Source organism: Aythya fuligula, chromosome 3 (genome assembly GCF_009819795.1).
Source record: "Aythya fuligula isolate bAytFul2 chromosome 3, bAytFul2.pri, whole genome shotgun sequence".
Classification (NCBI taxonomy): domain Eukaryota; kingdom Metazoa; phylum Chordata; class Aves; order Anseriformes; family Anatidae; genus Aythya; species Aythya fuligula.
The window spans coordinates 59,836,178-59,908,266 of NC_045561.1; the positions used below are offsets into that span (position 1 = coordinate 59,836,178).

General features: G+C 41.6%; 1 protein-coding gene, 1 long non-coding RNA gene and 1 other non-coding gene across 3 annotated transcripts; 1 reads left to right on the forward strand and 2 right to left on the reverse strand.

The window, feature by feature from the left end:
• Positions 1-12,540: 12,540 nt before the first annotated feature.
• Positions 12,541-36,835, reverse strand: TBX18 (T-box transcription factor 18). Its single transcript, XM_032185307.1, has 8 exons — positions 36,459-36,835; positions 35,968-36,154; positions 34,298-34,399; positions 31,103-31,274; positions 24,178-24,345; positions 22,907-22,971; positions 18,905-18,999; positions 12,541-16,418 (listed from the first exon to the last, which is right to left on the reverse strand). The coding sequence occupies exons 1-8, from the start codon at positions 36,718-36,720 to the stop codon at positions 15,694-15,696; spliced, it is 1,776 nt and encodes a 591-aa protein (XP_032041198.1). The 5' UTR covers positions 36,721-36,835; the 3' UTR covers positions 12,541-15,693.
• Positions 36,836-53,516: 16,681 nt separating this feature from the next.
• Positions 53,517-62,635, forward strand: LOC116487834. Its single transcript, XR_004253111.1, has 4 exons — positions 53,517-53,678; positions 54,711-54,822; positions 55,120-55,276; positions 61,420-62,635. It is a non-coding gene; the product is annotated as an uncharacterized LOC116487834 (long non-coding RNA).
• An 8,657-nt stretch (positions 62,636-71,292) lies between these two features.
• Positions 71,293-71,375, reverse strand: TRNAL-CAG. The gene has a single exon. It is a non-coding gene; the product is annotated as a tRNA-Leu (tRNA).
• Between the last annotated feature and the right edge of the window lie 714 nt (positions 71,376-72,089).

Below are 72,089 nucleotides of genomic sequence, written 5' to 3' on the forward strand. Positions count from 1 at the left end.
CAATGAGCAAGTGCTGCCATGTGTTGCACGTGACACTTGCCCATGTGCAAGTAGGTCTGTAGGAAGTCAGAGTCATTAGCAAGGTGATTTCTAAGTAAGATTCATTCCACCTAATTACATACGTCTGCATGCTACATCTGAGCTAGACACCTAGGTTTCCTTTGTAATTCTGGGAGAGTTAAGGGTGCTTGTAAAATGTAATCCATCTGACCTGGTTTACATGCCTTCTCTGAGGGAAAAAGGGGAATGAAAACCTAGAAGTTCCAATTTTCTGCTACAGGCTACAAAGGAGTAACTGGACAACCAGCTTGTATATTGTGGATTTCTGTGAAGAATATATAAAAAGCCTATGTATGCGCACAGACTCCAGTCTTCAACAAACAGTGGCTGCTCAGTTCACATTTCCCTTCTTGGTAGAGCTTCCATTGTACCAAGTGACATGACCCAAGCATGGAATATGCATGCATGCATGCACGATGTATTCTTATTTCACTCAATGTCTACGTTGTTCCATCCTCATTCCTGCCTACCCCATCTGGATTCTGCACTCAAAGCTGTTTTAGAAGGTCTGAGAAAGATAACAACACTGCTGCAGCTGAGCCTTTATTCTGGTTGTTCAGGGGATCGCTTTTTTTGTGTCACTTTGATCTCCAGTCCAGGCACCCTAATAACTAAAAAGGGCAGGAGCAAGAGCAAAGGTGGTTTCTGCTCATGAGTTTTACATGAGAAAAGGTCCCTTTCCACCTCTAACTACTTTTCCTTTCATGTTTGCCTCTTGTATTGATTCTTAATTAAATGTGGGATCCTGGATAAATGTTTTGTAATCTTGAATCTGAACTTCTTGCAAGTATTGTGACAGGCAATCACATCCTTCTGAAAAAATGCAACTGGTTCCAATTAATTTTTACAAATATCTATATGTCAAGGCTTCAAAATATTTTTCTTTAACAAAGTTAATCACCAATATAGTAATAATAATAATAATAATAATAATAAATCTGTGTTCACTGAAGCCTAATTGTTTGCAAAGATTGTAAATCACCACAAGTTAGAAATCTGTCTTTTAGCAGTTTTTAAAAAGTCCTTTGTTTCTTTTTTATTGTATTTTTCTTATATATATATTTTTTTCCACTTTTATTTCTGATAGAAGGTATATGGAAGTAATGAACAGCATGTTAAAAAAAAAAAAAAAAAAAAAGAAAAAGAACAGCAAGGCTGACAGCTTTGGGGCAAGTTTTAGCTCAATGGGATTTCAAGTGGCAAAGATTTAGAAACCCTCCCAAATCATGACTGACAGGGGAGAGACAAAGCATATATGCTGAAATGCATGCACTTTCCCAAGACCTAGATGCTTCACATTGCAAAAGATTGCAAAGTGCAGAACTACACAAAAATTTTCTGTTTCACCTCACTGGGATAAGACAGCGCCACTGCCAGCTAGTTTGATTTTAATAATATACCACATCAAATATACTTTTTTAATATGGAACTCCTTTAACATAACTGCGTCTTAACACCTGGTGCATAGAAACAGCAAACCCGAGAACAACAAGATCTTAGGAACATGTGGACAAAATCTGCTCATGTGCTGGCATTTTAATTATGTTTGCCCTGACCCTTTTCCCATGTTCTATAAAACAGACCAACAGTATAGAGGGGAAAAAAAACCTCAGTAGCACCACCTCAGCTAAACCAGATGAGTGCTGTGCTCAGGATATTATTACGAAATAAAAACAAAATAAAGCAAAACAAAAATATATACTGGAAATGAATAAGGAAGCTGAAGCTGATACTTAAAATAATAGTGAAAAGAGCTGTCACATAGTTCCTCTTAATAGCTTCAAGGACACCTTCCTCTGGCTTTTAAGCAGGGTCACAGGCAGTGTTATGTGCTTTTATGGAGTGGGACCGTTTCTTATCCCATCCTCCCTGCGAAAGGCAAGCGGGGTGAAATGGATTACAGGGATTACAGATGCTTGTGATCGAACACACCACCAAACTGGGGGAAGCGGTCCTCCGAGGTGATGAATTCCAGCCCCCAAATTCAAACCTGAAAACAAGTTGGGTAGAATTATTCCCTGCAGAGCCTGAATGAAAGAGCAAACGTTTGGTGTAGCCCAAGCTCTGCAGATGGCCAGGGCTCTTCTCTGGGCATGAGCACTATGCGAGGAACCCAGCAAGCAACATGCCGAGGAGGATCTGGCACTACTTTTTGAACACGTGCAAAGTGATACCGCACTGCAAATTCTATGGACAACCAGCTGGAGTTGCCAAAGTGAAGGCACCTAGTGCATTTCCTTGGTGTTTTGCGTACTTTAATAGTCAAAGCTTAAACTTATGGTACCACTCTTGTCTTTGGCTGGCAATAGTCACTTTCAAGAACTAATTAAACAAGCTGGTAGCAAGCCCAACTGGGACATGATTTTCACTCTGAGTCCTGTCCTTCAACATCTGAATGAGATTATGCAGATTGCAGCTAGGAGTATGAAAACCAGTAACTGAAGAAACAGCACAGGGAAAGCTTGCTTTCTTTGATGGTAACACCTGAACTAGTCACAATGAACAGGACACGGGTTCATTGCTCTGGGCCTCTGAACAGCAAGAAAAAAGGGCCACTAGTTGCATGCCTGTGTCCCCGGACCCAATTGTCCATAGCACCTTGTCCAGAGCAGTAAAGAGGAAATGCCTGAGCAGTGCTGGGAGGTGTTTTGGGGTCCCTGTAGACTCCTCAGGAATGACATGAGCCTCTTCCATAGGGACAGGCTATTGCAAACCGTTGTAATGACAACTTGCTTCCAGACAGATATTGTTGCGATGTCCCTGCTCTCTCTGCTCCCTACCCTGTGCCAGCAGGAGCAAGGCAGCATCTCTTGGCCACATCCTCAGCATTTACCTGCTCTCTCCACTGCACCTCACTCGGAATGTGAATCCACAGCTGGTCCAGCATTAGTGTAAAATCACAAGTCTGGGTGGAGGGAGGAGACCAAAGTGGCAGGGACTATGACAGATGTTACAAAATGCTGACTTATTTATAACAGAAAGTCAGGCAAATCTTTTGAAAGGTTTTTGTTGTTTTTTTTTTTCTCCCTTTTCTTTCTCCCTTCTCTCTTTTCTCCCTCCTCCCCTCCCCCCCTTTTTTTTTCTCTCTTTTTTTTTTTTTTTTTTTTTTTTTTAATGTGCAGACTTCAAAGCAATGACTTGTGGCATCTGTAACAGCTACCAAACCGTGCCAGCTGAAGCCAGTGGAGCACAGTCTACAGTGATAGAATGCAAGTCATGCAATTATTCGAGTTTGCAGTCCTGGTTTTTGAAACAACATATGGTCTGCAGCAAGGAAGCCAGGATATTTTAAAAGAGCTCCTACAGGGTTTCAAACTTTGATTTTACAGAGGTGTGGGAAAAGAAGCAGACTCCATTCAGGCTCTGATATTTAAATACATGTGTTGTCGTTTTGCTTCATGAAGAGAGCTGTGTTGCGTTTTTACATACGTAGAGTGTATTTTGGTGTTTTAAGGAGCAGACGATAACATATAGGTATTTCATACAGTTGTTTTTGTTGATATTTAGGGAAGCAGGGTGCAGCATTGGACTCTTAGTGAAAGGCAAGTGGCCTGAACAGATTTATAAAAAAAAGTCTGACTTTATCAATTGCCGTTAATTGTTGCAATTAAACTGTCCATTGACATATTTTCAGTTACTGACTATTTTACATTGAAATACTGCTTTTAATGCAAAGTGAGGACCTATGGACATAAACCTCTGTGACAGAATGGTGTGAAACACTATGGTTGAAACATCTGCCTATCAGGTCAAAACAGGTGACAAAGATCAACACTAAGTCCTTACCTGTTCACTCTGCACCGAGGGCTGCCAGACCTAGCTGACAGTCAAGCCAAGCACAGCTGTTATACCACGAGCTCCAATTTGCCTGTATAGGTGACTTACATGTGCAGATATCCCTTCAATCTGCTCTTTCCCTCTTGACCACAAAGACTTCCTTCTTAATCTAAAGATTTGGATTTAAGAGACATAGATCTTCAAATCAGGTTTGTGTGTCAGTGCCTGTCCCCAGGACACAGTCCATCTCAGGTTTGGCAGCTATGTTTGCTTTAATGAAAAATCTGCTAGCTACTTTGTCCCCTTATCTTATGGCTGGCTACCTACATCCCTTCAAAAGCCCCTATCACCACTGGACATTGAAAAGCTAATCCTGAACATAAAGCAAGTCTTCCAGAAAGCATAAAAAAATCAACACTAGGTACAACTGCAGTCATGGTATAGGATGTTTCTATTTATTAGATGAATTTTAACTCAGGTTCCAATATCACTTTTTATTGTCTGCCTTTTAAGTCTATTTTCTTCAGTATATACTGCCCAGGGCTAAGCTCCCAGGAAGTGTGGGACACCTTCCCTAGCTTTCAACACCAGAAAGTATCCCTGTCACATCTGGTTTGAACCTGCACCTGACACAAATCAGAGCTCTGACTAGTAACTCCTGCAACAAGTCCAGATTATTTGGCTGAGCTGCAGCTGCAGCAAAGCCCTTTGACCTCAAATACAACAACAGATATTAAACCAATTCTGAAAAGTTGACTGGGTTAGCTCCAGAGTGTGAGATCCTTAGTATATAATCTTCATGAAGAGGAAAGAAACATCAGTCAGCTCAGAAAACTGCTTTTATTCCCATCAGCAACCAGGTGTTGATGCTTTATGGGACTACCCAAACTCTTTACCCCAAGGTTGTGTAGGTTTTCTCCAAACCTCCCTACTTGATACTCTCTGAAATCTCTGCCTATCTACATTTTACCACTCCCTGAATTCTCACCAATTTGGCAGAAGTCATCTTCTGTGAAGCTTCAGCAATCTTCTACTCCATTTCCATTCTTTGAATAACACAGAAAGAGTCATGCACGGTCTCAATCAATGGTAAATAAGACAGAATATGTCATTAGTGACATAGAGGTGAGTTCAGTCTGGTTTTGCTTAGGTCCCTAGGAATCTCTAGGGCAGAAACTTTTTTTTTTTTTTTTTTTTTTTTTTTACAGAATTGACAGGTATTTGCAAGGTCACTTTCCTGTTCACTCTCCTCTCTAGTGAATCTCTACTTTTTAAATTGTGCCCCAATCTAACAACTTCATGCCTCTTTCTGAAACGTGAGTTTTAACTCACACTGCTCCGTAAGAAGCCCACTCATCTAAGGTTACGTTTGGTGTATTTGATAAATCTCATTCTCTGCAGACTGCTACAGAAAAGGAACGGACAAGTCTGCACTCAGAAATGGTTTAAGTTACGGTAAGTTTTAAACCATTTTGACAACTGTTTAAATTCTTAAATCTGTTCTTAAGGCTGCTCTACTACTGTTTATAGAACAGAAGCTGAAGCTTTCCATTTCGTAGCCTCTGAAAGGACCTGTAAAGTATTCGTTTATATTTGATTTGGTTTCTTGCAGCTGACAGTGATAAGAACAGAACCTGCTTCAGCAGTCATTATGTGCTTAGGAAATATTTTGATCTCCTGGGAGGATGATGCCACTTGGAGGAGGTAGTTCAATTAATCAATTTCTCTAAAAGAATGTATGCAATGTGTATTGTATGAGTATTTTTGCTTAATAGAAATAAGCTGTTTGCTCATACGTCCAGACAATTTACATGTAACAGACCTTGTGCTTATACAAACTCTGAAGTAGCAAAACAAAAAAAAAAGCAAAAAACAACAACAAAACACCACCACCAACAACAACAAACAAAAGTAACAACAACAAAACAACTACAGCAACAACAACAAGAACAAAACAACTAAAACAGTCCCTCCAGATGCAAATTTGGTGTGCAGAAGCACACATGTATTAGTGGAAATCAACCCCTCATGACTCCTTTCAACTTTCTTTGAAGTCAATAGCAAAATTCCCATTGAGTTCAATAAGAACAAGAGGAGGCCCTTGATCTAGTAAAAAGTCCTTAGGAGGTTTTATAAATTTTTTACACAAAACTTTATCCCAGTTGTATATGGAATACATTTTGACCCTGTATCCACCCACAAAACTTTGTAGCTGGTTGAGAATAATGTGACACCTCCACTCTGCCCAGCCAATTACTGTCACTCAGAGCCCTGGTTATGCATTTATAGGAGGGATTTCAGGATACCTGAACAAGTTTTGCACATTGCTTTCCAGAGAAGAGCACTAGAGAGACGATGACAGCTCAAGTAACTTGCATCCAGCCATTCAGGAGCAGATCAGGTCAAGGCCATTTCTGGCCACTGATCCAGCCTCCCTCATGACAACGGATACATGCCAAATGTCCCTGCTAATTCTGCTTGGTCTTGCGGTAGCCTTGGACACGGCTGGTCACAAGGGATTAATACCAAAACTGGAGAACCTGGCACAAGAAGATGGAATTGCATTAGAGCAATTCTGTTTCAATCCTTTCTGATCGAGTCCTGAGAGTGGTGATGGGCATCTACTCTCTCTGCATGAGGGCACTTGACTGTGAATTCCCTAAGGCATCACTCATGTTGCTTCAGCTGTTCTACATTTACATCAAGTCTCTGGAAATTTGTGGGTCAATTTGGGAAAACTATTACACTTACTACTTTGTCTCCTTTCCAACTGACTCAGACACCATGGTCACTGGGGTTAACCAGTAGTGAAAAGAGTTGTGTTTTAGGCAGAAGCCAGTTGGCTGAAAATCCACTCTGATAATACAGAAAAGGTGGTGATTGGCAAATAGAAACAGTGCTGAACACGGCAGCAGCAGCAACCTCAAGATAGTGATTTACACCTCTGTTATCTCTCAGTTTTATGACACCCAGATCATGTTTTGGGTCAACTAGGAGAGACTCCAGAGCTCCCAGGCATCTCCTTAAAACTGCTGCTCACAGCCTGGACAGCCTACCCTCGAGGAAGGAACCCTCTTCTGCAGAGATGCAAGGGGCATGAAGGTGCAATGCACAGGCAAGCCAACTCAGTCTGGACTACGCAGCTCTGCATCTCAGCCCCAGAAAAATTGCTGCTCAGACTCTGACCCACAGTTCATATTCTAGGTTTGAAAACAAGAGTTTTATTTTCCTGATTGGAATTTCATCACAGAGTGTAAAGCAGGACAGAAATACAGGCAAGCAATATCTGGTTTAGAGTTGATCCACCCACAAAAAGATTGGATGGTTGTTTCATGGTTTTAAATATTTTTATGAAGGTAAATTTCCTTGGATCTTTGAAAATGTTTCCATTAAATTGTACCCAAATATTGAACAACCTACTATTAGACAACAGACACTATCATGTTAGACATTGAAATCCTTTGACTGTCTGAAACAAAGGCTAACTTTTTCTGGAAAAGTACACATTTAGTAGGCTGGATTCATTAAATGCTAGTAATTTTAGCTCAGGTTAAAACATCCGAGCCCTTAACGGGTTCAAGGGCACAGTATTAATCAACAAAGAAAGTTTCTAATCGAATTTGGCCTTGGGAAATTCTCTTATATATTCTTCCTGGATGATGATATTGTTTTTAGGGAGCTTATCTACTATCTTGCTGGGAACAACTATCCACTTTAATAAAGTGCCTAAAATATTGTAATAAACACACAGCTTATATCAATAGCATCATATTTCCCCACATAGTATTTGTGTGTGGTTTAATTAGATGGAAGGATTACAGGAAAAGTTTGTGTCATAATGATTCTTTAAAGCGAAACCATAGATCAAAGTTCATAGCTGCCAAATATACAACTTTCAAAACAAGCTCAAGTGCTGCTATTAATCATGGCTGCTGGGGGATTTGATGACAAAGATTAAACTGCTGTAAAGGATACTGCTGTGCATCAGATTCTTGCAACTGTCATCAAATACTCTGCCAACTATTATCAGGTCAGAAGAGTTGTCCAGCACTTACCATGGGTGGCTCTGTCACTGCTGTTGGTGAGGCAGTCTATGCTATGGTGACAACCAGTAACACCCTCCCAGCTAGACTTTTGTGGCTTGCTGGTTTTTTTAGTGTGGCAGAAGTCTTAAGGTCTGCCTGTAGAGCAAACAAGAGAGGGAAATTAGAGGACCTCAGCCTCACAGCAGTGTAACCTCACAGGAATGTCACTTGTGTGGTGCAGCTTACTTGTATTTCCAACATGGAGTACTTCCCCCTTGCTGCCTGTAGGTTAAGAGTGCCCACCTGTGGAGCTGAGGTGTTGTAAATTCACTTCCTAGTTTATTTTTCAGCAACCACTCGGCATGGATAAGCCCTCAGAGAGTGCCTCAAGGACTAGCCTTCATCCCATTTGCAATTACACCAAACCTCTCTCCTTCCACACAGGATCATGTAATGTTCCCGTGGGAAGCTACAGCATTCACTTACACGGAAACATAATATGAAGGAAGTATGTAAAGCATACTTTGTAGGACGGGAGCCAACAACCTGTGACCCACCAGACAGTGCTCTATGGTGGGTCACAGATAGCCCTCAGGTGGCAGGTAGAGGGTTGTTAACCTACAGACCTGCAATATGCTGCTGTTGGTGCTCATCTGTTGCAGTGTACTTGAGAAGTGGCATTTTGGATGTTCAGCTTCACAGAGTCTGAAACTGGTATTGGAGTTTCACTCTGAGCTCATGGTGTAGCAGATGTGAACAACAGTCTGATGCAACAAGCGACTGGAGATTCAAATCCAAAACCACAGATTTGACTACAGTCTTCAAAGTTTAGGGGAGTTACAGATCTGAATCCAAACTTCACAGCTGTGGCCAGCTATAAAACAAACTTATCTATATAATGGGTTGAATCCAAACTATATCTGAATATCGTTCATCTCTGGGAAAGTTTTGAGATACATCTGGCTGGAAATTTTTAAGCATCATCTCATCTTTGCTAATAACATCTTTCATAACAAATAAATACAGAAAGAAAGAACAGAATGTTAAAGACTTAAAATGGCAGACGTTCAACACTAGATATTTTAAGTAGTTCAGTCTTTAACTTACCAAACTAAGGCCCTCACACCACCCAACACTTTGTAAGTTAAAGGTACCTCCATGGATCATTTCATTCCTTGATGTAACAATTCTCTCTGAGGAACACAAGGACATGACACCAGACAGACCATTTTTAGGCATCTATGGAACTATATTGTTATGTCTAGAGCTTGATTGCTCCTACACCAGCCTTCACCTGCCTTCTCTTGATTTAAACTTTGTTTTCCAAGGCTCCTCTCTTTCCACAAAATAAAACATAAATTAAAAATTAAATAAATAAAAATCTTATGGGGCTGAACTATTCCATATTAGAGTGTTCAGTACCTAGGCATTTAGTACCTTTCCCCTCCCAAAATGTAGAGGAAATTAATGTATCCTCTTCAGTTATAGTGAAACAAAATAAATACCTGCTTAGCTAGTTCTTATATTCATTGTTATATGCTATTTAATTACCACCACGAGGATAACTGGATTACAGGGGCTTGGCATGTAACTAGGTCTCCTTGAGAACTGATCTCTTGACATAGCTTTGAGGTCTGTTCAACACCTGTGAAGCAACACTTCTATGTGGGATTATCAGAACCACATAAACAACATTTGCTCACACATCTTTGTGTGGCACTGGCACACAAAGATGTGCAGAACAGGTAATTTGTAGTGCTCTTTTAGCAAGGCATGTATTGCATGCACACACATACAAAACTACCAAGCTGATGTCTTCTTGGTGTTGTATCAAAGGATCTTTGCAGATGCCTCTGGAAGCATTAGCATCCAAATTGCACTTCAAAGAAGACAAAGATATCCAGGAACATTTCCCTGAACTAGGACCATTTTCCTGGTTTTCTGGTTTCTGCCACCTTACATTTAAAAATGGCATCTGGTTTTCTTCTTGCCAAGAACCATATACAGAGCATAGCAACCAGGAAAGGGTAGGGAGGTGTTTTCCTTTGGGTTAGTGAAAAATATTGCCTGAGGAATGGAAACACTGCTTTGATTGTGATACAGCCTCTATTTTTATTACTTTTCTCTGTAAAATACAATAAAAACATTGTGGGAAATATATAGTCAATTATCTGCAGTGGAAGTGAATAAACCATCCACTGGCAATGCTTTGGGGGAGGTAGAATTGACTTCCAGGCTTGCCTTATCTTTCTGTGCGGGGCAGACTGTGGCTCGAAAACAGCAGGGGCACAGATTTAAAAACAAAATATGAGCATATGAAATGGATAAAAACTATCCACCTGAAAAACACCTTGAAGAGCCAGAAGAATGTGCCTGACAATGGTATGACTACAGCTGCTGTGTGGGTGACACACTTACCAACGGAAGGCAGGATGGCTTGGGGTCTGAAAATATGGCATCCTTAAAGCATAGTGGGCAAAATCTCTCTCCAGTCAAAGGCAACATTACCACTGGCCACAGTGGAGTGCAGGTTTCCTCCAATATGCTCTGAATTTGCTCTTGGCCCCCTATTATAGCATCAAAATAAAACCCAGTGGTGTGCAAATGAACATCAGCGCAAGGCATAGTCAAAATGTCTGCAGTACTGACGTAGGTAAGTCTGAGCTGGGGCTACTCTTAGCATTCACTGTGATAGCCCAGCTTTCAGGTAGCACAGGTATTTTCATATCCTGCTTTATCCTTTTTGACTAGCCTTGGCTGTCAGTCCTGTGAGAGGTACATTGAGATATATTTGGATAAGCTGCAAGTTGTGGGTGCCATTACAGTGCACATAGGACTTATAATTAAAAGAATACATTTGGAAAATGTGTGTAGGATTGTGGGGTCCATTTCTGCTATTTCCATTTCTCCTGTCATTCCCTGCTGCAGGACTGGAGCATGGAAAGGCAGGAAGTGGCAGGAATGTCAGGGAATACTTCACTGTGTGTAATGAGTCCTTTCTGTGGAAGTGTGCTTTGGGATAAAATCTCCTTCCCCTGCAAACCTCATCTGGTGCATTTGCAAGCAGAGAGGCAAGCAACTGCAATGGTGACAATACTTGAAGAAGGGACAGGCTTTCAACCAGCAGGCTGTGTTTGGCAAGGAACAGATTTAGAAATTTTCTGTACAAAGCTGTAGTTTTAACCATTTCAGATGAAGAGGATGCAGGTCTGATATCAACAATGAATAGAAACTATCACTTATTTAGGTCCCTATCTTTCTCCAATTATGTCCAGAAGATTCATCTTCTCATTTGCTGGAACTGCTCTGTCTGGGTTGTAGGATACCAAAGTATCTGAGTTAGTTTTATGGAAAATTTGATACTGTTATGCAAAAGTAATTGGAGACTGCATAGGATTTATTCTCTTTTTTTTTGTTAACAAGCACTTTTTAAGTCCATGAACAAAACAACATTGATAAAAACATTTAAGGCAAGTTCAATCCTCTAGAAATGTTATTTCCTAGGCATGTCCTCACCTATTGAAACTGTGTGCCATCTTGGCCCATCAGTATTTTGAAATAACTGGTAAATGAGGAATACTGTGGAAAATGAGACAGAACATGAATTTGACTGTAGTTTTGCATATATTAAACTGACTGTAACACCTTTGTGCTAAATACAAGAACTATTGTATCTGAGGATCACATTAAGTTGAAGAGCTCAGCTGACAAGTTAATGTATTTTTTTTCAGCTGAAGTGAAAAGGCAGCCCATAAAGACTATTATTCCTTTATGATAATTGCAGTCATTGACATTAAAACTTGAATTTCAGAGTAAACATAAATAATAAGGCTATGAGAGTTTGACAGCATATTCAGAAGAGTGCAATAGTAATTTCATATTACATAAATCTCTTCTAGAGGTAGCTACTTTACAGCCTTTATACACATTTCTATACAGTCTAATTAGATCTATTACCCTTACATGAAAAATACACCCATAGAACCTGTGAACTATCCCCTATGCTGAACTGCTCACAGTACAGATTTGCTCACTTTACTGCCAACAATTTGATTTTGTCCTGTTGCCCTCTGCTCAAGCAGAAATGAGATTTCTCAGTGTCTGATTGTACCACTCCAAAAAAGGCTCCACTTATTACAAACAGAAGTTTTCATTCTCTCCAGAGGCGTGATATTTATGATCAAGCATTTTCATGCCTACTTCTCTTGCCCTAATTCTGGTCATTTGTAACAATGCTGGTGTTAAGTGACTACGAAACCCTAGTATTCTAAAGCAATCATATTTTCAGGCTCTGTGCCCTATGTCACATGGAATCATTTATTGCAGTACAATGGGAAATAAGGCCACTATGGTTAAGAGTATTTCTGTGGGGAGAAATGCTGCTCATTGCTGAATAGAGGCACAGCATACCCAGCTGATTATAGGTCATAAACTCTGTCTTAGTACAAGCACGGAGCGAAGATTTGAAGGGCATCGAGCTCTCATGCAAGCACCTGGTCACGTGGAAGAGTTAACTTCCCAGACCTGGCTGATAAGGAGCAGCTGAACTTGTCTTGGCAGCTGGGATGAGCTGGGTTATGAAAAATTAGCACAGCAAGCTGCTTACTCCCTTCTTCCCAAACCTCACAGCTCTGCTATCAGCCTCAGCATCTCTTCTTGCCCACCATCTGTCACAACCTCTGCATACAAATGACAGAGAGGTTCAATGGCATGCAGTTAAACTGAAACATACAAGAATTGTAGACTTGTTGGGTATTTGTAGCTTATTGAATTGTCTTTCAGTTTCAGAGCTTACCTTAGAGTTACCTTGTTTTCGCTAAAGTTGTAGAGGAAAAAAAAGGCCCAAGCCCCTTAATTTTGCAAATATAGTAAAAAGTGTTTAGATACACACTTTAATATATTTTCTGTGGCATTTTTGTAAAATACAGATATATAATTATAGATATAATGCATATGTAGCATTTACTATGTTGATAAAAAGCTAGTCATTTCACAATGACACATCAGTAAGTATTTACAATACGATTCAAATTTTAAGGAACAAACGTTTCAAACAATATTGTGTGGTTATATGATAGCAATCATTTGAGGAAAACTAAGAGACCAGTTCTAAAAAAATCCCAGGTGACAAAGTACATACTCTTGCCAGGAGCACCTCCATATACATGCATGCACAATCTATTTTTCCCCTTGCAGGAACATGCATGACTTAGCTCTTCCACATTTCTACCCAGTCACAGCCCTTCAGATGACATGGATAATTATCTTGCTTATCCTTTTTCATGTACAGATTAATTGTACCATTCCTCCCATTTAACACTTTGTCCAACTGCAACACTTCAAAGTTTTGGCTGGAACATGAATTACAATACACAACTGCCTTGTTAATTTAAACCAATAGAGCTATGACAATGTACATAATTGAAAAATTTCCCATCATCTACACATCTTAGAACCATTTCACAAAGTATTACTGGGAGTTTTTTGAACAGTTTTTTTTTAGCTTTGCAAGTCTTTGCTGTCAGGTCTGCCTCAAAGAACACTGCAATGCCAAAACGAGCAGCAGACCCAAAGTACATGAATGCTCTTTGTTATCCTCACACATGAACACTACCTAGCCATTCGTCCTGAATGTATGGCACACAGTACATCAGACGTAAAGAACATCTTCATGTTCAATGTACTGCCAGCATTTCCTATGAGGCAAAGAATTGCTAGTAGCACAATTTACAGAAGAAAAAAAATAGACACAGAAAGGCTGAGTGAATTGCCCAAGGTCACTTGGGAAGTTTACAACATCAAATAAGCAAACCCACGTCTCTTTAATTGCAGCCTCACCCTCTTGTCTTTCCAGCTCTAATGAGAACATTCTAAGTGTCTTCTTTAACATAAACATATATATAACTAATAGAAATAAAGCCTTCTCCAGCCATGAGCTTTAAGGCTTTTGTGGTCTCCCTCCTATTCCCAAATAATAGTAAGAGACAGAGAGAGGGCTGCTTCTGTATATATTATCTCTAATCCACTGAAGAAACATCAGCTACATTGAGTATTTCTTGAAGTGGTAATGGATAAACCCAGTTTTCCAGGAAAGACGTTGGAACTCTTGCAAAGTTTAACAATACACTTTCACTGAAAAATCTAACAGAGAAATATGTTAAGTCTGAGGGCCTTATTCTCCTTCAATGTCAATAAGGAAAGCATTTTCAGTTACTTTTGTACCCGCTTTAAAATGCCTTTACATCAACTGCACAGTATAGATGAGGTTTAGGGAAACATTGAACCCATCCTCCTAAGCATTAAAATCTCTTCCATACCCTCCTTGTTTCAGCTTCAACAGGCAGGCATCTGGAAGGCAGCTCTTGCAGCAGAACCACCGGCACACACCAGGGCAGTACAGGTGCAGATGAGGGCAGAAGTTTCCCTAGGACAAATATCTCCTTGTGTCCTTGTCACTCCAGAAAGGCTTGGTCAGGAGCAGGTTTTGATCTGTGTTCTTGCAAACACCAGTTAAAACCAGATATTGGAAGGAAATAAACTACTCAAATTCCCCGGCAAAGACTGTTTAAGGAATAGAGCGGTAGTAGCCTCATGACAGAAAGCAACAAGAAAGGAAGACAGATGGCTCCCTGGAGGGAGGGAAATAGGCTGTAGGTGTCATGCGGTAGCATTCAAAGTAAACTATTAAAGGAATTTTGCCTATTGTAATCCTGGTCCCAATTTGACCATGTTACAGGGAGGCAACTATGACAAAGTTCTGCTTCCAGCAATATTTGTGGGCAAACTGGGTTGTTTGTCTACTGGCTACAGGCAATTTATTTATGAGACACTGAGGATGGAAGACTTTTTGCTCTTATTAAAAAAAAAATCACAAAACACACAAAAGGGTAAAACCAATAATGGAATTTCTCATTCTGCGCACTTTTTTTTTTTTCTAAATCAAACCTGCATTTGCCTTTAAAAAAAGTAAAAATACAACAAGAAAGATACATTAGAATATCCTACTGTCCAGTAAATGTCTTATAGGCAATATTTATGGAGGAAAAAAAATGCATCAAGCCCTTCCTTTGACAAAAATGTAGCACCCCAAGGTTCATTCTAAACCAAGGAACACCACTTCTTCTGCTGTTGTTTTAAATCACTCATATTGCCACAATTTGAATATGCATTATATGTCTCCAAATACCTAATCATAAATCTAGACTAATGCTGAAAAAAAATCCTAGTAAGAATGCCGTGCTGTTGATAAGCTAAAAACAGTGTATCATGAGAAGGCAAACTAATCTTTCCGTTTACTTTGTAAATAATCCATTAGCTAAACTTCTATTTTAGGCTGGATGCTTGATGCTTAACACTTGAAAGTCCAAATACCCTTCATATCCCTTATAACAGAGAAGAAGCTTGCAAAATGCCTTTGGTGCATCAGCTTACCATCGTATGAATGTTTTAAAGAAACTCACTAGTACTGTACGAAATGTAAGTGGGCTTGTTTGTGTTGTTTAATACACTAAGTGTCATTTCGTTCTTTAAAGGGGTTAGAAAAGAGGAGGGGGAGAGGGGAGGAAGTCTTACTTAATTTGTTGCATATGTCCCAACGTGTTATACAACTAAGTGTATTATACCAGAAAACTAAAGCAGTCTGCGCTGCAACAAACTCCGTGTAACTCAAAATAGGAGAATAATCTGGCCGCAAACAAGTCAAAAATTCAGTGAAACTTCCTCTCATATTATATATACACACACTTTACAAGCTACATTGAGTGTCCTTTCATATTCCAGAAGAAATACATTGTAGACACCAAACATACTGTACTTTTACTTAAAGGCTTCATCAAACCATATGTGCAGACACTTGAGAAGACGAGAGTGTTAAGCTTCCTAGGGTCCTAGAGTCAAAGAAATTCTGCTGCCCCCCACTGCTAAGTAAGTGCACTCCTTCCACAGGGGGCAACATCTGCCGATCCGTCATGGTTCCACTTGGCGAGGACCCCAAGAAACTTCCTTGGGAAGAAACAATTTTCTCAGGACTGGCAGCCAGTTTAGGGGATGTGGAAAAGTTATATCCGTACAGCGCACATGGACTGTGCAGTCTAAACGTGTTGTAGGAGCCTTGGTGGGTTTGATTAGTGGTAAAGGCATTGCTGGATGGGGATGGCATGATGTACTGGAGCTGTGGAGACATCCCTGAAATCTGCATGGATAAGCCAGTTTGTGGGCAGCTGAATGCATCCCCATCATTGCCACTCATTGACATATTCACAGTTGTGCTACTCGACACACCGACATAGGAGGGAGTCCTTGGGGGAGCAAACGTCTCACTGGTTTGGTTTGTGAGCCTGTTGTAGGTTTCAGCCAAAGAAGTGCTGTATCGATTCAGGGTCAAGCCTGAGCGGGCACAAGCTGTGTAGTCAGCTGGAGCAAGGCTACAGAGCTGGCTAGTGTTGGGACTGAGATGGAAGGCTGGAGATGAGCAAGGGGAACCCGGCAAAAGGTGAGGGTGGGTAGATGGCACTCCACTGCCAGATCCCTGGAGTAAAGTAGAGGAACCTGCATTTCCTGGAAGAGAATATGACAGTGTAAGAAACATGTTGGGAAAGGTTCATTTCTTAGATGACAGATCAAGACATTTGTCTTTTAAAATAACCCTTGATGTGAAACACTTGGCACAAAATAATTCAAAAATATTGTTATGTACATGTGAAGGTGTGTGTGGATGGCACATGCATATTTTTAAAGAAAAGACCTATCCAAGAACTGAACACAACCTATGCTTCTGTGACCATCACTTCATATATCCAACCTTACAGCTCCTGTTCAAAAGGTTAACTACTCTTTGTTTGTCACTGGAAGAAAATTCTGGCAGCCAAGGTGTAGCCATTCAAGTACCACACCACAGGAAGCCTTCTTCAAAGTTATGAATTTTGTGTTGTCTCTGTTGTTGCTATGCTCTGGAGTGGGTTTCAGCCCTTGTTCTGTGTGACATATGCTTCCCTCTGTGCCCAACTGTCACAGCCAGAGCGCCAGCTAAGGAACCAGTTCCTCATCTCAAATGATAGAGGCTCTCATAGATAAAACAACTTAGGAAAGGTGTAGGCTGAGAAGTGTGTACTGAGCTGTTTCATTTCTTGAATGTGAAGGTGGGTGTTTAGGTTTGCAGAAAACTGTGGATGAACTGTTCATTTACTGGTATCAGAACTTTTAACCTCACAAATACCAGTGCTGAGTGTTCCTAAAAATGAACTGCTAACTACAGGTGAAGCTTTTTCTGAGGACTGAATGTTTCCCAGCTGCACAAAAAGCTTCTTTTTCTTAGAAATTATATCTCCTGGGAAAATGAGCTTAGAAAAATGGATTTGGGTCTTTCACTGCTTTCCAGGCCAAAGTCACTTAGCAAGGAAGTCTCTCCTGTTTGTGAATCACATTAATAGTTAAAGAGCTTGATGACACAGAGATACATACTGTCAGTAAGCTCACAAATTTTCATGACAGGTGAACTAGTAAAAAGAAAAATAAGTTATCAGTGAACTCTGACTCCAGCTTGTTGTTCTACTAACAGGTTACAGGCACAAAGCACTATGAGATGCCTCCAAATTCCACAGATCCTAGGATTTCCGTTTCAACACCTCCACTATCTGAGATGGGCAATTTTAAAAATCAGGACAGACTTCTAATGGGGGTTTTTCACCAAGTCTCTTTGCCTAAACTATAAATCTCTATACGCCAAGGCACATGAGGTTAAAGGTGTGCACGGATCCTCGTTCCCACTCTCCAAACATCAGCAATAACTTCAACAAGCTCCTTAACCTCAAGCAACAACAATTCCCCTACTCTCAAACAGTGCTGCTATGTACAAACAGGGTGATATAGCTGGTCTGTCTCCTAGACAGGTTAACTCCACAGTTAGTTGCCTGTCAGTCTTATGAAGTCTGACAAAGGCTGGTGCTACCACCTCATTCTAGGTGTTTGTAAAAGGACCAGCCCCCCAGCTCCACCCTCTGCTCAAAAGTTTGCCTACGTTTATCCTAAACATCTGTGACTTGGCAAAAAAACCTCCTTTTTAACTGCCCACATCAAACTCTCATGCTTAAGATTTTCAAAGGAGTGGGCTAAGGAGAAGTTAAGAAAAGTGACTTCTGTGTGTTTCTGTATTTTCTGAATTTTTGTTCTGAAGGTGCTTAATGACTCTGGAATATATTACCAAGAAAGCTGATAGGATGTTTTTAAATTTGATAGCAGGAAATGTTAAGACTCAAGAGCAAGATATCTGATTTAGTTGTGAAAAGTCTGAGAAGTTTTCTATACGCACAGTGATGCTCTGGAAAGAAAGGAACTTAGAAAAGAGCATGGAAAGTCCCCTCTCTCAGGGGGCCATTTAAATATCCTCACAGGCCATTTAAATATCCCCCTCTCACACAGCACTACTTTTATGGCAGGGAAAGTGAAAGCCAAGAGGTTATGAACTGGGGAGCAGGAGAAAGAACAGAGAGGAGATCCATTTTTTCAAGCTCTAGAATACATATAAAGTTTGTAGATACTTTCACTGAACTGGTCTTTAAGAATCAAGAAAGCTTTCCAAGGAGGAAGCAAACTTAAGCTTGAAACTGTTTATTCAATACATAAATAATACTTCTTCTTTCATTTTTTTTGTTTTGTTTTGTTTTGTTTTTTGTTTTTTTTTTCTTAAATGCAATGCAATTCCTGCATTTGAGTTTGGATGTGTACAACAGAATTCGCTAATAATAACTCTGCCTTGTGTAGCTAGCCAGACCATAACACTCATTAAAAGGTTATTCTGTCCTTAAATGTCATCTTCCTCCACGTGTGATCTGATTTATCTTTATGACCTAACATTTTTGCTGCCACAGTCCTTAAGTTAGCACTTGTTTTCTAACTTAGACTAATGCTGATGAGAGGTGATGGCCTGCAGTTGGTTGGTCGCATTTTCTGCAGGTGAGACACTTACCTAGATTTTTGTAAGGAATGATGGGCATAAAGCTTTATCTTCATGCATTTTTGTTTTGAAAAACCACAAAGACTGTTACCTTGTTTGGGTATCCCAGGTATATCTTCAAACGTAAGTGTCCTTAGTGAAGGTCTCCAGAAGGCATAAGACTCTACCAGAGCTTCCAGTCCCATCCTATTTAGAACAAAAACATCATTGCATTATGATAGAAAGCTGTATTTTGTCACATTTATCTGAATACCTCAGAAACATGTAAAAATTATTAACATTTCAGGATTATTCTGAAGTTCATTTTGTTTTTTGGAAGAGTCTTACATGCTAACTCATGAGATTCTGTGATGTGCAGTCACTTGGCTGATAGCATGCAGAGTTCCTTTCTTCTACAAGTCTGCTTTTATTTTTCAGTTTTATTTTGGGGGATGTTGGTTGTTTTTTTTGTTTGTTTGTTTGTTTGTTTTTTGGGTGGCCGTTAAATGTTATGATGTTAAATAATTTCCTACTATGACATTTCTATAAGAGCAAGTGCTCTAATTGCCAGGAAGATGATCTCCTATTTCTGACTAGAACAAAGGTGATCAGCTGACAGCTGTTATTGAAACTGGACTTCCAGACTTTGTTGATGAGTTGGAAAATTGTGCTCACAACATGAGCAAGGCATGGGTGTACAGCTCTTTTGCTACTAAAACGTGAAAATATAATGTTATGTTTCAGACATTATGTGCTGGACAAAATGCCTTTAGAAACTGAAAATCTTCAATCATTTTCTTTCAACAATGTCATGACAAAACAGAAATATCTGGCTAAACAATTTTGGCAGATAATATTTAAAAGAATCTCTATTTCCTGAAGGTAAAGGCTCATTTGCTTTCTGACAGAATTTTATAAATAATGCAGCTCAGAGGTATAATTTTGCTATTATTTTTGGCTGCTGAGCCCCAAAGGCCTGTTAAGTGTCAACATCAGGCACAAACCAAATACAAGTGCTTGCCTTTGAGCAGCAACACTCTGTAAACTGGAATTATGCAAATAGACCAATTTGAAGCTACCAACATGTTCTTCTGATACTGCTTCTTCCACGTTGCATTTCCAGGAGGATCACAAATGTACTTCAGGAAATAGTTATAAAGTATTTATTAGCTGAACCTGGACTAAAAAGATAGCCTTCATTTTCTTCAGTAATGGTGAATTTTCATTTCTAGTTAAAGTAGAGATAAAAGCCACCTCCTGGAGGAGTGTAGCCAAGGTGATAATTTATACAAGATGCCTTCGAACAATTTCCACATTTTATCACCACCCTAATTTATGCTATCAAATGGCCAAGTTTATTTAACAAAACAGTTATGTTTTTCCTGAAGTATTTAAAGAGAGAAATTCTGGTCCTTTCCTGAGTAAAAGTTTTTATAGGGTCAAACCTAAGGCCTAGCTGAAGAATGAAACTATTCTCAGCACATAAATTCTGTTGCACTTTGCAAATGTACAGGGAATGCTTTTAAAAGGTGAAGCTACTGATTTCTGTAAAATAGCCTTTGGGGCTCAAAGGGAATGACCTGAAAGGGAATATTTTTAATTAAACTGAATTATTGCATGCAGCAGTGCAGAATAAGATAGCCACAATAATTAAAGCTACTTTGAAAAGTTTGATGGAATTGTGAACAGCATTTTTCACACTTGTTGCAGACTAAAATGCCTAGGTAATAACAGCCAGAACAACAAAGATAACAAAATCTTAACATTTAATTTCAATGTCCAGCAACAGAGTGAATTAATAATCAGCTGAGTAAACTACTGTTTTCCTCAACAATTATAAATCTCAGCTGCATTCCCAAGCCTACTTATTTGGTGCCACAGATCCTATGGAAGAAAACAGCAATACTGAGATCAGTAAACAAATGTCTATTTGCAACAGACGAGAGTATGCAAGAGTTACTTCTGTAATGGGTGCATATATGACAGTAAAAGCTTTTGGACCTTATCTAAAGCCAATTCTGAAACATTTATACAATTATACACAAGCACTTTCTACAAAACTGGCCTCATAATCCATTTCTGTAAACTATAATTGTTTTCAATTCAAATCTTATGTGGCTGGTGTTTTTTGTTTGTTTGTTTGTTTGTTTGTTTGTTTGTTTTAATTCCTGAACCAAACCGATTCCTAGCAGCCAAACCAAAAACCTCTCTGGATAGCCCCAGTAACTATAACTGGATTTGCACAGTTGCAGATGCAACACACTCACAGCACCTACATCGTATTCAGATTATATCAGGAGTAAATCCAGTTCAAGACTCCTTTCAGAATGATCCTTTCCAGTTTATTTTCAAGGGTATTTTCTCTTGTTTCATACAGCATCACGCATGAAATTCTGACCTAACTTAATCAGAAATTTCAGAGGAGTTAGGTTTGCATACTTCTTAGAAGACTCCTTCGCATTTATTAAGCCTCCTTAACATTTATTTTATAGCTCTACAATAAGTGTGCATAGCATTGCCTATGGAAAGCTGTCAAATATGGCATGTTCAGCATTTTTTTTCTTGCTCGAGTACACACAGCTTGTTTTGCTTCTTTGGTTGCTGTATTTATCTGGAAGTTACTGTTCATTTATTTGCAGTATAGAATGCTACAAAAGAGGACAAAAGTCTATTTATGCCACTGCATGGGACATCCCCTCCAGGCTTCAGGACAGAGTAATGCCAGTTGGTTTTTGCTAGAACACAAAAACCTTAGAAAGCAGCAAATACAAAGTGTAAACTGAAAAGACACTTGCAGTGTGCTCCTGTAAATTTTTATAACCCCACCCCATGTTCATCTTCTAAAAAATACTCTTTTTTTTTTTTATTGGCCAGTCTCAACCTTCAGTTAACTCAGGTGGAAGCATAAAACATTTTTTAATGCTGTAGCCTGTGCTAAAAGAAAAACTCACTAAAGCAGCTAACAAAAGATACTCTCTGAACATTCCTCCCGGTACACAGTCTGCTCCCTTCTCTGGAAGACGAAGTCATAAATATAGCAGCTGTAGACAGCAAACGCAAAGTGGTCACTGGAACTGATGTATACTATGCACCACAATTAAATGCTTCTTTTTTTAGCTGAAATGGTTTAACATGCAATTCATAACAGGCTTAAGTATTTTGCATTGAACAGTCTTTGGATAAGATACCACATCTGTACTGGCAGCAGGGACCAGACCCAAGCCTCCACTTCGCACTACTCAGATTCCCTATTGCTATTTTGAAAGAATCGTGGATCAAGAAAGAACAAGCAATTAATCAGTCCAACTGCAACAGAAGAGGTGGAAACCCGGCCTGTTTCAAGGTCATCTATAGCCTACTAGGAAAAGCATTCACTTAGGAAGTGTATTTAAAACTCTTTAAGTGAAAGAGACATTTGAACACAGGTCTTCCACCTACACAAATGTAATAACCATAAGGTTACTGCATGAGCAGAATTAGTTTCTCCCCCTTTAAGAGAAAACAATGAGCCACTCATCCATACTAAATGCCACTAAATTCAGGGGAGTCTGAGCTTATGGCTGGATAGTGCTATCTGCAATTTGTGTCTCTAGCCAGGAGGAAGTCTTCAGGAGCAGCCACTCCTTTTGGCCAGCTGTGCTCCCTTCCAACCTTGCCTGCTGGCTTTTGAAAACTCCCGTGCCCAGGTCAGTATCATTACTTACACTCCCACTGCGATGCCCAACACTGCCCCCAGAAAAATGGTGACACAGCCTCCTTGGCTCCCCGTTCTGGAGCACACTCTGGTCACTCTCTCAAAAATCTGAGTCCTCAGGATGCATTAATTCAATTTTCAGCCTTCACAGTATACTGCAGTTTCCAGAGGAAACTCGAGCACATGAGTCAAGCCACGTGCCAACCAGTTCTTGCTCTCCAAGGGTCAGAGGAGTAGGAACAGGAAGCCACCACTGAGAATGTTACTGGGAAGCCTAAGTGCTCCCTCAGGGAGTCTGAGTCCTCAGACTAATTTGTCTGTAAATACAGCTATTCCCCTCTGTATGAAGAATATCCACTACTAGCCTTCACAAACTGATTCTGGCAGCAACAACAAGCCCATCTCCTTCCCAGCACCTACCTGTTGCGTCCTGAATCTCTAAACCCTTTGGCAAATGGATTCCTGTCAATCTTCAGGCGAGTTATCTGTGAAGATGATTAAAGAAATTAGTATCTACAAATTTATCTAAGAAATACAAAAAACGACTCTCCTGACAGAATGAAGCTGTCAGTTGAATATTCTAGCTCCATTCATTTAAAGTAGAAATGTCTTACTATTTGCATGGTTTAAGAAAGCTCTCTTGAAACACTGCAAAACAAGGCCCAGTCTTCTGACCATTATTTTTGCAAATCCCCTGAGAAGCTAATAGGTATTTAATACTACTAACTGGCAGGTTGGAATTCTTGAGTAAAATCTTCTGGAAAATGTCATTCTTCACCTAAGAGAGTACATGGCCTAACCGCAATAAAATTTAAATTAAATTTTATTTCTGTATGGGCCAAGAAGGAAATGTGAAAAGAGTGAAAAGAGAGATTATCGCTAAGCTATTATCCTCTCTCTAAAAGAAAAAAAAAAAAAAAAAAAAAAAAGGAAAAAAAATAAATTGTAATTCATTTAAATAAAAACAGTAGGCATGAAGTAATTGTATCTCATTATTTAGTTGGGTCTCTTGACATTACTGACACGGTTCTCTCTGTAAAGATAACAAGGCATTTATAATCTCCCAAAATATAGCTACAGTTGCTTATATGGAATTAATAAAATGTCCAACACTAAATATGGTGTTACTCTGTATATGAATACTTCAACAAGTGGTGATAAGAGGCAAATGTTGAGTCTGTGCGGATAAATTTCAGTTAATAATATATGCTGAATCCAATTAATAAAAATTACAGCTACTTTCTTCAGACCTTAGCTTTTCTTTTAAGGGATTGGGGCACATTTTTCAGACAGAGTTTTGAAATTACTGGGGTCAGGCCCAAAAGTGCTTTGCAAATTCTATCTGATCACTTATCTACATGTACAGGTACAAAAACACCTTTAAAAAACAAATTCCTCTTTGCCTTCTTCTTCAATGTTGCATTTATAATTAAGACATTATTAACTATGTTGTCAACTTAGTGAGATTTTCATTACAAAAATTACTTTTTACAGGCAGCACCTAGTCCACATGGCCTGAAGTCTCAGCTATAGCCTCTTGGCGCTGCTGCACTACTACTAGTGAAAGCTACTTGTAGTATTAAAGGGGGTTAGGCAATGCTGCCTGGTGGTATAACCAACATATATTGTTTTTTCCTGTCTCGCACTTCTTTGAAAAGCCTGCAAAATGCTAAGCAGAAAGCCCGAGTTACCTGTTGATTTTGGTATGCTGTGACAGTAGTGAATACTGTCTCTGGAAAGGAGAATGCTTTGACCCCTTCTCCTGAAGGGATAGGCTTGACGGGGGACAGATCATCTCCACAGTCTTTTCGGATGACATGGACACGAGGCTGGTATTTATGCATAGAGTGAAGGATAATCTGTGCAATCAAAAGAAAGGAAAAAGATAACATTTATTAGAACGGACACCCTGTTGTTCCAGGACTAATGGCTTTTTGAAACCACAGCTTATGGCATGTGTTTGCCACTCCACTTACTGGAAATCAAATGTTTGTTTTAACCTCTGAAGGTTGTTATTACAGTAGTCTGTGCATTTATGTTATTGCCAACCCTAAGCATTTAGAAATTATGACTCAGGAACCCCAAAATTATGGGATGGGCTCAAAAAAAAAAAAAAAAAAAGAAAAAAGGAGTGAAGTTCTGGTCCCACCGGAATTAGGAAAGTTTTGTCACTTTTTTTTTTTTTTTTTTTTTTTCTCCACTTGAGCCTGGATTTGATCTAACACAATTAACAACAGCAGCATTTGCCTTTTGTTTTTGGAGCCTTCAGGATATGCTTGAAGCATTTTTCTTCTTGATATCCAGAAGGCTGGAAAATGTATTTTGTTTTGAACGTGATCTGGGACTTTTATACTCTGAAACAGCAGATACTCGGAGTAAAACAACACCAAAAGACAAAAGCTTAAAATGTTACTAAGCCTAGGTTTGTAATACATATACAGACAATGAATATCAATACACAAATCCCTCCCAGCATAAAACACTCAATTCATAATAAAGGATAAACAAGAACAATATGAACTCATAGTGTATAAAGCTAAACATAAAAATAATTCTTGGTATTGCTCCCAAATTTTAGAGGAAATTTAACATACGCAATTTTTCCTTTATTTTACTCTATGCCACTTCAGCTAACCACTATGAAAATAGAAGATTTCAAGGAAAAAAAAAAAAAAAAGAAAGAAAAAAAAAAAAAGGAAGCTCAATTATTATTTTTGGAAGGCCTAAGAAATTAGTAACTTGATAAATAAATAGCCCTATGGCTATTGGCCTGTGGAACCCCTAATCAAAATTCAGGGGAAGGTTTTTAATTTCCTGCTCCTTGAGTAGCCTCAAAATGTGTATGTGCTCAGGCACTTGACAGAGCCCTTATGCCTGAATGCCAGATACCATGGAAGTTCATTCATCCAAATGACACAGAAGACATTACATTCATTTGGCTAAACTAGCATTTGGCTAGTTTATTACACTTGGTCCTGGCCAGATGACATGACCCCATTTTGGATAAGCCAAGTTTCTGGATAATCAGGGTTTTTATTAGCCTGTAAGTAAGGTTTTGACAATGACATCACAGGCTCCAATTAATTTGCTCAGGGAGTGCCCTATGGATGTTCTCATATGAGACCTTTTCCCAGTTTTCAGAATCTTGCATAAGCAATATTTTTATCATACAAATGTATATTCTCCTTTATAACAATCCTTTCAGTCCTCTGTTGGCAAAGATCTACAAAATGAAAATATAGAGAGGACAGCACATTCCTGACCCTGTTTTCCTGTGAACACCCAGTGATACTAGGGGAGATACTGATGCAACAGGAAAAAAAAAATCATCAAGGAGAGCCCTGTTCCCCTGTTCAAGCCCATCGTTATTCTGTGCCTTGTCATCTGCCTGTGTACAACTGAGCACACCACACTCTGCTCCCATTCTGCTTACTGTAACCTTTGTGTTACAGTTGTTTTAAGCTTTGTGGTGCATATGACTGCTTGCTCACACGGCAGACTTGCCCATGTATGCAATGATAACCTAGGCAGCTGTGAACAACCTTGTTCACGTATCAGAACAAGTGAAGTCCCAGCAGCACAGAAAAAACGCTTCCCACTCCTCATCTAGGTTGGTATTGTGGCTAAACTGATCCTTGTCATCTCGTAAAAGCAACCTGGCTTGGCTCTATGCTGTACTGAAATTTCCTGTACTGATATACTGTTAGCCCATTAATGATCCACAGCAGGAAAAAAAGAAATAAAATTGTTCTTCATTTTGTACCGTGCCTTGTATGATGGGAATCTTTGTTAATTACCAGGATTTTCAACTCTAAATAAATTATACCTAATTGTCAAGTCCTATTGAATTAGAGAGCAACACCATGTAGAAGGAGAGTAAAAGGAGAAGCAGATGCGACGCCCGCTCTGAAAGCTTGCAGCAGCGCTGGGGCCTCGGGCAGGGCAGGGAGGGGAGCAGCTTCCCGGATCTGCGCTGTGAGTGTCCCTCCACCACCCTGCCCAGCTGCGCGGAAAGACCCCGAGCACAGTTTCATCCCTCCTGGGATGAGCTCAATGACAGCAGGGGAGCCCTGCTCACAGTGAAGTCCCAGATTCTTCCCCAAGTTGCTCTGGAGGCGGCACAGCCACATTTTGCGCCCGTGCTGGGTTAGACAGTCTTCCTAAGTGAGTGAGCTGTCTTCAGACGTGTCCTAATATTTTCCTAGCAAAATCATCAACCTCAGACGTTAGCTTCACTACCGTAAGGTTACAAAACAGCCACTCTTTCTCGCATGTATCAAGGTACCATACCCGAGCCCTCCACCGTGTGAGGACAAATAGCACAGTGGTTCTGGTCAGAGCTGAGAGGGATGGCGCCTACCAACACTGCACCGTTACTTCCCAGGGGAATACATCTCTCTAAATGTAAAGTCCTCACTGTTGTGACACTGTCACCACGGCAGCTCCCAAGACGTGATCTACCTGGGCAGGGAGGATGAGGCAACAGCCCTGCAGCACGAAGGCAGAAGCAGGCTGGGGAGAGACGGAGGCAGTGTGGAGTCAAGGCCACCGCACCTACAAATGCACAAAGCTCTTTCTGGCCAGAATTACCTCTGAAATGGTTGTTTTGAAAGATGCTGCCATGATGAGACCTTAGATACTGCCATGATACTGTCAGCATCAGCACCAGTGAGACCAGTTCTCCTCTGGCATGGTGGCATTGTCCTCACCTCACTGCTGTTGCCTCCAAAAATTTTTATGTATCAAGCAAAGCCCACACAGTCAGGCTTTCTGCAGTCAGAGAAATGTGTGGAGTCAAGGAACATGAATTCTCTTTTCACAAAGACAGAAACTGCAAGTGAAAATGCTGATGTTTTCCAGCTTTTCATTGTGACAAGAAGATGTTACTACCCACTGACTGTAAGCAGAGCTTACTGCTTGAAGCCAAGTCTGGGCAGAGCAAGAGCCCGCCTCTGCCTCCAGCCTCACCCCACTTTCAAATTGGGGAAGGAAAAAAAAAACAACAAACTACCATGGAACAATTAACATACTAACGGCCTCATTTTCACTAAGAGTTAGATGTTCTTCTTCATCAAATACGTACTTAATTGAAAAGCACAGAGAACAGCATCAAAAATACTGACTTTTGCCCTCTGTCGAAATGCAGATATAAAACCGCATCAAAATAGAAAAACCGAAAAACCAACCAACTCTCACCAGAGTGAGAGACTGATTTTACAATGTAATAATTATTCCAAAGACTGGAGGTGAGCGGCATTGACACGAGACAAAGAGTACCCAAACCACACACTTCTCAGTGTCAATTGCAAAACACAGATTCACTTTTCTGTACCGTAACTCAGATGTATGACAAAAAAATGCCACAGTAAAGGCTCTAATGGTGTCATCGAGCCTTAATATCCATTTGGGCACACAATCTTTCCAACGCAGAGAATTCGTTCTATGACTCCCTTCTGAGATCAAAAATACAGAAGGAAAACATATCCTTACAAATTTTGCTTGATCTCCTCAGCCTGCACAGGAACGCAAGTATCAGAGAGTGTCCTACGTGCAGATGTACTTCAAAACCCCTCCACGGAACAGCACTATAAAATTACGTCGTCACCAACTCCCACCCAAAACACTGATGAAAATAGCAGCAGGCAGCAAGAAGTCCAGAAGCATTTGAGCAGCAAAACAAGTTGTCTCAGAGATGGCCGATCCCTTGAACAAGAAGCTAATCCCGGGCCAGCGCTGCCATTTACCACAGGGCCAGCGCAACGCAAGAGGAGCTGGCTGCTGTTAGTTACAACCGCAGTATAAATACTACACAGAAATACTACCTTAGCGTCTGTTTGCAAATAGAGTCCCCATTCCCGTTCCCGTGAGTCACTTCTGTCAGCAGCTCCGAGAGTTAATACTCTGGTAAAAGGGCTCTGGGTTGATCGCATGCGAACTCCCTACCTCAATGGAAATTTGCGTCCACAAGATCAAAACTGAGCCCTACAATTTTAACACAAACACTCTGCAATAACTGACACCTCTGAGGAGGACAGAAAGAACAAAGGAATGATTTCAACAAGAAATAAAGTCCCGGAACCAGGCAGCACAGAAAGTGTACCCAAAGAACAGCTAAACCCCGGTGCTGTTTCAATCACTGGAAGAAGGAAGGCAGAGTGCAGAGACCCCACAGAGGATTCTCTGAGCCATTCTGCCTAAGCAGAGGATGAAAACGAGGATGAAAAAATGCTTTCTAATAGCCTAAAATACATCCCTTCTCCCACTACAGGGGTGGGAGAGTCAGAACACTTGATGTAAAAACAAATATTCCAGGGACAGTATGACCTTGACCTCTGGCTCTTCTAATCCACCATCCCTCCCTTGGTACCCTCTTGAGAAAAATGGTTCCTTCCTGCTTATGAGAAACAATTGTTTTTTATATTCATCACAAAATATGATTATTCGTTTTCCATTATTGCTGGAGGCATTCAGAGGCTACATAGCTTTTTCAATACAGCATTCCACACTACCATAGCTTTAAAAGAAAAAATGTACCCATTGGAAAAGACACTTTTCTGCTTTCTGCTTTTGCCTTTTCTGGTAATTATGAATGACATGTTTGCAATTTCCCAGATTTGAGAAATATGAAATTATTTTACAGTCATCCTTCTTTTGTCCTTTTATTTTAATACTTAAATTTCCATTTTGGGGAGGAGGGGCTCTGCCGTAGCTCTGAATCAGTTCAATGTGTCTCAAATCGCTGTACTAGAGCTTTGCTTCACGTGTTTCCAAATCAAAACACTTAACTAAAGACCAGAAAATTTATATCCCCCCATGTTATGAATAATGGTGTGCTGCGTACACTACACAGGTTTTGGTTCTGAATAAAAACAAAGATAAGAACTGGGATGGAAAAACGCAGTAATGCAATTCTCTACGTATCAGAGATTTTATCACAAAGCAGTTTGTGACTGCAAGTGCACGGGTGGACCACTGCATCCACACATTGCCCCTCACAAACCACCAAGTACAGAAAGTAACCAGCCTGCTCTCCATCGGAGAAGTGATATTCTACCCATTCGCATCTGCTTGTTTGTAAACTTTGTAAACTGTTACATTATACTCTGGACTCCGAGAAAGCAACTCCCATTCAAAAAGAGTCTCAAATATGCAGATACTGAGGAAACTAAGGGGGCTACCTGTGCTAGTACTCGGTCAAACAAACAATGCCAAATAAGACCCCATAAATGTAATTCTGGAAATAAACAACTTACCACGTCTCTTTTACAATCCTAAACAAAAGCACTACTCACTCAAAAGATGTAAATACCCACATGAGCTTTTTAAGGAAGAGCATAGCAAAATTATGAATAGTATTATAAGAAAGGGAGATTTTTCATCCTTACGATGCATTTGCTTGCTCAGTCCAGCCCATCTCTTGTATTCCTGCGTCTGTACTATAAAAGTTTTAACTCCTGCACAATTTGACCACAGTCTCAAGTTAATCTCCTTTGCAAACGCAAATAGGGAAAAAAAGAGTCATACTTATACTTGGAATACGTGTTCAGAAAATACCTGGCTTAATGTCACAGAGCTACAACTATTTTGAAAGATGCATGTAGTATCTTTGCACTTTGTGCAAGGTACGTTTTCTTTCAATCCTGTCCATGAAGGAGAAAGTATCCCGCTTAATAAACTGGGCTATGCTTAGGACAATGGAATCCACATCCTGTCTCAAAACTTGCCCCTTACATCTTAAAACTCTACCATTTGGAATTCAATGTTCCTTTTGAAAGGAAGCCAACATTTGCCATTTATTACTGGATTTCTCAAAATTAAAGACTCCACTTGGGCTAAAAAACAATTCTCATTTTTTATTTTTTTTTCCTAAGGTGTCAACTAAAACTATTTTAAGGATTGCTAGAAAGATACTGGCTTACATCTGTCATGTTTCAACAGTTTTGAAGAGAAAAGGAAATATTAACATAACACATTTTGTCACATTAGATAATGTCATAACTAAACAATTTAGAACTTGCAAACAGAACACTCATACTGCATACGTCTTCGCCAGTTTTTTCAGAAGTAATGAGCCTCAGCTGTGAAAGGGTCTTGCTTCATAAGGTATGCAATAAATCATTATCGGAGCAAACCCAGCTCCCATGTTGTTCGTTTTTGACTGCAATTATTAACACCTCATGGGATTTCACACAAATGTTTAGGTTAAACAAATAGTTAAGTGCATTTTTATTCACATGAAGCTATTACACACTATTAATATTTCTCCTAGCCACTTGTGAATTTAAATGTACTTTTTGATCAGAGCACAAGTTGCGAGTAACACGCTTGGTGGGAAAACATGAGAGCAATTCTGCCCCTTCATATTAGGCAATTTAGCCTTGTAAAGTCTTACTTTGCAGAAGGAGTTCTATCTTTGAGGGGGGAGTAAAACAGCAGGCTCTAATAAGCAGTTAATTGTCAGAGCAGAAAGTAAGCAGATTTTAGATCTGGACGGTAAAGTTCCAAAACAGCTTTCAAAAGTCAAGCCTATTTCTGGCACCCTGAAGCTGTATGTCAGAGTCTTTCAGAGCTGAGCAATGTGCCTACATATAATACCGTAGAAGACTGAGTACTCACATGCCCTTGATCGTCAAGCTCATTATTGGTGAGCTTCAGTTTGTCGAAGCTGATCACTTGTCTCATCCACGTTTCCCCAGAAGCGGGTGAATCGGGGTGAATATAAACACGAGGTGGTACCGGGGAGTCAGCATTACCAGCCACCATCCATTTGGAGCTATGATAAACATACCTGTAAGAAAAAAACAAAAGTCTGTAACCACAAAACCTGAAATAATTGATCAGACCTGTTAAGGGTTAACCTACTAGGGACCATATATATAGCAAGAACCCATCAGTTGACCAGCATGAAAGGACAATAAATGTTACAATTTAAGTTTCAAAACACAGTCTTGGTTTGCACAAAGGTAGTTTGTGCATAAGTTTAAAACTCATGCTTTCATCCAACCTTAGTCTTCCTAAAATCAGTAACAGTATGTACATTAGACTCCATGCTACACTTCAAGCTGGTGTCAATTCATTGACTGCTACAGCTCCACTCCGAAAAAGCATCAGCAAAGAGAGCAGAATCTGGTCCCTCATTTATCAAATCAAGTAGTAATTCCATATATGGAAGATTTAACACGTTGACTGTAATATAAGAGTCTATAAATAAAGCTACTGAAAGGAAAGAACATTATGATAGGGAAAAATAATGAAGCTATGTCAAATTAAGTTCTAGCTATTTCTGCAAGACTATTATTTTTCCTGAATAGCACTGCAGAAAGGCTTAAAAATTAAAAAAAAAAAAAAAAAAACACAGTTTATATTTCATTTGATAGGCCAATGCTGAAAAAATCATTTTCTTACAAAAGTAGTGCCTTCTTCAGTAGAAAACTTATTTTGAAGGCAGATACTTCACAGAGCAGTTTAAAAAGGACTAAATAAAAATGTCAAGGTATTTTTTTTCCGAGTACAGTAAAATTCCTGTAAATGAGCTGTATTTTCTAATAAAAACAGGAAATAATATCAAATCATGTGTTTGTACAATTCAGTTCCTTAGCAAAAAAAAAAGACAAACAACATAACAAGAAACTAAAACCAAGTGACCCAATACACGAATCCCTTCATACAATTCATATCAAGCTGGAAAACTAAGATCTAGAACAGTGGCAGTACCCTTTCCCGAATCCTCTGCAGAGAGAAGTTCTCAACCCTAATCCACACAGTCAACCATTTTAACATTTTTCATTTATTTTATATTTGTTGTTTTATACTCAATACATGCTTTTCCTGCAAAAGTAAATAATGCTATAAAAATAAAATATTTTGAACCACACTTTAAGATTCCAAATATTTACAGTGGGATCCAAATTTGTTAGAAATCTAGATCTACATGCAATTTTCTTCATTTCTGTTTAGTTTTGCTGTCTGCTATGACAGCTAGTGACTAGGCTCAATATATGACTGCTATTGCATCTTTCAAACATAAAAATCAGCAAGGCAATCATTTTGCAAAGCCACATGAACAGTAGGAGTTAAAGTAAGTCAGCAATAAATTTACGTGGAGATTGCATAGCAAACGATGAAAAGGGGAATCAAGTGAAACATGAACATCTAATAGGATGATTAAAGGTGTGGTACTAAAATATGATTATAGAAATTTAAGTTTGCCAATTACAAAAATGCTGCCCGTCATACAACTTTTGTTAAGTGACTTATCTGGGGACCATGCATCTCATTGGGCAGACAGTGCGGATCAGCATGAAAATATTTATTTTAAATAAAGTGCATTTTAAACAACTCATGCTTGCTGACACTGTTTTTAATATTAACATTTTTGTTCAGTCTGGAATATTTACTTTGCTCTTCTTGTGAGTTAAGAAACTGCTCAGACCTTCTAGGAATGATATGCTTAGATTGCTAAGTGAAAGTACACTTGCAACATGAAGAAAAACAACAGAGAAAAAAAAAATCATTTCAGCTGCACTTCTCTGTTTAAAAAAAAAAAAAAAAAAAAAAAGCCTTTTTCCCCCTATGGTACAATCAGAAAAGCCTTCCATAGGTATATGCACTGGACACGCTCAGCATTTTTACAGACACCTTGTTGCAAAATACAAAATCAAAAATGTTCATAAGAAACTGCTTACATACCGCATGAGAAAAGGACAAAATTACAGTCAATGAGGTAAGGACATGCAAAAAAACACAGGGCAGTGTTTGTTTAGGAAATAAGGAAACATTCCTGAAGAACCAACCTTTTAGTCTTAGTCTGAAATATTCCTACTTCCACAATTAAATCTGCAGCGGTTTTCCGTAAATTATACTAAGTATAGGGTTGAAACAATCAAAACAGCAATGGGTAAGGACCCATTCCTGCCTCCACTGAACTACTTGGCAAGGCTGCTCCTGGCTACTACAAAGAACAGGATCACGTCTGTAAAGCATGAATACAAAACTTCTAGAACTCATAGGAATAACTACTGTGGGCCCAATGCTACTATCATTTCTACAGGACCAGTGGTTTCAACAAAGTGGAACTAGCTCACTAGAAATAAAACTACCCTTGCAATAGTAAGAGTTTAAGCACAAAATTCCTATTCTCAAATTTTGGAAGAACAGCTACTTTTGTTCCTCACATTATTCCTCAGACAATAATGCCACTGATTGTTTAAAAAACAGTAATTAGAAACATTACCCTTTGCGAATCTAAGCAACCAAGTATCTCAGTGATAAACAGCTATTGAAGCAAATGAAAGAATCAATTTGAAGGACGACCAAGAAAGCTTATGTGCACTACATTCTAATGTCATTAAATCAGATATTTATGATATAATGTTATTTGATAATGTTGAAGTTATGTAACCCTAGAAAAAAAAAATGTTTAATTACATATTTATTTGTTAACAGGAACTAATTCCCACTGATATGATGAGAAATAATGTATGATAATGTTTCTCTGACTGTACTAGAACTGCAGACAGCGAAAGCAGAAGACCTGGTGGTTGCCCACAGCACACATAAAACATAAGCCAAAGGTATAAAGAGCTTTGACACCACTGCAGTTATTTTTGCATACTTGGCACCTTGGCATAGTATTTTTTGTTGTTGTTGTTGTTGTTTGTTTGTTTGTTTTAATGTACCAGGATGAAAATAGGAATCAGACGGAGGGTTAAACACTACCTTCTGCTAATTTACATGCTGTTAATATTTTCTTCCAATAGCTGAGATCCCTACAGCTTGCAAGATGTGTTTTTTGCCATAAAGCCACCGTACCTGTATCTTTTGTTGTCCACTGGCACAATATCCATAGCAATGTAATACTGCTGATGTGGGTCTAAACCTGAGATCTTCACCCTCATTGCGGGAAACATCCGCCTGAACATGGAAAGAGAGAGGTCATTTTTAATATGAAACAGACTTGGGAATGGTTGTTTAGGAAAAGTAACGAGTTCGTGGGATTTTTCTCGTTCTTCCTTTTAGTCTACAGAGTCCTTTTTGACGATTACAGTTACATAGCCATGAAATGGTCCATTCGATATGTCAAAACAGATTTTTAAAGTGCATTCACTTGAACAATGCTTCGTATGTTTTGGGATACGCTTTGGGAGTGCAACTATTACCACACCATTTCAGCTTTCTTGTTAGACAGTAAATCATTTTGTTTTGAGACTCTACTTCAGCAGTACACACTTTTAGAGCCCGTTAGAAATATTAACTAGAAATTTATTTCTGGAGATGTGCAAAAACCATCTCCGTCCAGGAACAGCAATGTTTACGGAAATGTAAATTGCCAGTTGCTTGAACTGACAGCGGCAAATGGTGTATCATTTGTATATCAGCAAATTACAAAGTTGAATCCATGGTGATACAATTATAACACTGCAAGGATGTAGTTATAAAACCCAATGTGCCATGCTATAACCAAACAATATGGTCTTTATTGAGACGGACTTCCTGTCTGCAACTTACTAAAGGTGAAGTGCAAGAGTTACTCTGTCTTTGAAAGGTATAGTAAAACTTCTTTATTGAAAGCAGAAACGAACGTACAAGGTAATTTCTAAAAAATACGTTCACAATTTAGGTCCTTCTGTGGAGAAAATGGAATAATTAACTGATGCAGCGGTTTTAACATAAAAAATGCACTTCTTATTTCACCGTATGCTTGGCATGGCTTTTAATCAAGGAAGTTCATTCTCGATGCCAAAAAAGAAACATCATAACATTGAGCTTACTGCGAGCTAATGAAAGGTACTTTTCTGTGGTTTATAAACCTGAAAGCCATGCCGCTTTATCCACTATTTGTTGCTCCTCTAAAAAAAAAATAATCAATTAAAAGTCGTTACTGGAAAGAAAAATCCTATCTCTTTTTATTCTTGAAAAAAAATAACACAGGAGGGTAAACCTGACTGTGGTTAACTAGTTTGCACTGTTATTTCAGTGCACCTGTAAGATAAAAAAGAAAATCCCTGACTGGACCCTGCTAAGACAAATGTTGCTTTGTGCTGTTTAAGACTGCGTTTCAATCATTAATAAAGCCTCTCTGAAAACGCAGAAGGTAGCATATGGATTCAATAAAATATGTTTTTGTAATTTCTAATAAGTTCAGATACTTTTATACTATCCAGGTTTTTGCCATCTGTATCCACTGGCAAAGGGGGAAAAGTTTCCCCTCAGAAGGACGCGGCGCTCGCAGGCTTCACCCTAACGAACAGGAAACCCCACACGGCCACATGCCCATCTGAAACTCTCGCCATTTCCCCGGCGTGTAAAGATTTTTCTCTTTTTCTTTTTTTTTTTTTTTTTTTTTTTTTGGGGGGGGGGGGTCGTTTTCTCGCCCGTTTTCGTGCGGCGGCCGGCGCCCGCCGCCTCCAGCGGCCGTCGCGGGGCCGGGGGAGGCCGCGGGGTGCGGGGCCGTCCCCGCAGCGCCCCGGGGTGCCCGTTACCTTCCGGCCTTGGTGATGATCATCTCGGTGCCGATCTCGTGGAAGCGCTTCCAGAGCTCAGCTCCCTGCAGGTCCACCCGCGGCGCCTGCGGGGCGGGCAGCGGCGAGCCGGGCCTCGAGCCCTTCGGGGAACCGCCGGGAGAGGCTGCCGGGGACCCCGCCGGGAAGCCGTCCTCGCCTCCGCCGCCTGCGGAGAGAGGAGAGACGGGGAGGAAGCCCCAGGGGTTGGGGGAACGAGAGGCAGGGCCCGCCCGGTACCGACACCCGGCCTTGTCCGCGGCCTTCCGCGCCGGGCTGCGCACCCACGGCGGGGCTGCGGGCGGTGGGCGCGTCCCGGGGCGCGGATCCCCATCGCGGAGCCGCGGGCACCGGCACGAGCGTGTCGCGAACGGGCCCCCCCGGAGGTGGCTCCACCGCCTGGCGGCACCCGACGGCCTCCCGCGGGGGTCGGGGGTCGGGGCCGGGGGTCGGGGCCGGGGGTGGTCACTCACCGGCGGGCCCGCGGGCGGCGCAGCCCAGCTCCATGTCGCCGCAGGTCCTGCCGCCGGCGGCGGGGGAGCTCTTGGCGCAGCAGCCGCTGCCCCCTTCGTCGTCCGCCGCCTCGTCCTCGCCGCCCAGCTTCCGCCGCTTGGGCTGCCGCTGCTGCTGCTGCTGCTGCTGCTGCTTCTCGGCGCCGATGAGAGCCTCCACGGAGAAGGCGTGAGCCTTCAGGCTCATGGTGGTGCCGGGCGAGGACCGCCGCTTGTCGGCCATGCCCGCCCCCCTACAGCCCGCGCATCCAGGCCCGCCGGCACCGGCACCGGCACCCGCGCCCGGCCGCCCTCCCGTCCTCCCGACCGCGCAGGCAAGGGGCTGGGGCTTTTCCTCGCCTTTCTTTTTAAATCCAAGTTATCAGCCAAGTTTTTTTTTTTTTTTCTCCTTTTTTTTTTTTTTTTTAAAGAGGGGGGAAGAAAAAAACTCTATTCCTTTTTGCAGATGCGCTCTTTTTCTCCCCCTCCTCCTCCTCCTTCTCCTCCTCCTCCTCCTCCTCCTCCACGTTCTGCCCCGTCTGATGGGCCGAACGGGACTGACATGGGTAACAAACGCTCTGCGGACACAAATTAGGGCTTGTAATTGAAATTTGTTGCCTTGATCTGTCAGCACTTCCAGGCAGGAGACCGGTGGGAAGAACTCGCTCATTAGTGTCACTGCGGCGGCGGGGGCCGGGCGGAGCCGCGGGGCGGGGGCTCCGCCGGCCCGGCCGCCCGCAGCCCAATCAGCGCCGCCCGACCGGGGGGGCCCCCGCAGCCCCGACACGACCGGGGGGGCCCCACCGCCCCGTCCCGGACGGGGGGGGAGGCCGCCGGCCCGACCGAAATAGCCCCGCTACCCCCCCCGTCCCGGCTGATGCGGCCCGCTGGAGGTTCATGAGCCCCCCCTCGACTCCCCGAAAAGGCGAGGGAAAAGTGTGGGGGGGGCTCTCCCATGGCGCTGCCCTCGGGATTTCGTTTTGCCCGGGGGCTACAATGAGGGAAAACGACGCTGTGCCCGTTGGTGCTGTTAAGGGTCGGTCATGATATTATCAGCGGTATTCGGCTGCCGGGGATGCATCGCCCGGCTGCGACGGCCGCAGCCCCCTCCCTCCCCCCTCAAACCCCGACCCGCTGGAGCTGCGCTAAAAAGGGAATCAAAGCGAGCCTTGTACAACATGGGGGCATCCAGCCGAGGCAGCTTCACTAATAATCGTATTCAGGTGCATAGAATAGTCACAGGGAAAATCCTTTCGAATCTTTCCAGCGAGCAAAACTTATTAAAAGATGCAGTTTTGGAGCCAGATACCCTCTGCTTTGCGCTCCCAGGGAAGGGAAAAAGCTATCGAGATTTATTGTTTATGTTATTTTATTTTATTTTCTTCGTTTCTCTGAGGGAGATCTGCATTTTGGGGGCTTTTGTTTGTTTATTTGCGCAGAGCCGAATGAGGTGGCACGTTCCGGTGAAGGAGCAGAAATCCTCGTGTAAAAAATCCTGGGGAAAAGCTCACGCTTTCGTGGGATGGGATCTGGGCTTCTCTTGGCTGCATCGGGCAGCAAGGAGAGGAATTCCTAGCGTGGTTCGCCTGTGCTACCATCTCGGAGGTCCTGTCCGGACCGTCGAGTGGCTCCGCTGAGAGAACTGGAAGATTTCTGATTGTAGTCCGACAAGGAAATAGCTGCCACTTAGGAGACGTAACTGCTTTCACTCGAGCATTTTACCTATCCCCGAAATGCAAATTTATCCCTAATTTCAATAGTGAGTGGGCTGCTTCGTCAGAGAGGCTGAGGAAGGGCTGACTAATAAATATACCCCAGAGATAAATTATCCCCTCGAATGAGGTTATCAGCACTTAAATAGTAGGGGCGCTTTCGAGACGTGAAAATATAGGTATGTGACAAATAGATAATTGATTAAAGCAGAAAAAAAAAAAAAAAAAAACAACAACACACACCACGAAACCGACGCAGAAGTGTTATCCGTAGGTTACCACAGAAGCGCTAACTATCTCCACGTTGGAAGAGATGGCAATTTGTCTTAGAAAAATTCAACACTACGAAAAAAAAAAAAAAATCCCTTGCAGTTGCTGTCGCTCGGAATCGATAGGATAGCAGAAAATGCCTGATGCCTGTCGCCGACGAACAGTGCTGCGGAGTTAGTTTATCTTTACATTAAATCTGGGACATATTAACTGTTCCGTGGTCTAAAGCCTGTCTGCTCTGCCTATTCCAGCCGCGACTGAATCTGAAGGAAATCAGATGTGCGAGAGTGGTCGCAACGTGCTAAGCTAGAGGAGCTCGCCGGAGTTTAAACGCCGTCGCGATGGGGATGATGAGCTCGGGAGGGCGAGGAAGGAAGGAAACGGAGCCGAGCTGTCCGAGAGCGCTCCGGCAGCCTCCTCGCACCGACGGCACCTCCCGCGGCCCCGCGGCGCGCTCCCGCCGCCCTCCCCGGCCCACCCGCGGCACGGCCACGGCCACCGGTGCCCCAGCCCCGGCGGGGCCGGCGGGAGCAGGTACCGACCCCCGCCGCTGCCCGCCCGGCGGTCCGGGGGGGGGCGCGGAACCGCGCGGGAGCCGGGGGGCGGCGGGCGCGGGGCCGCGGGGCGCGGAGCCGCCGAACCCGGGAGCGGAGCCGAGCCGAGCCGCGGGGGGGGCGGGGGGGCCGCAGAGGGCTCCGGCCACGGCATGGCCGGTCCTGCCCCGGGGGGGCTTCGAGACAACCCCCCCGGCCTCAGACCACCGCGCTACCCCGCGGAGCAGATCCCGACCCCCGCCCTGCTCCGCATCCTGCCCGCGCTGCGGCGGAAGGGGCAAATCCCCCCTTCTCTCTCCCCCTCCCCCCTTTTTCTTTTTTTTTTTTTTTTTTTTTTGTTTGTTTTTTTCTTTTTCTTTCTCGGGAGGGTGGGCGCTTGTTGTTGTGGATTTTTTTTTCTTGCCAGATTTCTGTAGGTTACTTGTGGCATGTTGTTTTCATTTCTTTTCTTTTCCTTTTTTTTTTTTTTTCTTTCTTTTTTTTTTCTTTTCTTCTCTTTCCTTTTTTTTTTTTTTATTTAAATAAGATGGATTTAAATTTATCGAACAACCTGTGATCCATATGTCTGTCCGATTAATTTTTTTATGGGATGATGAAAGAGAGAAGAATCTCTCTATATAGTGATCTGCTAATGGAATAATATATATATTCAAAACACCTTTCTGGGTTTTCTTTTATTTCCGGACTTTAAAATGCAGGCTGCCTTTGCAGGCACTTGGTTGAGGCGCTGCTTATTTGAAGTAGGAGAATCGTGTATGTAGACTTTCCGAAAAAGATGTCTAAACTGTTTTCCACCAGAAGGATATTTTCCTTCTCTCTCTTCGAGAATGTCGAATGACATTTTGGAGATCCTTACGGCCGCGTATTGCCGTATCACAGTGTGATTTCTGCAAAGCTTTTCGAGCATTAGAGCCGGGTGCCATCAGAGAGGAAAGGAATATCCACAGCGTACTCTTCTCTGTAAATCACTATTTGCTGTAACTTCCCAGCAGGGGACCGTAGGAGCGGTCACTAAGGAAAACATATTTATATCATTATCCATTTTTTCCCCCAGTGAGCCTAATCGTTTCATTGACAGCAGGTAGCTGACGGGGGCTAGACAGCCAAACACGACCATCTAGTGAGAAAATACAGACGACAGCGAGAAATTCGTGCGTAAACCCTGTCTCCCCAGAGCACCTTCGCCCCACTTCTTTCCCTTGCCCTCCGCACTTGCGGATGAGCAGGAGGCCTGGGTGCGTTGGAGAGAGAATTAACACCTCCGTTTTTGCCATTAACGGGGCGCACGGCAAACCTGGAGCTGCTCTTCCAGAGATGCAGGTCGCCTTCAAAACGAGCTTGAGATAAGGTTAAGCGTGGAGTGAATTTCAAAGGGGCAGGGAAGCCCCTGCAGCCCCCCTGGCCACGGCGGGGTATTACAGCCTACCGGGGGCTCTCCCCGGAGCCGGCCCTTCGGCCGGGCTGCTCCTCGGCTTCCAGGAGGGCTTCAGCCCGGCCAGGAGAAGCCACGATGGAGCCAGCAGGAGCAGCCGGCCGGAGAGGCGGCGGGACCTCGCTCAGCTTGCCGACGGGAGCCGGCCCGGCTCCTTGCTCCCGTGGGTCGCCTTCCGCGGGTGCGCACCGGCTTCACCCCGCACCGCAGCGGCCTCAGGCCCGCGGAGCCCCCGGTCCTCGTCCCGGGGCCTGGCTCGGTTTCACTGCCCCGAGAGACCGCAGCCAGGCTGGGGAACGGGGGAGCGGAGCCCCTGCACCTGAGAGCACCAGGGCTCGGCCCCAGTTGGAAGCTCTCAAAGGGAGAAACCGAGCCGGCCCCAGCCTGCGGGGCAGGGGTGCAAGCAGCATCCCTATCGGTGCTCCTAGCCTGGGTGCCGAAAATTGGCGACCGGGCCCGGGAGGCGAGAGGAACCCCACCGCCCTCACCGCTCACAGCTCCCAGTGTCGCCTGCTGTGACCCCGCTTTAACGCGGGCTGCGGGCGTCGCCGGTCGCCCCCAAGACAAGCCCAACCTGCCGGGAGCGGCCCTCAAACAGGCGCCGTGCTTGGGGTTAGACGAGGACTTGTACGCGCGGGTAGCGCGTTTTGTCCCCGCTTCAGCACTGAGCAGCGCTGCTCCGGGGCGGCCGGGAGCCGAGGGGGCGAACGGGTCGGGACCGGCCCGGGGTGCCCGCCGTCGGGGCGCTCGGCCCGGCGGCAGCCCAGCGTCGCCCCCCGCACGGCGGCCGCCGGCCTTTTCCTGCCTTCTTCGTCGAGCCCTTCGGCCGGGCAGTGTTTGCCGGCCGGTGCCCCCGCAGCCTCAGGTCTCGTTTTAAAACTGCGGAAAGAAATATTCGCTCCCCTGCTGCTGCTGAGCATAAATAAGATCAGCGTACGGAAATAAACGCTCAGCCAACCGGTCGGCTTTCCAGACGGGTGCAAATACTGAGGAATCGCATTAAAGAATTGAAAATACTGTTTAAAGGCACCCGTGTTAAAATTATAAATATTCTGGCGATTGCGCTTTATAGAGCTTAAATTACTACCTTTATTCAGAATCACGCAGCCACGAGTATGAATCATTTCTAAGGAAATCTCCAGTCTTTAATATGACGCTCCCACTTACATTTATTGTTCGTTTCAGACAAACGATTTTTAAAAATAGCCTTTTCATGACTGCAGTCACAAAATAAACGTTTGCAAACGCTAAATGAGGGTTGAAGAAACCTCTGGCTTTACTTTTTTATTGCTTTCCTATAAATTTAACTCATATTTTCACTATTGTCTCAGGAAAAATATGAAAACATGTATGGAATTAAATTAAATTAAGTAGCCTTAAATCACCGTAGTTTAGAGTAGAGTCACTAATTGGAAATATTTATGTTTGCTAGGCTGGGATTTCGGCAGTAAAAAGATACAGTATATCCCCGTTTTATCATAACGTGAGTCTACAGGAACATTTATATCATACCATTGTAAGAAATGATGTGTAGTTAAACAACATTTTTTAAGCAAGGCTTGTGTCTTTTTATGGTAACCCTCGGTCTTTAGTCAGGACTACTTCTCATATTACATGAAATGTACTTTAAGAAGTACTACCTGCTCCAGCTGTCCAGGAAAAACTGAATTATGGAACTAGGAAACATATGGCAGTTGCATATTGCACGAGTAAGGTACATATGAAAGTTATAAATTTCTTTTTTAAGTAACCATTGTAAACGCATTTTTATAGGTTTCACAGTATGTATTACATCTGTAATTTTAATTTTTGCAATATACCTTTTTAAAGATACCTATGTTTTCTGTACCCCAGGGAAGGAAACGCAAAGAGACGTTTATGCGTAAAAAAATTGCTGCGAGCAAAACAAACAAGCAAGGTAAAAAAAACGGGGAACCGGAGCTTCCGCACAATGGAAAGGACACTATGCCATCTATTGGCAAAGCAGTTATTTACAAAGCCAAGGGTACCCAAGCGAGTATTTTCCATTCTTTGAATACTGTGCGGCAAAGTGTCACAGTCATAGTTTTGTTGTATTACAAACAAATGAATAAAGACATTTCCATGGAGGTCCAGGAAAAAAAAAAAAAAGCAATTAAAAAAAAAATAAATGAACCAAGAAAGAGGGGAAAAAAAAAAAAAAAAAAAAAAAAAAAAAGAAGAAGAAGAAGAAGAAGAAAGCAAAGTCAGTTAGTGAATTTATACCTCACAAATTAGGTCATTAACTCACAGGGGGATTTTTGCAGCTAATTGCAAACTCCCTTCTTGGAGCGTTGGGATGGGAGAGGTTTAGTGTTTTCGATTGTTTTATTACTGAACCATGTCAAAGAAGGCTTCCTTTTTTTTTTTCTTCTTTTTTCTTCTTCTTTTTTTCTCTTGATTATATATTTAAAAAAAAAAAAAATGCAAGGTTACTTAAGGACTTTATAGCCACAAAACTACTCAGTAGGCTGCTTTAGAAGCTGACCTTAGGCTCCGCGTCCAGTGAGACTTCCTCTGAACTTTACGCGAATCTCACTGCAGAATCGGGCCTCCTTTTCCCTCGTACATGTCCCCCGCCTCGAAGAGCTCCCGACAGTGCTTTGAAACGCGGGGGAAAGGACGGGCTCTGCCGGGAGGACAGCGGCGAGAGCGGAGAGGGGACCGGGGAGCATCGCCAAGTGCGCTTGTTGCGAGCGGCGAGAACGCTTCTCCTCCAGGAGAAAGCTACCAGCGCTTTTCCCGTTTCCAGGGAGGAGAGGAAAAGACGATGTTTCCCCACCAGCTATAAATAAACCGAAATAATCGTACAGATGCGAAGGGAAAAGTATTTTTTTTTTCCCTGCTCCAAGCGCAGATCAATTTCTGAACGAAAGCCCCTGCTTCTCCGCCTTGAACTGGCTTTCTTCCTGCTTCTCTCACTTGCGAAGGACTTGGCTTTTCCCCTGCCATAACTAGCCCGGCACTGCTCAGTGGGAAATACGAGAGCCCTTTGTTTTAGCTTTCAACGTCGTAATCTCCCTTTTCGCTGTCCCGCAGAAGGCGGCTCTGCGGTTCTTGTCTAGATATGTGCGTTGGGGGGGAAATTCCAGGGAGCACCTGTATTTCTCGGCTTGAAAGGTTAATCTTTCCCCACACAGAAAAGAAAAAAAAAAATCCCTAAAATAACCCCCCCCCCCCAATTCCCTCCGTCTAAAACCAGACCCCAGAGGACAGGAAAACATAAAATCCAGACCCTACACTCATACCCTTTTACTGCTCTTCTCGGTGTGAACGTGTGAGTCGATGGTGTTTTACAAAGTTGTCTGAATTTCTTGAAAGGCCGTTCCTGTGTTTATATGCGAGGGGAATTGAAAAGCCCCGCTGCCTGAAGCGCACCTTCCCTGCCTGCTGTTGAACCCGGCAGCTGAAACGGGGCTGGGAGCCCGAGGTCTTCGTCCCGGAGCCTCTCGCTCGGATTTGCGGCTCAGCCCCACTCAGCTCGCCTTTCTGCCTTTCCCGCAGGCACCCCCGGAGCCCAGGAGAGCTCCGGGGGGCTGCGAGGGGGCTCCCCGGGAAGGCTCCGCGGTCCCCCGAAGCCGCAGCCCGGCCCCGGGCCGGGGAGATGCGCGCACACCGGCTGCCGAGGGGAGCCCACAGCTGCTCTCCCTCGGCCCCGTCTGCCCCGTTTTGGGGGTAGCTGGTGTGGGAACGGGGCCACCGCGCCCCGACGCCCTCCCGGGGCCACCCCGGCGGTGGGCGAGGGCGACTGGGGCGAGCCATCGGAGCAAGAGGCAAGCGGGTAGGATCTCGGGTGGAAACCCATTTGTGGAGGAGAAAGCTGAGCCCCAGCTGGGCAACATCCTTCCAAGGAGCCACCAAAGAGCCTTCTCTGCTGCGCAGCGGCTCCCCGCGCCGTCCCATGCCGGCGGAGCCCGTGAGCGCGGTCGGAGCCCCCGTGTCACCTGAAAGAAGGGATTTGGCTCGCCGAAATTACATTCCTCTGCAATCAGCCAGCCCCAAATACTTCCAGAGTAACATCCAGGAGATCATTTCCCCGGAGCTCCCTATCAAGTGTTGCATACATAATATATCTTTTAAATATATTGCTTTTTCGATGTGCTGAAAGGGAGACAGTTATTAAAAACTGTGCGAGCATTCTGCTTGTAATTACCCGGGGAGCGGGGCGAGGGCGAGGCGCTTGTGGAGGCTTCAGCTACGTGTCGCAAACCAGGGCTTGAAAGCCACTCTCCTTTAAGGTTTGCGTGTGTAAAGCCCCTTGGCGCCTTTTTAAAAATAAACCAGTGCGTGTGTGCATATGCATACACATATACATGAGAACATACATCCATATATTATGTATAGATGTATGTATGTGTGTATATGGAAACTTACATACACACACGCGCACGCATATTTATTGATTAAAGTCTTCCCCATTAAATATAGGCATGCCTTGCGGTCGGGATTCTTTCAGCCGTTGATTTCCGTAGATAAATGTAATATTTTCCTTTGTTGTTTCTCTTTTTTTATTTTTATTTATTTTTTTTTTCTTTTCCCTTATTTCTCTTTCTCTCCTTTTCCTCAGTGGAAAGTGCACAGTAAGTGTGAAGTATACATCATCGCCCGAGGAATTTGTCTTGAAAAGTCCTCTCAGCCCCCTGGTGTTCAAAGACTGAAGGATGGTTATTGATTATTGCACCAGATCAGAGCCCGCGTTAAACGCCGGGGAAAAAAAAAACAGGGCCCTGCTGCTGCCCGCGGCACGGCGCTGCGGGTCCCGTAGGGCGCTGCGCACCCACGGATCTCGGTCCCCCGGCCCCTTTCTCACCGTCTGCTTTTGTCCTGGTCCAGCGGCAAAGCAGCGCCTGCGGGCAGTGCTGGAGCTGGGGACACCTCGAGGGGACGGGTTGCGAGAGCAGAGCTTATGTGTTTGTGTGTGAGTGGGTATTTTGGATATATACGGGCATAGACACACATATAGAGCCTCAGCTGGGTGGAGGGGGTGAGTGCTGAGGTGTGCGCATGTGTTTGGACTGATGAGCTCCTGGGTACACTTGTCAGTTCTCGCCACGCTCAATCAACCTGAAATCCATCACTTGACCAGTGAGAGGCCTTCCCAAAGGGGCACTGGGGATGGAAAGGGGCTGAGCACCCCCCTGGCAGCAGTGGTCAGTGCCAGAGTGTGCAGCAGGACAGGGTGAAGGCCTTGTTCAGGCTCTGCCCTAAGCACCTCTCTCCAGGGGATTTAAAAGGATGTTGGGAGTCCCTGCCTCCCTGCCTGACCGTAATCTCCTGAGTGACTGTGGTTCTCCATGGGGTGCACAAGCTCCCAGCCTTCACCACCACAGTCAGTAATGTTATGCGGGCACAAACTTCCCTGCATGCTTTGGGATGTGTGGGGTGTTAGCAAGTGATTGCCAGTATTCTGGATCCATTGCTTCTTTGGCCAGCCCTGAAATAAAGACAACATCTTTTACTCTTACAAACTACCAGCAATAAGAGAAGATAATGCTGGTGAAAAGATGGTGTTGTCTGGGGGGGTTGGGGAGCAAATAGAAGAAGGGTCTTGGAAGGTTCTGCGACCTCAGGCTTTAATTCGCAACAATTTTTATCTTATACATAAGAGGAAGATAAAGTAAATTATGGATAACTTCAAAATGCATTTTAAATTTTATTATTTTTCTTTTTGAGCTGCTGCCAGTTGAATTCATGACAACTGAGGTGTTTTGCTTTATGAATAAGAGCATCAACTACCCTATTGTGTCATGTCAGAGTATCCTGGTATTTCTACATCCTCTCTAAGGTCCACTTCCAGACTTGGAGGAATTTGATCTGGGAATTAGGTTTTGGACCACTTTGTTTCCATTTTGCAAATGTGTGGATGCTGCAGTGAAATACACAGTGGTTTCTATTTCTTCCTCTCCATAGGGATGTTTAACTCCCATTGACACTGATGTGAGTTATGCATATGTCTAAAGAGGAGAAGAGAGTCTTAGATCTTTTTCTCATCGTTTACATGAGATCAAAGGAAATCAAATAGAGTTAATGAAGGGCCAGATGGTGCTTTATTTGTGCTCTGGAAGGCAGCGCAAGAGAATGGGAAGGAATATGTGTAGTTTAACCTGGCAAAGAGGAGGGAAACTTACTATCGTGTTTAATGGGCACTGGAGCAAGTATGCCATATCTTCAGAAGTGGGAAAGGTTTGCTTGTTTTCTCTCTCTCAGTAGATTTTGGATGCAGGGATAGGGTTGCTTTTGGAAGGCACTGATCGAAGAGATTCCAGACTCTGAAATCATTCATATTTTGTCTTTTTTGGAAACACAAATTTCTTTGGGCCCAGTCAATTCTAAGTAGTAGGAGATGGGTGCTCTTCTAGTTCATGGAAAATGTGTAATCTAAGCTGCTACAAGGAGGCAGAGCCGTAGTGGTAGGAGAGCCTTTGATTTAGATCCTCACTGTGAATGAGATTTTGGCAGGAGAGATACAAGATGCAGTAAACTTTACCAACTGTGCACACAGAGCAAGTCATACCCCAGAGGATGCAAACAGGGTAAGAACCATCCTGTTCTGTGCCTCTGTGCCAGCTCTGGCCCCTCTCCCTGCTGACTGCTTGGCTCTGTCAGCTCCAGGTGCCCCCAGTACCTCCAGAGAAGAGATCATAGTCTTGGGCATAGCTAATGACAAGTTACTTCTACCCTCACCACTGGCAGGATTGTTTGAAAAGACATGAAAAGTTTGTTCCTCTCTAGACCTTATGACAATTCTGCCAGGCTCTTTCTGATCTACTTTACCCAAAAGTATCCTACTTGGGAATTTGTAGGGGAAAATGGAGACATTTTTGTGAAGGATTACGCCCACCCATGCTGATCTTGCAGGGATGAGTCTGTGGGGGCAGTACAGGCCATCTTATTACTTGCCTTGTGTACATCCCATCATTGTTTTAATGCATGACACACTTATTCAAGGACAATTTCTCACCAGGCTGGATTTCCCAATAGCCTGATGTTGTGTGTTGGCCTTGCGTGATATTGTAATGCCAGTTGACAAAAAAGTTACTTCAGTGATGTTCCCCAAGGCTCCTTTTGTTGAAAAAGTAGCTTACTGGATTTGTAAAGCTTTGCAGTTGAGCTGAAGGCCTGGAGGCTTTCCTGTTTTAAAAGCAATGGGAAGAGATGCAGCTAACATCTGTACATTTGTTTAAGGACAGCAGAAATTCCTTGCGTTTACAGTTTATTTTCAGAAAATTGTACTGAGAATACCCTAATGGCAGTATAGCCCCATCTACCCTTGCACTGGTACAAACCTGGCATTACATCTCCAGCTGACATTATTTCCACCTGCTTTAAATGTGTTCATGTGCCTCTAATCCTGTGTGCAGCTTCACATTTGTACCCATTTCCTGTATTTTATAGGCACATGTGGTATGTCGAGGTTTGCAAATGTAAGCCCTCATTTTGTTCTGCTTGGTTTTTAACATTCATTTTCCCTTGCTGTGCTCCTTGTTTAAAAAGAAATAAAAGAAAGATAGAAGCAAAAGAAAGAGAGAAAAAGAGAAAGAAAGAGAGAGAGGAAGAGAGGGAGAGAGAGGGGGAGAAAGAGAGAGAGAAAGAAACACAATTCCTTTTTCCTGGTTAGGTTTAAGAAAAACTTCCTTGCTCTTTTATATATCTAGCACTTTTATTGAGTGAGTGTGCAGTAATTTGGTGGGTTTACTAAGTAACTTGACAGTTAATGGGATACATCTGCAATAGATTCAAAAATAACTGGCTGCTTATAAATATGGAAAAGACTAACATTTTCACTCCTTTCAGTTCTTTTGAGAAATTCATATCTGCTTTAGATCCACAGAAGTTGAGATTCTGTTAAAGAACCAAATACTCTGAAAGTCACTACCAAGTATAATAAAATCATGAGAGCTGACCCTTCCAAAACTGCTATTGAAAAACAAAAGTATGGATTTTAATCTAAAGGAGAAGATACATTGAAAAGCACACAAAAACATACACATACCCAGAGCTACACAGTGGCTCAATGAGGTTTGAGAGTATAAAAAAAAAAAAAAACAAACACCTCAGCCATGGAAGAAAGAGTCCAGACCTCATTTTCTGCAGACAAATTGTCTGCTTCATGTCAGTTACCCACACTCATATGCTTACTCATGCCTATGAAAAAAAGAATAACAGCATCAACATCCTTCACCTGGTGCACGATGACCTAGGGCTGGGAACCCTTTGCTGTTAGGGGATGGAGACCTGCTCAGCTAGGGATGGAAATCTCTAAGAGGAAAAAATAAATAAAAATAGAGCAATCCCGTCTCCCTTAGAAAAATTATGTGTTTCTTAGACTGACTTCTTCATGGCACAGCAGTCAAGAGCTATTCAGCCCATTAGAATAAGGTTGATTTTGAGGGCTAGCATCCACTAAAGGGAAGCTTATGGTAGTGTGAACCCATAGGAATGAACAGAAAAGAGAAGGAAAAAAAAACATTCATGCAGTTCCTCAGTGGGTATATCTAGTGTCCTGTGGTTCCTGAGGCAGGGGAGGTGGGGGGGGAGGAGGGGAATGGAAGAAGATGAAAGAAATAGCATAGACCTTTCCTGTGCCTGAGTAACTTCCCATATGAGGAGCCAGTTCATCTAACATCTTTACTGCAGTACAATTTTCATCTGCAAAATTTTAGAAAGCTTTAGACTGGTACTTCATGGTAGTGAAGACATATGTTTTTGGTAAGCAGCTGATATGCCCTTTGTGGCACTGATGTATCTAGTCTTGTGATCCATGGGTCACTTTTCACTTGGTAGGGTCAAAAAGTTGGTAGTCAGAACACCTTCCTCAGATTCCTCCTGCAGATTCTGAAAAAATTCCCTATACCTCCTTGCCAAATGTCATTTAAATCCCTGACATGTATCTGTTTATTCATCAGTATGAACAGAAGTGTAGAAACATATTGCTAATGTTTACGTTCTAATTAAGGAATTCATTTATGTTGCCTCCTTTAAAAATATTCTGCTCAGAGAAAATATAATCCCAAAGCTGATTTATCAGGTTTAAATTTAAGAAAACTATATTGTCAGAACAACCACACATTCCTTTTTGCACCACTTTTCAAATCTGTTTCCTATTACCATCTCTGCATCAGACAAATACAACGAAGTTATTTACAGGCTGTGAAAGATACTAAATCTTCTCAGAGTAATATTACATTGGATCACAAATTCTCACTTTTAATAATAATTGACAACAAACTAGAGCTAGGGATATTCACAATTAGTAACAACAACACATAATGCTCTCCCAGTGCCTTGTATCTTCAAGACCCTATGCATTCATAAGCTGCTGAAGCCTTATTAACGTTTACTTTGGAAGGATCTTAAATATTGTTATCTCCATTTTACAGATGGTGAAAGAGGCTCAGTAGGATTGTGACTTGCCTAAATGCCTTGGAAAAGTTTAATTACAGAAGCAAGACCAGAGCTGCCAAGCTCTTGGCTCCCAGTTGTGTGAGAGAGCAAAACATGCATTTAAAAGCATCCTGTGCCGTAGGAATCCCAGTTCCAGTGCACATCAGGACTTGAAGAGCGCTGGGGCAGTGTGGCTCCTCAGGGGCCTTTTGGGCTCCCAGCTCCCATTAACTTTGAGTGATTTTGGAGCTCTTGAAAACTCCTTTCAGTCCTTTGAGGGAAATGCACAACACCTGTGATTCATAGATGAGATGGAGAGGCAAAGCAAAGGCTCGGAGCTATGGCCAGGCCCACGTGCAGCTCCGCCGCCATTCAGAAGCTGTCAGGCCGAGAGCTGAACAAGTCCTCCTGGGCTGAAGAGCTGGGGGGGGGGGGGCGGGGGGCAGGCAGCAGTACTGCCAGCTCTCCTCACTGACATGATTTCCTTGGGAGCAGAGCCAGGAAAGATCTGAAGGCAGAGCTCCACCCCTCCTTATAAAATTCAGCTCTTGCCATCAGGAGGAAAACCTCTTGGCCTGCCCCCCTGTGCCTTGCTCTCCACCTCCAGGAGAAAGCAACATCTCAGGTGGCTGGGACTCCTCAGGCTCTCTGCATCCCTCTTCTCAACCAGCCCCTGCTGGGAAGGGGGAAGCTGAGAGCTGGGTTTGTGTGCTAGCATGTGTGAAAGGAGTGTAAGATGAAGAACTGGTGTGCAGCTGGGAAGCAGCCCCTCGGGGCTCAACCAGGCAGGGCAGCTGGGACCAGGGTGGGTGGGAAGGGTCAGGTGGCAGCATAAATTGCTGTCATATGTGGGTAGGGGTGTATGGTACGAGGCACACAAGCCCTCAAATGAAGGAAAAGTCAGGAGGAGCTGTGAAGGCCCTAATGACAAAAAGCTGCAACAGTTCCTGGTGTTGGGACCTTGGCAGGTCTCCCTCACCCACATGCAGCCTTGCACCATTATGTCCACCACAGCCTTTGGAGATGAGGAAGGGAAAGTAGTTAAAACTCAAAGGAGGGACCAAAGATATCCTTCATGCATGGATGTGTCTAGTGGTGTGTGTCTTATTGTTGCCCAAATAATTATATTTTTCTTTGGTGATAACAGTGTGCAAATTGTCTTGGCAGCAGGAGACAGACTAGAAATTGTGTGGAGGAAGACCAGCTACCCAAAAACATTGGTGAAAAGGGAAAGAAATTCTTGGATGGGAGAGAGGACACCAAAAGCATGGATAGAGTCGGGTGAGAGAAAATGCTGGAGAAGGAAAGATATCCTTGCAGCCTTAGTTGCTGCTGCAGCCATCCTTCAAGGACCAGATGTTCCAAGATTTTCATGTCAAAGTTTTAAACTCCATTCCTTGGCTATGACTTTTGGCCTTAGACAATTCTCAAGGGGATGCAGAAACCATTTACAGCATGGTCATGAATATTTGTGGTCTATGTTTAGAAATGCTTTGGTGGCTTCATCACATTAAAACATTTTGGGGAGGTGTATGGCTAAGTGAGTGCTTACTACTAGGAAGATCTCAAGGTAATTCTGAATAATGAAGAATGAGAAAAGTCTCCGTTATGTGGGAGAAACTGCTGGGGCAGAGGACCACTCTCTAGGCCAAAACCTATTAAATTCAAGGGAAAAACAACTTTAAGATGGCCTTGTGCCTACACTTAGAAATTTAATTGAATTTGGAGTAGGCTTTATAGACTGAGAGACTCAGCATGAGATTAATTATTCATTGCAATGATGGCAAACACAAGCAGTAAACTGGCCAGTTGGTCCTATCCAGAATATAAAAAGAATCTAATGGGGGTGGTCAGGATAAATCAGGTAAAATCTCTAGATGGTAGAATGTCACCTGCCCAGGGGCCAGAATGGGGAAAGGTTAAGGTCTCTGGGGAAAAAAATAAAAATAAAAATTGCTTTTTAATGTTCTTTTTGCTTGAACATGTTAATGTCCCATAGGCCTGTTCTTTACATAATTCTGTTTGCACAAGATGAAGGGGGTACCAGAGTTTTGCCAGCTTCATGTAACTCATTGCAAAATCCTTGAAAATACTGTTTAAAAATATTTATGCAGGAAAAAAAGTTATTTCACACATTTCTAGTCAGCAGCCAGCTTTTTAAAATAAACCAATCTGTCCTCAGAAATAAAAGAGAAGAAGAAATAAAGATCCAAATTCGCAGTTGGTGTAAATTACCAGACTTCCACTGAAGTCAATGTAGGGTTGCCAATCTAAACTAACAGAGAATCCAGTCCAGAAACTGTGAACGTCATTTTAGAAACCTTTGAAATAGGGTCTGTGAAACATTATGTGCCTGTAGAGTACCTTGCAGAATGGTGAAGAGTGGGGAGAGCCTGCAGGTATCCCAGGACATATAGCAAACAAAAGCACCGTGACTGAAATTTTGCTTGAGAAATGTCTTATCAGTTAAAGTGTAGTGTTTAGAGGGTACAAAAAAATTGCAAGTATCAATCACTAGTTGCTTCTCCAGTAAACTAACTGACACAGAAACTAGAGTTTTCTCATGCTAACAAAGTTAAATATTTAACCGTAATGTTAAGATAAATGAAATATGTTTTTTTTTTTTTTTTAATTATTATTTATTTATTGACATAAACAAACAGAGAAACATTGGAGTCTCATGTCTCTCCAGCAGATTATGTATCTGAAACAAGGAAAGCTTCATTTAGACCAGTTCTGTTTGGTGTCTTCTTTGTCATTTACCCTTTTACCTACTGGGAACTGTACAATTTTTAAAGAGCATGTGCCTTCTCACTTTTGGATTTAAAAGGGTGATCTCAGCACCCCAAGAGGGATTGTAAAGGTTATTGGTTATTCTAACCTATTAAAAGTCTCTCTGGAAGGGTCAGCTCATGACTGGACTATTCATCTTGAAAAACAAACCAGCTAAGCCTATGGTAGTGCACAGATCAAGTATTTTCTTATTTGTTCTGTGAACATCATGGCAACCTTCTTTCTCACCCTCAGCCTTATGCTGCATTCTGTAAGGTGGGTGTTTTTTTGTTGTTTCCTTTTTTTTTTTTTTTTTTTTTTCTTCATCAGATTCCTTTAGGTTGTGAGAAGGATGGTGAAAACTCACCTTCAGGGCATGAAGAGATGGGTATTTGGAGAAGAATGGCTGGTATGCACTTACCCTGCAGCCCCTGGGGTCTCCTCCTGCTTGGTACTTCCATCACTGTGCATGGTGGTACTTGATGCCAGGGCTGACGCCTGACATGCTAGTTCCTTGGCCGAGTCCCACGGCTGTGTTTGCTCAGCATATAACTTGGTGGGACCTAGTTCCAGCCCTCTGGGTACTACTATAATATTAGTGTTACTGTACAATAATAATAACACGAGTACATATTTTATGAGCACTCTGCTCTCACTGCTGGAAAAAGCAGCCAATACTGGAAAAGAAACTTGAAGATTTTTGGCTGAAAATCTTCTGGTGAACTTCAAGAGAGACCAGAGGCCAGGTCCTCAGGTGACATAACCTGGCAGCTTAGCCTCGCCTCAATTGATAGGGTTGTGCTGGCTGGCTCATGGCAGATAAAGTTTGGATCTCAATGTATAAGAACTGATGATGATGATTTTTTTTATTTTATTTTTTTTAACTGTAGCAGCCACCACCAGGCAGCCAAGAGATGCTTGAATCAAAAAGGCTGGAGTCTCAACAAGCAAAGTCTGAGGGCATGGGAAAATCGATGCTCTGAGCCTTACTCCACCAAACACTGAGCTCGGCTGGAAGTGCGGACACTGAGGTCCTGGGGTTAGCCTTACATCACTGGAGGTGGGAGCAGACACGTACCCTCTGGCTTCTGCCAGAGCTAAATATAAACCCCTGATGGCTTAAATAAGTCCTGTGGGGAAAAGCAATGGGCTTGAAAGAGAATGGGGGGTGGGAAAGGGAGAGGGGGGGGGGGGGGAGCGAAGGAAGGGATAAACAGCTACAGTACTTTGACATAACAAAATCTGAGAAAGGAGGACCTATATTTGGGCAGCAGTTAAGAGTAAAGCCTGTAGGGGAACTGAAGGTTACATGCCCTTCCTTACAGACATGAGATGCCCAATTACCTTTGGTGAGAATCTTGCACCAGCCTCTGTTAGCTGAGGATAAAGTGCCTTTCAAGCCTGTGAACTCTTCTGGACAGGAATAATTCCATGTGAAGTGCTTGGAAGAGCCAGGCCCAGGTCATTAATACAGATCCCTGAGCACCAGCAAGGCCACTAATTGTGAACAAGTCATTTCCAAAGGTTACGGTCTATTGTGGCCAATGGTCAAGAGCAAGCAAAAGCCTTCCTATTTCTGCAAAGACAGAGCTGAGTAATATAGGCTTTGTTGTTATATATTATAGAAAAAAAATCCATGGGAAAAGTTTTACTTCTTCGCTGTGAAGAAAAAAAAAAGAGAAAAAAAAAAAAAAGGAAAAAGTGGCATACTCTCTTGTATCAAATGAAGTTTGGAATATGAAATGGTTGAATGCTCCACATTATAGAAGTATTCTTCCCCTGTGGAAGATGGGTGCAAGTGTTTGTATTATTTTTATGTCATCCAACTATCTGGCTACATATGTGTGGAATATTTAATGCATACTTTGCAGTAATGCATTTGTTGTGTACTGTTGGATAAAATCACCAATAGAAAAGAGATTTAGTAGGTACCCAGTATAAAACTCAGACTTCTAATTTTCCATCATTGTTTTATCTTAAGCTATAACTAATAACTATAAAAAACATCTGTGTCCCAACTACCCTCAAAGGAGTTTATTAAGCAGATCTTCACATTTTATAAAACTGTTCTGATAGCTTACTTGTTTCACAGGAAGAAAGAGAGAAGAGAAGAAAAGAGAAGAAAAGAGAAGAAAAGAAAAGCTCTCCTGCCAGAATAAATTACTTAGATCATGGATTAAATATGTGTTCAGAAACTGGTAAAGGTGAGGAGTAATACTTTTTCCTTGAAGAAGGTTTTAGGAAACAAACTTTGTTTCCTGATCTGTAGATATTTGTTCTTTGACAACAGTCCTTTAAAAATCTTACTGGAATTCTTCAAATGTGGGCTGGTAGATTCAAGTTTTAAAGGCGTCTAGGAGCTGCAATGGGTTATTTACTGGTTTTCACAAATGAAGAGTATCTATATTATTACAGAAAATGGGATTAGAATAGATATTTTTTTCTCTTTTTCTTTCACTGACACATTATTTTTCTTTTCATGTCATCTCTGTACCTCTCAGAACCAAATAACAGAAGAGAAATGCTAAATACGAGGCTGACCATGACGATCATTCCCAGGAAACTTTGCTTATATATTGAAAACAAAGATGGAACATATAATACCGAAAAAAAACCAAAACATCAACAAAAATAACCCTCCAATATATGAATAGTATGGTAAGATACTTAACATTTTATTGTTGCTTTTATTTTGGATGTATTTTAAATTATAAAATACCTCCATAGTCAGCTTTCAACTGAAAGTTTTTTTTTCTGATTTGATTTAATTTTTCATCCTACAATTATTATTGTCAGATAGATGCAATACTAGTTCTTAGGATTTGTCTGTTACTATTTGTGTTATTTGCATGATTCTGTGTTTTATTGTGACTGAATTGTTCTAAGACTCGTTAAATTTATTATAATATTGAAGACAATTTTATTGTGCTACATTTGTTTCAGGATTCAAATAGAAGATTTCTATGTGCTCGACCCATCCCCCACGTGAAATCAGTAGTCTTAAGCAGTTCCAGAATTTTTTTCTGATAATTTTTTACAGTTGCTGGTCTGAGTAACAAAAAGACTTTGATAAGATACAATGAGATGAATCTTGCAAAGCAAAAGGAATGAGTTTTGCTGATTTTGGTGTAGATATCACAAATGTCATCATGATTGAATGAATCTTATAACAGGAACCAGCTGATTTTATAGACAAAAGTCCTGATCTTCACTTTGATAAATCTCTTCTTATCTGAATGAAGATTGCAGTATTAGACCCACATGGAACTTGGTCATAGGCCAACAATGGGAAAGGGAACAGATTTTTATTTTTATTTTTATTTTTTCTCAGCCAATGTGCTGAGAACAGAGACATTATTTTGTGATTAGAAATCTGACTCTATTGTTGTGCAGATTTATTCTAGCTATTGTCATATAAGAGAGAAAAAGGGCAAGTGAGGTAAAAACCCTTTTCCCTTAATAAGAGTTACTTTTCACCCATACTCACAAGATCCTTACAATCTTGTTTACTCCATAATCCTCCAGCGACCTGTCATATATGAATGGCTGTATGCCTGCATTTGCACAAAGATGGCAGCAATAGTAACATCTGAAATTTCATATCATGCTCCTGTAAACTCCTTGGTGAGGCTGGGGACCTGGCTCAGATGTTGTGATCAAAATGTGCTAGATTATGAAACTTTGTGGTAGGCACTCCGAAAGTATCGTGGTGCCCTCTGTAAAGAGGCGAATACTCAGCTGAAGGATGGCGGGACTTCCACTCCTGCACTTTGTAAGACCCCTCTCAGCCACAGTTGTCTTTCTTCTGCCTCTGCTAGGACTGTGGGTCAAATCCAAAGAAGACAACATGCAATGAACTTTTCTCCTGAGATTTAAGGTCCAACTATGCAGCACTGGACAAAATTGTAAGCTGAGTAGTCTCTGCTATATGGATATCTAAAAGAAATATTTCATTACATTTCTGAGGAAATAGGAGTTTTTCAGTTATTTATCTCCCATGGAAACAAAACTTGGAGCAAATTAAATGCTACATCTATTCCCAAAATTTATGGCTCTAAGTTAAGTGAGCTTTTGATCTGCATTGCAGAAAGCTTTGGTGACAAAAAGCCATCAGATATGCCTACTCCATGACCCTACAGGAATCGCAGTCATTAGTCATGTTGGACCATGAATCATACCGAAGTCATATACATGTAGAAATACCACCAGGTATCTTTACTGACAATACCATCCCATGAGGACTACAAATAGGCATTTAGGTAGTTTATAAAGCTTATGAGTATGGCAGGATTGTTATTGAACTCCCTACCAATAATAAATACATTTGGACTTTAGAAAGCATGCTGCATTCATTAACAGGCAGTTAATTAATAGCAGTGGTGAGTTTGTGGAAACGCTACTGTTGTTTAATAAGCTTTTTGTCTCTGACTCCTATGGTAGCATGTATTAGCAGAGCCAAGATACATCAGATTCAGGTAGCCGGGTATTACACATATTTCTTACTAAATGGCTACTGTTGAAATGGAATCTATCTTCATTAAGCAAGAACACACCTGTTCTTTCAATGCCCGTTGCAGGATTAACATTTACCACTTTTTTTCTGATGTGTGCTGTAAAGAAATATATGCTTTGGTACATATGAGGTCCAAAAGGGTAAAACAAGCTATGGTCTATGGAAAAGCTGGAGAGGGAATTGCATTTAGTACTAGACAACAGAAAAGTCAATCGGGTCAAACTACTCTTCATGTTATTCAAAGGCAGCTGGGTAACCATTTGTACTTTAGTCATGTCCCTTCTCCCTTCCCACTCCTAAAACTTCATTATAACCAAGCCTTTAAGAGCATTCCACCTCCCCACTTGAAAGAACATGCACCTGCATCAGGGTATAGGTTTAACTTTCTATGGGTATTCAACATGGATTCTGAGCTGTCCTCAAGAAAGGACAGGTGCACAAATATGCACATGCAAATACGCTGGGAAGCAGAAGGAAAAATTGTACATCATTATTCATCTCTCTTCTATCTGGACTCATGGAAAGATGACAAGGATTCAGATCTTACAATTTCAATTATTTATTTCTGCTACTTACATACAGTCTAAATTCTAGGTGCTTCCTTCAAACATGTTTTCTTCCTAAAGAAGTTTTTGGCAATTATATTATTTTTATAATTTAATTCTTCTGAAGAATGAATGAAGTTTGAATGTGCAACTTAACTTCTGGATGAGGAATGTTAACAACTTACAGAGTTGTTGGCTGGAGTAATTGTTCTGCTTTTCATGCTTTTTTTGCTTGACTTTCTGCATATTTATATACTTTTTCATGCAAAAGGACAATGGCTTCTAGCTTTCTGTAGATCAACACAAAGCCAGGAATTTTATTTTGCCCTCATATTTGGTGCTGATCTCTCTTTTTCTACAATTTTGTCTCTGTTTAACATGAGAACTTTTACTTATACCACTGTATAAACTAAAAGGTAGTTTTATTTGCAACAAAATTATTAATGGCAGATAAAGGAGAGGGAGGGTGGCAGTTGTGAAGAACAACAAAGGTCCACTAGAAAATCTTTGAACCAAAAGGTGATCTGCATTATCAAAGTCCCTGAGAACTCCGCTTTATGGTTCAATATATATAACAAAATTTATATATATATAAATATCTATCTTCCAGGCTTTTGTGAGTCTCAATGCAACCTTAACAGTAATACAGTTTTATGTTTTAATTTCCTTAAAGGAAAGTCTTCTTTGGAACCCATGAATGTTTCAATGTTTTGGAAATATCTAAATAGCTGTTAAATATCTATAGAGACCTATGATTTTTTTTTTTTTTTTATCCCCTCAGCAATCATTTCATGCATTATTTTGAGAAAAGGGACTATATGTACTGTAAATAATACAGAAAAATACATATCTATGCGTTATCTGATAAGCTGAAATAGTTCTGTCTGTTAGTTAATTATCCAAATACTAAAGAAAAGTTAGGCTAATGATTTCCAGACAGTTGTTATGCCATATCATGTTAAAGCAGCTGTTAACCATATGCACTACTGTAGCTCTGCTTATATTAACCATTATGAAATTTTCCTTGGGGAAAAGTGCTCACGTGCTTGCAGAGAACCTCTTTGCCCTCTTTTAAATGAAATAAGTTGGTTATTCTTAGAGCATGGTGAATAATTTGTAACAAATCATTTGGTGATTTTCTCCTGCTCGTGAATAGAGATTATGTTTTTCCAAAGTCACCATGCACCTAAGGAACTGAAGTCTCACAAGTGGTTTGAGGCATGTCTGTGGCTTGAAATGGAGCAGTAGGGAGCACTGGGAGAGCTCTCTCCAGGACTGGCACCGGTGTAATTGCACCAGTGCAGCGCTGATCTCTGCTGTCTGCATGGCTTTGGGATGCAAGACCACATCTCCTACCAGAACTGCAGTGTTGCACCAGCCTGTCAGCTCATCTGATGGCAACCCTTGATACTACCACACTGCTCTTTTGCACAGGGAGACAGCCTTGTAGTGGGATAGGATTTCATCTGAATTTGAGAGAGAGAGAGACAGAGAGAAAGAGATCTGTGAATTCCTAGGGGCTTATGGTAGCAAATATTATAGTGAAAACCACCAGAGAAACAAAATTTATGGACAGAGGTAGTCTCTTTTATTAGGCTGACTAATATAGTTGGAAAAAACAGACAAGGCTTTGGGTCAAAAACATTTTTACAGGTCCAAGATAGAAGCATATCTTGAGGACAGCTTGTGTGCATGGCAGCTTGTTTTTTTTATGTGCGTGTTTGTTTTTTTTTTTCTTTCCAGTTAGAACAGCTACAGCATGAGAGACATTGTACTTTAATCATAAACATTGATTAACTTTTCTTAAATTATCAAAATGATAAGATGACATACACCCATCACCAGTTTAATGAGTACCTACCATCATTCTCATCAAATTTGCATACTAATTTATCATCTTAAGCTGCCCAAAAGAAGGGTACAGTACCTCTGTTAACTCAGTGCGAACATGAGTTAACATTTTAGGAATATTTGTTTGGGTCTGTTACTTTGTGTCTTAGTTGCATTCACCTTACATGAGCATTCAAACAAATCTTCACAAAAATAAATAAAATTTAAGATGAAAGTAGTTTTATTGAATGATGAACACAGAAATGTTTTGTCTTAAACGTGAGCCTACCCTGGTTACATCATGAAAGATTCACATTTCTTCTCTCTGACTTCCAGTCACACAGCTGGGAAGAAGGCAGTTGTACTGTATTCATACAGAATTACCACCTGTGAGACTTTAATTTTGTTCATTTTGTTCATCGTGGATAAATCCTAGGTGTTGAACTACAAAAAGACATGGATGGATGGATGGATAGATGGATGGATGGATGAATGGATGGATGGATGGGTGGGTGGAAACCAGAGGAGAGCACTGACTGTGATCAAAGGCCTAAAATTATATCTTACAAGTAATGGCTGAAGGAATTCAGATTGTTTTGTCTTCAATAGAATAAAAAGAAATTGTGATAATAGTCTTCACATACATGAGGGTGGCAGCAAGAATGGAAAAAAAAAAATCTTCTGCCCTTTGTGCACAAAAGAAGAAATAATTTAAACTAGGAACACGGCAGAGATGAATTGACTAGATAATTCCTTAGTGTCCTTAAAACATCTCTTTTCTCTGATCTTATGATTGATGACTATGTGATGTTTGCAATAACATGCACAGAAAAGATGTCCTACAATATGCCTTTGCTCTTCTCACCTGAATGCTTGACAGTGTATCAACAAAGGATATTTTTCCTTTCAAAAATTTTTGTCCATGTTTTTCATCTGAGACCTGAATGTCACAATATAGTGATGTTATACTGGCACAACTCAAACACCCCCACAATGATCTGTAACTTATTTCAAAAGTGTATTATCCAGTTTTAATATTAGGGAATCACTGAACAGAATAAGCCCATTGTCTTGGTGAAAAGAAAGGTCCAGAAGACACAAGCTTGCATTATGGCCTAGTAGACATTTCTAAGCACAGATATGTCCCCTCAGCAACCCAGCCACTTGCTTAAATGTCTGTTCCTGCTTCTGACAGATCTGAAAAATCACATTTTGCAAAGAGACCAAACCTGCTCAGACAGTGACAAATAATTTGAAAATAACTGGTCTGACCGGGTGTCCGAATTGTTGACAGAAGGGAAATGCTGGTGTGTGCAACAAGCACAGAAGATGAAAGCCTTTCCCCGGCACTTTTCTTGCACTGAAGCCCTTACTCTGACCTGCGGCCTCACCAAATGACCTGTGAGCAGAGAAAAGGGAGAGTATAAGAAAACAGCTTCTCCTAGGAGGTTTTTTTTTTTTTTTCTGAAGAAATGTTTGCCCCAGATGCTGCAGATATATCTTTTATAGTGCTTGCTATCTGTAAAGAGTTAGTGACGTGGTCTGGAAAACTAGATACTTTTGCTTTTCACATGTGTACTTTTGTTTTTCAGATATGGCAAGACTGTGTTAATATTTATACTGTAAATTTATGAATTTTCTCTTTATTCTCATTTTCTTATCTGAGAAACTGGCCTGGTAGAGCTGTGTGTGGCTCCATCGCACCCCTCTGGAGGCCTTTTCCTCCCTGTCCAGGCACTCCTGGTTCACCCCTGGAGGCAGGACACCACTCCAGGTGGACCTTGGGGCTGGCTCCTTATGGCACTTTAATGTCCTCATATTCTGCCTTGCAAGCATGTCACCAAAGCCACCATGGAGCCCTGGGACTCTAAGACCAAGGATTCTACTTCTGACTCCTCTGCTTTTCTTTCTAGGCAGAAGCCCTGGGCAGCCTGACTCTTGCCTGCAGAAGCTTCTAAGAGAAATATCATCTGGCATGTGAAGTATTGCATATTTTTAAAGGACTGAAAGTACACTAGGACAGTGACTGCTTCTCCCTGAGTATCTAGAATATTGAACACAATGATACTGTTGGATTCATTCAGAGCTCTACCCCAAAAAAATAATTTCCAAGACTGTATCAATATGTACATTGGTCCATTAATCTTTTTTTGTCTCAAAAAGCAGGAGAGTTATTTTGTTTGTTTGTTTGTTTGTTTTTTCAGATGTTTCCTGTGGAGTAAGAGCTTTGTATGGCCAGATTATTTGGAGATACTGCTTTAAATGACTGTGATCCTACAGAACTCTTTTGATACTTTTCTCATATTTTAATACAAAAGAAAGTACATACCAGACCTTTTCATCCTGTTCTCCAAACTCTTTACCAGTGGAATGGCCTACTATGGCTGCAGCTGGAAGAAGTTTTAATTAGCTGCCAATGATGTCATGTCCATGTCTGTGTTAAAGGCACAGGTCTAAGTGTTCCTTTTTATTTAATGTACTGCAGAAATTCCATTTTGGGATAGCATTAAGACACTTCAGAGCCAATCTTGCATTTCTCCCGTAGTTAAGACACTTGGCCTTCAGCCCCCTGACTTCTGACACTACCACAGTTGTGCTATAATCATCCAGAAATACACTGCCTGTTGTGTTTTATTGCTCATGTGAAAACTGTCCAATTCCTTGTCAGTTGACAAGGGAGGAGCGCCGCATTGAAGGATTGCACAGCAGTGTGTCTGGGAGCTACGTTATTTCACACCAGCAGCAACCTTTCAGTGTTTGCGCTGTAGCCTCATAGAGTGTTGGTGCTTTTGCCATACAGCAGAGAGCAAACCCTATTGTAGTCACTCTCTCTGCCAGAGAGACTAACTCATGTTGCCAAATATCTCCCCTCAACACATTTATTGAACATTAAACCAGCAGAATAGCGTTGAATGAAGTCCAGTAATTTTATAGGATATATTTTAGTCACTAGACTTTGAAGACTAGTCCAATGTTAATTATAAAGTTTCTGTGTCTGGATAACATATTGTTAACAGTTATTTTGTAAGTGCTAATGGCAAGATGGAAGATTTCCAATAGTTTTATTGAGGAAGTGGCAATTAAAATGTTGAGCGCTGCAACATACATACAAAATAAAAATAATCCTGCATACACAGCATTTTATGTTTTAAAAAAAAAAGAAAATGGAAAAAAAAAAAAAAAAAAACAGGGATGAAATTTTTCCTTTGAAATAAATGCAACCATTTTATTTCTAAAAAGTTTTGCTTTTGAAAGAAAATAAACATTGATTTACTTGCCAACTTCAAATGTCACGAGCCTTGAACAAGTTTGACATTGTTTAAAAGCACATCGTGAAACTATTAGAAAGCTAAGACAAGTTGCTATGTTATGTTTTTCCACACACAAAGAGCAACAATATGTTCTCAGTTTGAGTAACTTCTCTTAGATTAAGGGAAACAAAACAAGAAAGAACAAAAGTAAAATGTTCACAAGAGCTCATGGAAGTGTCTACACTGGGGACTTTTTAACGCGTGGGTGGGAAGACGTCCTCTGCGAGCACTAACATGGGGTCACCACTGAGGCTCCCATCATGGTGCTAGGTGACGGAATTGCTGTGTACCTACATGAGATCAGGAAAAACAGGACAATCTATGACAATGTACTACTCATCCGTTAGTGGGCTCAACACACATGGTGCTTTACAGAGCAAATGGCTACCACCTGCTCCTGGTGGGACCTGTAATCGAGATGGTTGTCAGAGTTGGTTTTTAGCATGAAGTCAGTCGGTGCAAGGAATGTCATCTGTGCAAGCTGAATGGGAGCCACAGGCTCCAGCCTTTGCAGTGGGATTGTCTGCGACATACCTGTCTTAATCTAAACCTGCTGCAGTGGACAGGTTTTAAGGCCCTTCCCTAATGCTTTTCCAGACAACCCTGTTTCCAGACCGCTTGATGAGGTTGGATTTCACATACTCTTCTGGCCATGTGGATGTGAGCTTGTGGCCCAGGGGAACTGCAAGCTGCCCTGGTCTGTAGGACACATTCCCAGCTCCTGTGGCAGAGCCACAGCAGGTCCCTGACTGGACCCATTGTCCCTGCAAAGACTGCCCTGTTGCGAGGAGAGAGATCACATGTTTTATTTAATATTTTGAAAGATAAATTCATTTGAAGCTAATGTCTGATGAAAACGTTGGGGGCACAAGTGTCAACTTCAGGCATGTGACTGAAGCACAGTATTCTGATGTTCATAGAATCATAGAATCATAGAATCACAGAATGGTGTGGGTTGGAAAGGACCTCAAGGATCATTTAATTCCTATCCCCCTGCCATGATCCCGGAAACCTCCTACCAGACCAGGTTGCCCAAAGCCCCATCCAGCCTGGCCTTGAACACCTCCAGGGATGAGGCATCCACAGCTTCTCTGGGCAGCCTGTGCCAGTGCCTCACCACCCTCTGCATAAGGAAGTTCCTCCATATATCTAATCTAAACCTCCCCTCTTTTAGTTTAAAGCCATTACTCCTTGCCCTATCCCTATATTCCATGATAAAGAGTCCCTCCCCAGCTTCCTGTAGGCCCCCTTTAGGTACTGGATAGGATGCACATGTATTCCTTATATCCTAAGGACATGGAGTGAGGCATCTCCAGAGGACGTCAGCCCATCTGGGCTGTTTTGCCTGCAGGGATGTTCTTGGCTCAGGTGCATCTTATTTCACTTGGGCAAATATGGCCCATCAGTCCAAAGGCTGCTTGTTTGCTTGCTGAGATAAAGCAACAAACCTATGTGATATGAAGGTAGAAGATCTTACTGCACAAGAACTGCAAGAGACATTTCGTTAATGCAAGCAACAAAGAATACAAAGAATGAATGAAGTGAATGAGAATCCAAGACTGAATTCTCCCTGACAGCTGTTTTTACTTCTCCCTTTGTATTTCCAAGAGAAAGAAGAAAAAGCAGGCAATCATGGCACTTCCTATTACTTTTGTTTTGCTTTGCCTCCATTCTTCTTCCTTTGCATGGCTTTCTGTCATAAATGGCAGCAAGGGGTTTTTACCACCCCCAGCACCTACTCACAGTGCATGGTGTGTGACCCCATGGCTGTGTGGCAGAGCACAAGGACTGGATTTCAGGGTTTCTTGCAGTCCCTGGGCAAGCTGCAGCAGAGGGCTTTCAGCTTCCCCTAGAGCTGAAAGCTGTGCTGCATCAATGAGATCTGGAAACACAGAGGAAAGGTGTTAATGTAGGTCTAAAGGAGCCCAATCCATGCTGAACTGCATGGACACGTGGACCTGCAAAAAACACCTCTGTTGCTGCCTTTCTGGGGGAAATGGGAGAATATCACCCCTCCCACAAACACTGCCTGAAAAAGCACTTTTAACACTATTTTTTTGCATCAGATTTTTGAGCATCTTTCAGGCTACTGAGTCCTGAACTGGACAAGGAGAAATGGGAGGAATGACAGCGATGTCCTCATGGAGCACACTTCAGATCACTTTTGTCCTGCAGAAAGGACCAATGAATATTAGCACTTATATGGAATATCCGGTGGTGATAAAATAACATTTTTGAGATATTCAGCTTTAAAACCTGTCACAGAGCTTTTTCTAAATCAATCCAAGCACTGAGAATAACTTAATAAAATATTTATTAGGTGAGGGTTAATAAATAAGTAGAAAGGAAAGGTATGGAAAATAAAAGCGATATACCTGCAAATGGTCTGCTATACTGAGGTGAACTAAACAAGAGCTTGACTGGGACAAGGTGCTGCCTATGAGTTACTTATTTATTAAAAAAGAAAGGAAAAGAAAAAGAAAAAGAAAAAGAAAAAGAAAAAGAAAAAGAAAAAGAAAAATAAAAAGAAAAAGAAAAAGAAAAAGAAAAAGAAATAAAAAAAAAGAAAAAGAAAAAAAGAAAAAAAAAGAAAAAGAAAAAGAAAAAGAAAAAGAAAAAGAAAAAGAAAAAGAAAAAGAAAAAGGAAAAGAAAAAGAAAAAGAAAAAGAAAAAGAAAAAGAAAAAGAAAAAGAAAAAGAAAGAAAAAAAAAGAAAAAGAAAAAAAGAAAAAAAAAGAAAAAGAAAAAGAAAAAGAAAAAGAAAAAGAAAACGAAAACGAAAAAGAAAAAGAAAAAGAAAAAGGAAAAGAAAAAGAAAAAGAAAGAAGGAGCAGGGTATAATGATCCCATGTCAGCTCATGGCAGAGAGTAGCAGTTTCCATCCACTTCTCTGGATCTCCATCTGCTCCTCTAGGGTCTCCGTTAGTTTGGGAGTGGACTCTGGGGTGTCAAGTGTTGGCGTTTGTCCTGCTCGCAACACGTCACAGTCAAACTGCAGCTCAAGATCAACAGGCTTGAGGCAACAGGCTCTGGTCAGGAAACATGGATCTTGGAACACAATGCTGGATGTTTTCTGTGAATGGTTAAATGATTCCTAGCTAATGGGACCTTGGCACTGAGAATTACTGTTATTACGAAGGTTAGGAGCACCTGGAGAGAATGGTGAAAAAATTTCCAGGAAAGGGTACTTCTGGTGTGGCCTCAGTAGTGTTTTAAAGGCACTGTGCTTGAACGCATCCTTACAGTACACTCTGAAAACTGCCAGGACTGAAGTGGTGCATGAAGAGAGACTTCAAGAGGAAAATTCCCTGTTCAGAGATAGATCTCTACGCTGACGATGTCAGCATTTTTCAGTGCAAAAGGTACTGTCAGTAGAGAATCTTCAGAAAAAGCTAGCAGTAATGAGCATTTATTTTCATTATTCCATCACCTAAAAATGTCAGCAGTGCTTTCTATGCCATCTCTTTTTGTCAAGACATATCTACTCTGTACGGAGAGCAGTGAAAACACTTCACACCAAGTAAATGTTCATGCGTGTGACCGTTCATGTCATTATACTTTATTATAACAATTCTCTTCAAAGGTAGCATAAAATATCAAATAGGCTGGTTAGAAAACAGTATGTCATTCCTGATTTGCCTCTGCTCATGGACAAAAGGGTTGTTTTTTTATTATTTTTTTATTTTTTTTTCTTTTCCATTGGACTCCAGCCTAAAATGAAACAGCACTAGAACAGAGGTCAAGAACTTGGAAGAATTCATTCAAGGGGAACCAGGTACAGCTTGACTCAATATCAATATTTCATATGTTCTGAGATTGTGGTTCAAACTACAAGATAGCAGAACACCATTTTTATAGCTTTCCATCTGTGAGAAGTTATTTCTCAAAGCACTCTGTATGAACAATCTAACAGATATTCATTTTTGAGATCATATATTCTGCTAAGTGGGATCTTTTTGATGCACAATCTGGCTGTGATAGTAATTTTAAAACTAGAGAGAGAGCCTTAGAGCCAGATTCATAAAAACAAATGTCTTCCACACAAAGCTATTTTCCATGATGTATTAACTCCTCCTTTCCCAGGCATTTGAAGGAAAATAATGTACTCAATATTATATACTTGTGGAGCAATGGAAGAAAGAATCTGTGCAAGAATCATAAGGAGATGATTGAGCTTTAAGCAAAAAAATACATATACCTTCCTTTTAAAAATATATATATATATTTTTGTTTATTTCAGGACATAAATACAAATACTTGGAGTTTGAGAACAGCCAAAACTCTTTCATGACACTGCAGCAAGAGTGTTTTATATTGGTGTTCTTCTAATTATGATGCAGTTGTAGCATACCACATGCCTGGTATTTAAGGTACTTTGGAAACCAGTTTCACCTATCCAGAATCCAGTGCCAATGTCTCAATAAGCCAGGCAGGATAAATTAATGTTTTTTTGCATGGCCAATAGGGTTACTAGCATGGTAACATCCCATGCCACTGTCTTTGACTCTCCAGTCCAGATGAGCAGAAACCTATTTAGAGCAGGGATTGCTGGTGGTAGTCTTGGTTTCCAATCTGTCACTAGGCTTACCACATGCCTTTGAACATACAGTGAGGTTTCTTAACCCACACTGCCACCACACCCCTGGTTTCATCTTACCATCCTTTTCCTGGGGTAACAAGAAATCACCAAAGAATTTGTAGAAGCCATTTCTTACCCATCTCAGTCAGCAATTTATGTTACCACCAAATGTGATTTTAGAACGATGTGATGTGTGTCTCATGTTAAGCAGAAGAAGATGGGACTTGTGGATAAAACAGCTTTTTCTGGCCTTACCATCCATAGTCCTTTTTAACTACAGCAGCAGAATTATTTGGATAGAATCTGTTGCACTCACTATCACTCTATACTTGGGACATTTCTATGAGGTTTTGGAGCTTGCTGCAGTGACATATGAGCTGACCATGGCTGCTTTGTTCTTGTGTGCATAGATGACTGACCAGGAAATTCTCCCTCCTTCTGTCTCACCAGCCTTGCCTGTTTCAGCTTTGCTTGCTCTAGGTCTGAGTGCTGTAAGTATATTTTAAGGATAAAAGCTGTGAAGTAGCAAGTAAATAGAGGTTAAATGTGATCTTATTAAAGGTGTTGAGAGCTCTGCCACTGTTTCCTGTGCAATGAGGTTCTTAGTTTAAATTGAGACAAATACATTAATGTTTCCTTATATACTTTGTGCCATATTCCTCCCCTCCCCTCCCCTCCCCTCCCCTCCCCTCCCCTCCCCTCCCCTCCCCTTCTCTCTCACAAAGGGTAGCATCCAAGTATAAAGAGAACAGCTTGCATCTACATCTGGGATTTTAGTGAGAGTCTATACCTAGTCAGAGCAGTAGCAGTAGGTCAGACCAAACCATTTAATATCAGGAATACCAAACATTTCTAATGCGTAGGTGTTGACCAGTTCCATGACATACATGTAATGAAACCAATGTTTCTGGAAGAGCCAGATGATTATCCATTGCGTCATGCATTAATCTGCTCTATATTGCATGGATGACATGCTGGAAAGAGTGGTCAGTTTTGCCTCATGCAGTCAGGAGCATGTGGCAACCCCCCTTATGTGGATGTCCCTCTGCTGAAACAGGGTGACTTTGCTTCTTTTTTGGATGAAAAAGAAATCATCAGATTGTTTCAGAAAGACACACTCATCATCTGGGGTGTTTTGTGAAGTTGGAGGTATCTACCAGGAAAGGTTTGCATTTCTTCATTTGGGATTTAAAGAATAATTATATTAATTTAGCAACTAAAAGTGAAGGCTTTTTTATTTTGCTCACAAGGAGGGAAATACCTAGCCCACTTGTTAAAGCCAATTCCAGCTAAGACATTAATCTCTTCATCTGCTCTAAAGCTTTCTTCATGTGTTTATGCAGCCTCTCAATACTTTCCAGAATGAAAGGACAGTGCTTAATGAGTTTCATGCTGTCTTTTACTCTTTTTCTTCCCTTGCTAAAGACATGGGAAGAAAGTGCTACACGTACTTGAATTTCCATACATTGAAATTTTGAATGAGAACAAGTCTTGCGACATGTTCTGAAGGTGTCTGGTCTCTGCTTGACTTTAACCTCCTGCAGTAAACTACTTATACAGCAGGGTTGCTTGGCCATGGAGGTTATTTATTCTACTCTTTTGGGCTCTGAGAGCTGTATTAACCTGGAACAAGACAGTTGTCTTGATAGTTCTTGTGTGGTTTAAACTAAAAGCAAAATAGCAATAAACAAAAGCTGACGGCATATAATACAGCTAATAACAGCTAATAGCAAAAGCAATAGTGAATGAAGTATCAGGTCACGGGAGCAAAGAACCTGTGGTAGCTTATATCATTACAAGAGAGAGCTGTTGTAGCCTTCAGGACCTAGAGGCCCTACATTGTTTTGTTAAACCCCAGATTTGAATGCCAATAGCTGTCACTGTAGGAAAATAAATAAATAAATCACGATATGGAAACACATGAGATCTGTTTGGTGTTTTCTGATGTTGTTTTTCATTTTTCAATCCTTTTCTGTTTGTCTTAAGATTTTTGTTGAGTGGGAGCACAGAGAAGTATCTCAGGAGATGCCTGCTGTATGCAACCATGCTGTAAAAATGGCAGTGGTCTGAATGCAGGGAGGGGTAGTTGAACATGTGCATGACATTAAGCCTTCATCATTCAAAGTGATGAGATCAGCAGAGCTCTTTGGAAGTACAACTCCATCACATGGCACCGCAAGCAGATGCTCTGCTCTCCCTTAAAGACAAAAGATAACCCAGGCTGAGTGGAGGATCGGGTGGCTTAAGGAACAGGCTTCTTCTGAAACAGTCCCAGGAATGGAAACACAATCGGGTGCTAGGGCCTCTCCTCAGCAGAAGGAAAAGAAACATTTTGAAATACATAGGGAGCCCTTTGTTATTTCTGTCTCTCCAGACATCTGGAGGGAATCAGTGCAGGTCATCTTAGATTCAGCTGTGAAACCTGTCATGTAGGTCTCCATCATGGGAATCTTCAGGCCAATGGTGACCTCTTTAGCCAATCCAAGAACAGAAATGAGTCAGGACTCTGTGGCAGCATGGTGAAAGAGGCTTTGTAGATCTCTGTAGAAAAGAACAGAGAGGACAAATGGTGTTTTCCATAAGCATTCAGCTCCAGAGATGTTTGCTCCAGCCTCTGTCTCTCCTTTACTTATTGCAAATGTTGCAGAGGTTTGGAATGGCACTACAAGTGCAATGTGTGGATGCACTGACATTTTCCAATGGGGCATATTAAAAGAAGAAAGAAATTAGAAACTCATATGTGGCTTGTAACTTCAAACATTTAGACAGGGTAAATATATGCAGAGTGCTTAACAATGCTGCACAATGTTTGTTTGAAATATATACTCCCTAATGTACTTCTAACCAGGGGGAGTTCAAACAGCAATCAGCCAAAATGGGATAGGTACACTCTATCAGAATAGATTTTCCTTATAGTTGCCCTCAAAGCAGCATCATTTCTCATACTACTTGAAGCTGATTTAAGTGTTGGATCTGTGCCAATCATTTGTTAAGCCTTCTGTCTTTATTTTATGGCTTATGTAATACAACTGACCAACTCAGGGAAACATCTGTTGCACGCAAAGGCAAAAGGTACTAAGATCCTACCAGTGTTTAGATGGCCACTTTGTTCCTTTTCTGCCATCATTACTTCTGCAAGTGCCCCATATACAGATTAAGCTAATCTGAAATGCTGTTTTGTTCATTTTATATAGCTGGGAATTTATTGCTCATTTAATCTAAATTGATCTTAGTTAGCTAAGTGTGCAATTAAAATCACAGTGTTTGATGTAGATCTGGGTGGCTTATAGCACCAGCCTCTCACTTCTGAACACAGAGTTAAAGTTCAGCCAGAGGTCTTGCTTAATATGAGCTTTCAGGGATTTTAGCATGGTCCCCACTGGAGCGTTATCTGCAACACAAACAGCTATACATCATTTGGCAATCCAGGAAAAGATTTGAGTAGGAGACACCCTATTTTAGCTAATTTTAACATAGCGAAGAGTGTTCTCCCTTTGCACAGCAGTTATTTCTGGCAAGACCTGAAACTGTTAATGAAGACGAGGTGATTGACCATACCATCTAGCCTTCAAAGCATATCAAATTTGGCACAGCTCTTAACAAACCCACAGCATGATCCTTCACCTAAAAGATTATATAGAAAGGTGACTGACCAAATGTCAAGAAGATCTGAATTTTTCACTCAGACATAGTTCTTTGCCTTTCTTTATATATTATATATTTCATTTAACCCAAGGCTGCTTTGTGCTTTCAGTGTCATGTTGTCTAAATATGCCTAATAGGATCCCAGAATAGTCGAGGTTGGATTAGAGGTCCCTGTGGTCTACTGCCCACTCAAGCAGGGCCACCCAGAGCAGGCTGCCCAGGACCACGTCCAGGTGGCTTTTGAAAAGAAGTTGTCAGAAGTGGGATTCGAACCCACGCCTCCAGGGGAGACTGCGACCTGAACACAGCGCCTTAGACCGCTCGGCCATCCTGACTGTGCAATTGTCCTACATGGCAGGCACTGAAATTCCATTAGGGTGTATCAAAATGAGTATCAGAAAGATAAACATTGAAAACTGTGGAAAAAATCCCTGATGTCCAAAAAGATGTTGTTAGGAGAACAAGTTTTTCAAAGACAGAAATTTAAATCAACAACATCTCTTAAACTATAAAAACTCAGGCAGAAAAATTTTCTTCTCCAAAGGCTTTTAAGAAAAATAACTCTGAAGCATTGCACTGTGAGGAACTTCCCCCAGTTTCTGGTTGTGAAGGAAGTTTTTGCTGAGTGAAGTTTAAGAGACTAATTTAAATGGCCTTCAACTTTAATTCTGTGAGTAAAGGTGGGATGAAGATTTTGCTGGGCAATTCTGGCTGCAAGGGAACAAACACAGCTTTCAGCCACATTCAGTCCCTGCACCTCTTTGATAAATATGAGCTATAGACCAGCTTTTTTATTGTACCTCATTTTGTGCTTTAAGCTATCATCAAAATCTTGAGATCCATGAAATCCTGAAGAATTGCAGTGTCTCTTCCCTGAGCACCTGCTGCTGTAAATGTGAAAGCCAATGTCTTCATCCTTCAGCAAAACATTCCCATGCATTCTTCTGTGCTGTTGTCCTTCTTACTTCTTTTCCTCCATCTGTTTAGCCCAAGTCCTTCACCTTTCACCTCTCAGGTCCTTCTAGATATCAGCCTTCTGCTTTATGGCA

Coding starts and splice junctions, on each gene's coding strand:
- TBX18 (XM_032185307.1), bottom strand. CDS start 36,720: ATGGCCGACAAGCGGCGGTCCTCGCCCGGCACCACCATGAGCCTGAAG. Junction 22,972..24,177: donor CAGCATACCAAAATCAACAG/GTAACTCGGGCT, acceptor TCATCTTCACAG/ATAACTCGCCTGAAGATTGA. Junction 19,000..22,906: donor AGAGATTCAGGACGCAACAG/GTAGGTGCTGGG, acceptor TGTTCTAAATAG/GATGGGACTGGAAGCTCTGG.